Raw genomic sequence first — 72089 nt, 5'->3', positions numbered from 1 at the left:
TTTATATTAGTATAATATATATTGTTACACCCAAATTTCGATAATAGAAATTTTTTATCTCGAAATTCTGTCTCGTAAAATGTAAGCTCAAAATAAGCAAACTCTCCATGAGGTCAGCATTAATGAGAATTGAGTTTGACAAATTGCTCCATATTAAAACGACGACGTCAGAATTGGTGAGCTCGGAACCACGTGGTCTCGAAGGTGTTTCGAGGTTACAAGTCAAGCTCGAAGCTACGATAACAAGGGTTCAACACTTGTCTCAATTTCTAGATCTATTTTTATTAGCATCAGTCAAGAAGTTTCGAGCTTGGGCATTGCAAGCTCAGAGAGGACGATCTCGATAAAGTTACTTGTTAAGACCAAGGGAAGCCGAGGTAGCGATCATGATGGTTTGTCGATCTCGAAGATATATAAGTCAAATGTGTGAGATCAATAGTCTTGTGTGAATACGATTATTGTTTAAAAATCCCTATATCTAGAGGATTTGTTGTAATCTGTTAATAAATCATGAATATCAAGGGATTTATATGCGTATTATATATTTATACTCATTTAATTGTATTTATTTTGAAATTTGAATCATAACTTCCCGAAATGTGAGGGGAGATATTCTGTAAACCAGTCTATAAATAGACTGGAGAAATTCATTTGAAGACACACTAAAATTTGTACTGGGAATACTCTGCTGAATTGCTTTGTAAAAGCTTCGAGAGAATTCATAGTTGAATAATATCAACTCGTGGACTAGGCAGATTTTAACTGCTGAACCACGTAAAAAATTGTGTTTCTTCTTTATTTTTCTGATTTTTTGTTTAGTGCTCTTCATTTCTAAGTTGACGAAAAATGGCGTCAATAGTTTGGTGCTTTCATTGAGAGCTATTAAACAAGATGTTAGCCTGTTTGATCAGAAAACCTCCTGAATCATCAATGGTCACCGCAAACAATCCTAGCACTGGTGGGCGACCATTGCCCCAAATACCAGAGGAGGAAACTCCTCGTACTGAAGACTATCCACGATGACCTGGAAAACAACCCATGGCCGACCCAAGCCCTGAAGAGAGGAGTGATTCATCCGATTCTCAGGGGCCACCTGCTCCCAGGCCTGATGAGGATCTGTACTACAATCCTGAAATGTATGTCCCTATCGTGGAACTTAAAAATCGCCAACTGCACAAATAGTTGGCAAAGGCGACAAAGCGCAATGAGGAATTAACCAGGCAGGTTGCTGGAGCCCAGGCACCTCCCCGGAGACCTAGAGGACGTCTTTGTGGGAGCGCATCAGCCAGGAGGGCGAAACAAGCAATGTAGCAGGATTAGGCAAGGCCCCGGATAAACACCCGGGCTGAGGCCACTGACAACCCAACTGCAGAGTTGTCAACGGGGACGGGTCATAACCGAGCTCCTCCAGTAGATCGAAACCCGAATCCCGAAGCTGTAATAAACAACCCGGAACCTGTCCGGGCAAACTCTAGGCCATCTAGGCCCAACAATGGGAGACAGCCGCCATCGCCCATAAGGCATCCACCGTCACCAATAAGACACCCCTCACCAGTCCGAGAGGTCCCCCGACCTGCACCACGAAGACCGTCTCACAGTGGCAGTCGGGATGGGAACCGACAAGCCAGACCTGGATGAGGAAATGATAAGGAGGCTACCCGAGAGCACAGAGCTCCTCAACCTTCAGGAAGCCAAATTTCAAGATCACAATCTGCTGGGGTAAGGGGACCCACCCCGTAATCACCGAGCCTCGCAGCCAGAAAGGGCTGCAAGCTATGCAAGCAGGAGCTCAGACTACACTCGGTCCGTAAGCATTTATAATACATACAGGGAATCTGGGGAATCATCCTGATCGACAGGATCACTTGAACCATAACCGGGGACGAGATAATCCCTCGAACCCTGATCTGCGATACCATTTGAATGGTCGTAAGTAGTCAGCATATAACCCTACGCCAAGACAAGGAGTTGGAGTTTTATTAACGATAACCAGCCCCCTCAAGTTCAGGCTCGACCCCCAGTGGATCTGGTCCAGGAAAGGATTGATCAGTTGGAAAGGGCATTCAGGTTCCTGCAAGATGAGTGGAGCAGGGATAAGGCTGAAGAGTCCGATGAGGAGCTCGGGCCTTTTTCCCCTCATATTTCTAACACCCCATTTCCACAAGGATTCAGAATACCTCACGTAGCACTATTCGATGGAAACTCGGACCCGTATAGTCATCTGAGCACCTTTAATACCATCATGCGAACCAACAATGTTGGCTACGAGTTCAGATGTATGTTGTTTCTCGCTACTCTTATGGGACCAGCAAAAAACTGGTTTGAAAAGTTTCGAAGACATTCGATCTCGTCCTGGGATCAACTAGCAAGAGAATTTAAAAAGCAATCCAAGGCTATGGTTGGCGTCACGCCCGAAGCTTCAGCCTTGACCAATGTCCGACAACAACAAAGGGAGTCACTAAAGAGTTACCTTATGAGGTTTATCATCGAAGTGGCTCGAGCTCGAAATGTCGATGATAGTGGCCACTTGATGGCTGTTAGAGCTGGTATTTTACCAGGGAGTCCTCTTTGGGAAGATTTACAGAGAAAACCCATTAGGTCACTAACTGAGTTCAATCGGAGGGCCCAGAGGTTTGTCAATGTAGAAGAGGCGAGGTTAGCATTAAACCTGACCTCTCAGCCCATAACTAGAATGACAAACGTTAACTCTACCTCGACCTCGGTGGCCCCATCAACCTCGAAACCCTCCAGGGATAACCCTTCTAAAAGGAAGAAGACCGAATGGAATAACCCCGAGGCTGATGGAGGGAAAAAGAAGAAAGGAGATAAATATTTCTTCGTTTAAACAGTATATACCGAGCTCAATGAGACTCAAGAAAATGTATTCCTATCCAATGAAAATCAGGTCTCGTTCAGACGACCTGACCCCATGCGAAATCAGAAGGCGAAAAAGGACTCAAATAAATACTGTAGATTCCATATAGATGTCATACATACAACCGATGAGTGTTGAAAACTGAAGGACAAGATCGAAGGCTTGATCTCGAGAGGATATCTCGGACAGTATGTTAGAAACTGAAATTTTAACCAAGCCTCAACAAGTCAGAGGGCAGCAGCTGCACAACCTGCCCAACATAATAGCTCCCTAGTTCGAGAGGATGAGCGACCCCCTCTGATTGATGGAGAGGATGTAGTAACCATCTCGGGGGGACCTCATATTGCAGGTTCAGGCAAGAATGCCCAAAAGAGATATGTTAACGAGCTCAAGACTGGAGGCAGTTCCCCCTACGAACCCGAACCACGAGCTCCAAAGCAGCAGAGGGTTGAGACTCAGCCCATCACATTTACTGAAGCGGACATGTCACATGTCCAATTTCCTCACAACGACCCCTTGGTCATTACTCTCCAGCTCGCGAACAGGAGGGTATGTCGAGTCCTGATTGATAATGGGAGCTCAGTCAATATCCTTTACAAGGCCACTCTAGAAAATATGGGATTCACGCTTCGCGATTTGAAAGCATGCGCAACGACGTTGTATGGTTTTTCAGGAGAATGGATTGCCTGTACGGGGTCCATTAACTCCCCGTGACCTTGGGAGAATATCCAGCTTGGTAACCAAGATGATGGAGTTTGTGGTAGTGGACACCCCGTCGCCCTACAACATATTGCTTGGAAGACCCGCCCTGATTGGGCTAAGGGCAGTATCGTCTGTCAGGCACTTGGCCATCAAGTTCCCGAATCAAAGGATGCCATATCATAGGAAGGGAGTGCTACAACATTTCCATGAGAGGAAAGAATCAAACAAGTGAACATACACTTGTAATTGTTCAGGAGACGGATGGACCCGTCTTCGAGATAGATGAGGAGATCGACCCCAAGAAAAGTCCAATCTTGAACCTCTAGAAGAGCTCGAGGAAGTTACGCTCGAGGAAATGGATGCCACAAAGGTTGTAAAAGTGGGTAAGAATCTTTCTGAAAAGGCAAGATAACAATTAAATTTCTTCTTGAAAGAAAAACAGGACGTGTTCACATGGTCACACTCGGACATGGTAGCAATCAGTCCAATTTTCATAAGTCATGCACTAAACATTGATAAGAGCTTCCCCCCGAAGTAGCAAAAACGAAGGCACTTGGACGATGACAGAAAGAAGGCCCTCAAAGAAAAAGTCGATAAGTTAAAAGCAAATTGGTTCATACGAGATGCCTTTTATCCAAATTGGATCGCCAATCCAGTGTTGGTCCCAAAGCCCAACGGAAAATGGCGAACCTGTATCGACTACTCAGATCTTAACAAGGCGTGCCTTAAAGACTGTTTCCACTTACCTCGGATAGATCAGCTCGTAGACGCCACTGCAGGTCACAACATCATGTCATTCATGAACGCTTATTCTGGATATAACCAGATTGCCATGCATGCGTCGGACCATGAACATACGAGCTTCGTAACCGATAAAGGGTTGTAATGCTACAACGTCATGCCTTTCGGGCTCAAAAATGCTAGAGCCAGATACCAAAGACTGGTGAATATGATGTTTGTTGAACAGATAGGAAATAACATGGAAGTTTATGTGGACGATATGTTAGTCAAATCTAAACATAATGATAATCATGTGGATAATCTGGCAGAGTGTTTTATTATACTTCGCAAATACAACATGAAACTTAACCCACAAAAGTGCTCATTTGGAGTGTCTTTAGGAAAGTTCCTTGGATTTATAGTAAATGCACGGGGAATAGAGGTTATTCCAGACAAGATTAAGGCATTAATAGATATACCCTCACCTCGAAAACATAAGGATGTTCAGAGCTTAACTGGACGAATGGTGGCCTTAAGTAGGTTTATCTTGAAATGTACAGACCGATGCCTTCCATTCTTCAATCTTTTAAGAGGGGAAAAAAATTCGAGTGGTTGGAAGAGTGCGAGCACACATTTCAAAACCTGAAGAAACACCTCACCGAACCACCAATCTTGTCCAAACCTATCGCATGAGAGATTTTGTATATATACCTCGCTACAATTGGGCACGCAATTAGTGCAGTACTAGTGTGGGAGGAGAAGAAAATACAAAAACATGTGCATTACGTCAGCAAAAGATTACTAGGGGCATAATCGAGATACCCATTAATGGAAAAACTGGCTCTGAGCCTGATACACTCATCTCGAAAGCTCCAACCCTACTTCTAAGCACATCATATTCACGTGCTGACTGACCAACCACTGTGACAAGTTTTGTCCAGGCCAGAAGCATCCGGAAGATTGTTGAAGTGGGTTGTTGAACTCGGGCAATTCCAAATCACATATCACCTAATGTTGACCATAGATTTGGCCAACAACGTGTAGACGTCAAAAGTACAATAAACCTTCAAGAGAAAAATACGACACAGATAATTTTTATAGTGGTTCAGCCCCAATGTATTGGTAATAGCCTAGTCCACTTAGAGTTATGATTATAAATCTACACTCAAGATCAGATGAACCTGAGTCAACTGAGTTTCTTCAGTGTAGATGAAAAGAATACAATACTTCTCTCAAGATACCAAAAATCTCTTAGGAAAATCAGAATCTGAATCCCCTCAATGATACCATGAGCTTTGTATTTATAGGCCCAGGATCGTACAACTGAAACATCCCTCATAATCGGGATCTCTCTATTACCCTCCCAATATTTAGTTAATAATAATATTTAAAATACAACAATACACGACTTCTTCGGGATAATCTGAGAGATTCCCGCGCAGGCACGACTGATTCTAGTCTAAGTCGTTGCTGGAATTTCACTTGCATAACAATAATCTATTCAGTAAGTCGGCGTCACTTCTTGGAGAGAAACTGGTCGGCCAAACACCTCACCGGTTGGCCAAACACTTGACTGGTCGGCCAAACACTTAATTGGTCGGACAAACACCTGACTGGTCGGACAAACACCTGACTGGTCAGCCAAGCACTTGACTGGTCGGACAAACACCTGACTGGTCAGTCAAAAATCTCCACCGGTCTGACAGAAACTCTACCAGGTCGGGCAGATCACTCCTAAGTCAGATAAGCAATTTCCATGTCAGTAACATCGCCACACTAATCTAAACCCTCTAACTCAGCCATTCCTTGCCATTTGTCACTTATATTGCCACATCATCATTTTCAAATTTTGGAGATAACATTTGCCCCCCAAGTTTATTATATGGTATACTCATATGATAAACTTTCTTCTCCAACAGCGGATGATAAGAAAAACTGACTGTACACATTTTCCCGCCTTTGTAACCAAACCACCACGACGTCTTACCAGACCACAATCACAATAATTAACTACTCCCAAACGTGGGGGAGACAATATACCCAAGAAAATTCCAAGAGTCTAATAATAAGTGACCATTTCCACTTTTCCCTTTAAATAGACCCATAAGTGTGCTCACAACTCACAAGCAAAAAGGAAAACCAAAAGGCTCCCAAACCTCTTCATTCTCTCTTGGCCGTGACCTCTCAAAGCCCTTCCATCTCCTGGCCGAAAACCTCCAAAACTCCAAGGAAGGCTTCAATTTTCTCCAAGCAAATCCAAGGGTGTAATGCCCCAAATTTCCTAATAAGGTTTAGGACCTTGGTTAGGAGGCCGGGAGGGCCATAATTGATTTATTATGCTATTTGATGATAATATGCATGTTTAGGTGTATTAAATATGCATGTGAACCCATTTGTGATTAATTGGGTGATTTTCATATTTTGCCATTTTGGGCATTTTTGGCATATGTGTGAAATGGGCGTGGTGCTTTGTTATTATTTGGTTATGCCAGGGTTACCCAGCACAAGACGATCCTAGGAGGTAAGCTAGTGGGAAAGTCACAACGGGATTTAAGCTTGACTTGGAGTAAGTCAAGGGGTATTTAGAGCATTACCGGGTTATTGGGTAATGAGAATTAATATTTGGTGATAAATTGGGAGTTAGTAAGATCAGGGGGAAATTCTGGAAGTTTTGACTATAATATTCCCAGGGGTTTTTTCAGGACCCCGAGCACTAGGTTTTATTAGAAGCTACTTAAGCTTGAAGTAACCTTTTAAGAAATAAAAAGAACGTTCTGTATGTTCTCTCTCCCTAAAAGTTCCTTTTTCGTCTCCCGATCGCATTTTTGAAGATAACTTGAGTTCTAGGACTCGGAATCAGGAGAGGATCGAGGCATAGCGATCCTAGGAAAGATTAGAAGCTTATTAGCCGGAAGATTTAGTTGGAAAAAACTCAATTGGAGGTAATTCAAGTTTTAAGTTTTAAGTTTTAAGTTTTTAAGCTTGAATTGGATTTTGTGTTTTGATGAGTTGTTAATTGATTTGAGGCTTGGGTTTTATGGGTTTTGGATCATGGGGATGTTTGAGAACTTTGATTTTGGGATTTGGAGATGTTTGGATAGGTTTTTGGAAGGTTTTAAAAGTGGAAAAATGAGGAAAAGTGGCTGGTGCGAGGTTGGGCCGCGGCCCTGTTCTTGGGCGCCGCGGCCCTAGCTTGAAGATGATGGAGGAGGCTCTGCCAGGGGGGCAAGCCATGGCATGGCCATGTAGGGCCGCAGCCCTTAAGGGAAAAGTTGCCCAAAATTGTGTTTTTGTGATGGAAACTTAGCTCTAAGGGCCTGGGATCGATCCTACTACTTAGTTGAGTGGGATTCGATGTCTCGGAGGCTTGGGTTGGGTTTGAAAGTATTTATTTACCCATTTTGATGAGGTTTTATATTATAGTTGTAACTAGGTTATCACTAGAGGCTTGGAATCGGGATCATTCTTGTGGCTCGTTTGTTGGTAACCTGTGCTTGGACCCAAGGTAAGAAAACTGCACCCCATGTGTGACATGCATGGCTATTATTGATGCATGTTGGATGTTTAAATGTAAACATTGATAGCATATTGAATGCTTAGCAATCTTGCTCATTTGCATATGATTATTATTGAGGCATGCTGGATGATTAAGTGTGATGCATGTGATGCACAAGAAACATGTGATTAGGGCATGCCATGAATGATGAATATGAGATTGGTCAGAGCTTGAGTCTCTGTGTTTGTGCATGATCATTATTATGCTCGCAATTGTTAAGTAAGCATGTTGAATGCCTCATCTTTGGATGTGTGACATATGATATATGTTTGGTAGCAATGCTTACTTGTGCATGGTACTGACTCATTAGTCAGAATTGGCAAAGGTGTTAGTATCAACTGTGAAGCTGTGACTCATTAGTCAGGTTCGGCAATGGTACTGGACACTGGTCACATAGCGCCGACTCATCAGTCAGGACGGCCTTAGCGTGTTTCACGCAAGCCAACAGAGATTAGATCTAATCGACTTTCTGCATTGGATGACTCAAAGAGCATTAATGCCGGACCGACCTCAAGTTCGATGAATATTATAAGCGCTTATGTGGCTTACCCATCAGTCACTCATTTGTTAAAATAGAGACTTACCCATCAGTATCTCATTTATTGAAGGCTAGTGGCTTACCCTGCAGCCACTCTTCCATTTGAGTTAGTGACCTGCTTGTCAGTCACTCAGTATGGTTTACCAGAACCTTAAGTGATATTCACTCATCTGATCAGAGCTATGAGCTCTGTATGATCATTTTGATCATCATATGCATGGATTTGGGTGCCGAGCCCCGTAGTGACTTGCTTGTTGGTCACTCAGCATGGTTTACCAGAACCTCAAGTGTTGAGACACTCATCTGATTAGGATTGACTGGATAGTCCTCCAATCAGAAGGGCAGGATTTCTTGTCCTGGATACCCCAGCATTGTTTGAATTCAATTGCATGCTTGAATAAAGCTATGTTTGCTAGGCATGCCAGATATGATATGATATCATGATATGACTGTTCATGAGCATATGAGTTTTCTTGCTGGGCTTCGGCTCATGGGTGCTTTGTGGTGCAGGTAAAGGCAAAAGGAAGCTGGACCATCCTTGAGTTGGAGAGCTTAGGTGATGACGTGTACACATACAGCTGCTCGACCAATACTTGGGCGAGGTTTGAAAGAGGAACTAGGGTTAAACCCTGTTTTGCCACTTAGAACGGCCTGTTGTAAATATTCTCTTGTAGTAGACTCTAAAACTATATTTTTGGGATCCCAATGTATACAGTAAACGTTCTAGTGAAACGTTATATCTTAACCAAAAATTTTAATCCCTAAACTGCTAATCATACTTAGTTACACGTTTATGGCCAAGCGACTCGATTAGCGAGTTTAGCACTGTTTGCAATGTGCACTGTAGCGGTCCCTGGAGTTGAGGCGTTACAAAGGGTTCCTCAAGAAGTCAATACATTTGGGTAGGCTCTTCTTTCTCATTTCCATTTATGTGTTTTTTTTCTCAAAGCTTAAGAAAAAACTTGTAGGCCGAAACCCCCATTTAATATTCCCCCTTGAATTTGTGTATGAATCTTTGATGAATGATGCATATTGTGGCTGTTTTGATGTAGTTTAGGCTATGGGTAAATCAACTTTGTCTTCAATTTCATGGAAATTTGAAGAAAAATTAATTTTTCATCCCAAATTGCATATTTGGGTTTATGGGTATTTGATGAACAAATAGGATCCTTAGAACTTCATAAACCTTTCAAATCCCATATTTTGATCTTGTTGTAGTGTACTTTGAGTGAGGAAAAGGTGTTTGTATCAATGCCCTTTGGGATTTAGATAATGTCCCATAACTAGCCTCTCAGAATTAGCATGCTAGGGATTCACATATATGGCCGCTCGGCCATATTTTTTGAAAATCATTGACGGCATCACCTAGGCGATCGGAGACGATGCCAGCCGCTCGGACCAACTTATGTCGATTGGACACAATGGATGCGCACCCCCACCTACTTGGACACCACCTACCCGATCGGATGCAACGCCTAGCCGCTCAGACCAGCTTTCAACTACTCCTCGGAATCAAAGCGTAGCCCCTCAGATGCATGCTTGATGCAGCTCCTCGAGTGTACCACCAACCGCTCGGAAAAAGGGCCCAGCTCCTCAGATGCGTGCCAGCAACACCTTGGCAATCACTACTCGGACACGCACGTACACCGCTACCCAATCGGCCATCACCATCCGCCCAGACACTATGCACGCTTGCTCGGACACCATGCGCGTCTGCTCGGACACCATGTGCGCCTGCTGCAGCTCTTCGGACGCACACCTCGGCTGGGACGCCATTCAACTGCCCAGATGTGCACACAGCCGATCGAATGGCACGCCCAGCCGCTCGGGCATCACACGCCACCCGATCGGACATCAGGCCTAATACCTCGACACCCTGCAGCAACTCCTTGGCATCTTCGGATGCATGCATGCCAAGCCGCTCGGATGACACGGCCCCAGCCGATATGTGCATGCATATTTTGGGCATCAAACTTTATGTTTCCCTCATACATGCTATATTTTTACTACCCAGATAAATATTTTCTGAGCAGTAAAAATAAATATTTTCTTTTGAACTAATTGATTTATATTTGTCTGGTTACTCACCTCCCCATACATTATTTTTTGTAGATGAATTGCTTCGACTACAGGGGAGGTGACAACCATACAAACTCTGACACTTCAATTCCGCAATTAAGCAATACTCCTCAAAGTAGCGACTCTTCATCCAAGTCTCCTAGCAGTCGCACCCCCGAAGATCACCTTCGCCACCTCAAAAAGATCCTTCCCCGGTCAGCCTTATATTTCCTTCACAAAGAACAGTTTCTCAATCAACAGGCTAATCATTCAGAAATGGGGGGGAAGAAATCCAATCGACTTCCTCAGGACCAAGACCCTCAGGTGGCTCGCAGAGCTACATAGAAGGTAGTGGAACGTAGCAAAGTTCGAATTGCCGCTTCTTCAAGACCGCCTCGCCAGACACAAAAACCCAGTAAACCTATGAGAAAAATCATTAAGAAATTTACCACCGAGATCCAACAATGAGCCGTTCAAAAACCAAGAAAAGACGGAGAAGAAACACCCTCTTGGTTTACAGCCAAACCCTCCAAACTTAACCCCTGCATGTTTGACAAACACATTCAAGCTTCGGGCCTGAAAGGGGTTAACGTGATATGCCCGCGTCCTCATCAGAGAGCCAACAAGCCTGGTGGACCTTACTGTGCCTGGTCCAGATACCACGTATTCATAAGAGCTACCATTCCGCTGCATCCTTTCTTTCGGTCAGTAGCGGATTATTTCAACGTCTCTCCTTTCCAGATTGCTCCCAATGGGATTCAGGCATTATCTGCCTTATACATTCTATACTTCCTGCAAGGTTGGGATCCACCCAATCCTCATGAAGTGCACTACCTCTTCGACTTCAAGACCAACCCAAGCCACAAGAATACATGTTTTTTCCACCTATTCCACAGGCATAAAGGGATCAAATACCTCCATGGTATTGCTCATAAATCAAATCCCGAAAAATACTATACAGAGTATTTTCTGACTTCAGATATCAAAGCCAACAACTTAGCCTTTACACATGCAGGTCCATTTCACTAGCCCCTGCCTACCAAGGAAATGTGTTCCCGAGCAGAAGAACTGGCTAACATGTTCACCAAGGAGAAGAATGTAAAAGAGTTGGGTAACGTGGACAATCTTTAGATGGTGGGGTTGTTACCAAGCAACCAGAACATCATAGGAGAAAGTACTACTGAGGAAGCAAATGCAACTGACCAGTCCAACGTTGACACCGAAGTAGTGACCGATCAGTTTTCTCCCGGACCGTCTCCCTACTCTTGTAGACCAGGTGACCTTATCATTAGGGTACCCCTGCCAGAGGATCAACGTAGACGTGTTGCTCCCGCACAGCCTGCGAAAGGAAAGACCAGAGCTTCATCGGGACTTCAGCTCATCATCTGATGAAGAGGACGACTTTCTTGAACAAATCTTAAACTCAGGTTCAATAGTCATAATTTTATGTTTGGTTGTAAATAATTTGGTTATATAGAATCTATAGAGTTGACTGGTAGTAATAAAAATATTTATCTACTATTGCTCCAATTTTTACTAACAAATCTTGTGTTCACTCTTTTGCAGATTCAGAGATGTTCAAGCAATTCAACACTACCCTTGCCCAAAAGAGGAAACCTGGGGAGGGAAATGGCTCAACTCTTACAAACAAAGTCTTAAGGACAACCCCGACCAGCCAGGGAAGACAACCCGAGCAGCCCATCATGATCCCTCAGCTGACCCCCTCATCAATTTCTCCCTCTACGAGTTTAACCCCCACTCGCTCGACTGGCTTAAGTGAGCCCCTTCGCATCGCTGGCAACATCGGGAAAGAATTGTTTGAGCAAACTCTTCAAGATGCTTCAACAATTCAAAGCTTTGAATCCCTGCCTCGGCTCAGTGTTGAAGTTGTCCTGCAAAGGGGGCTGGCCCAACTGATGAATGTAAGTATTTTATCATAAGACATCCAAGTTTGTTATTATTTGCTTTTACTTGTAGTAACTTTCAGTTTTCCACTGCAGTCGCTCATTATAATCAGCCATGCTCAGCACCGAGCAGTGGACTACAAGGAGTTAATCAAGGTCTTGAATGATCAGTTGGTGGAAGCCCAAACCAAAGTAGACAATTTAACTTCTTCTGAAAAGGATCTTAGATCCAAGGTTGAGCAGGTGGAGAAAACCATTGCCGAGTGGGATGGATCTCTTAGGGAGCTGGCTGACAAAAACCAGAAGCAACTTCAAATTAACAGGACGTTGACTGATCAGGTAGAAAAACTGACTCACGAGAACGAGGAGCTGAAGTGAGAGAAGGAAGCTGATCTCGCTCGCTACGAGGAGATTTGTTTCAACTTCTTCTACCAGGTATGGAAGTTGAACAAACCTCTCAACCTTGACTTCCTCACAGAGGAGGCCAAGGCAGAAGAACTTGCCAAATGCGAGGCAAAGGCCGATGAGGAGGCAACTAATCCTGCTGTTGTTACACCTTTTTCTCCCACGTTATCGTTCTAACCGGAAGAAGTCACTGATGCTGAGGATGGTGTTGACCAACCTGAGTGACAATCCGACCAGGGAGCCCCATAGCCGACTAGTGAGCCTCTATTCGACCAGAGAACTCCTTACCCGACTAGTAGACATTTATTTTATATTTTGCTATTGTACTTTGCTCGTATGGTCGAGCTATTGGCATGAACACTTCACTTTTTTAGACTTGAGTCATTTAAAAGTTTTATTACATAGATGCCTTACATTTTCATATGAGTACTTAGTTTTCTAACTTAGAAATTCTAAACATTTCATAAGTTACTACTAAGCATGCTTTCTCACATTCTTATTGCTCTAACATTTTATGAGCATAGCGTTTTGTTTACACACGAATAGTTGTTCTTAACTTAAAATTTTGAAAAAATTCCAAGTTACTTAAGCTTTGTAAAACAAGTTAGCTTAACGGCCCTTTTGACTTCAAAAATTTACAAGTCAGCCTGAAAACAAATATCTTTGCTCGTGTTCTTATTGCTTGTGTTGAATTGTATATCAGTATACCCTATGTGCCCCCCAAGTGATTGAGGGTTGAAAAATCCTTGATCACTTGCTACTTGACTGAATTTTTCCGAGAAGTTATTACTCGTGAAACACATTGAATATAAAGAGGATATTTCAGCAGTGAAACACTGCAAAAACATGCGACTATTTAAACGTTGGTCATTCATTTGATTGATACCGACCAGTTGAACACTGCCCGGTCTTTCCTCCAGAAAACCTTTTTTGTTTTAAGATGCACTGACAGTTGAACACTGCCAAAGTAAGAATAATCAACACATATGCAAAATTTGTAGCAAGATTCGACCGCGCTGCGCGTGATCTCTTTTAGTACTCGTAAAAAAAAGGACAAAGCGTGTCTAATTACGAGTCTCAAACAAAATAAAATTGTTCAAAAATAAAATGACTGGTTAGCAAATAGCCAGTTCACAAACAAACTTAAATAACAAGTTAAGCACTTGAAACTAAGCTACTACTCTGTAAGCAGTATTTATTGATAATATTTCCTCAAGTGCTCGCCATTCAAATAGTTCCTGATCAGCTCTCCATTTAATCGAGAAAGTTTGTAAGTGCCGGGTGGTAAGACTTGCTCAATCTGATACGGTCCCTCCCAATTTGGTCCTAGCACTCCAGCTGTCGGGTCTCTGATGAACACTTTTCTGAGGACCAAATCTCCGACCTAGAACTTTCGATCTTTAACTTTGGAATTAAAATAGCAGGCCACTTTTTGCTGATGGGCAGCAACTCTCAAGTTTGCTTTTTCTCGTCTTTCTTCAAGAAAATCTAAAGATTCAGCTAACAACTGGTGATTCTCCTCCTGGTCATACGTGGTTCTCCTATGAGATGGTGGGTCTACTTCGACAGGAAACATGGCTTCATATCCATATGCCAAGGAAAAAGGGGTATGCCCAGTTGCTGTCCGAGCAGTAGTCCTATATGACCAAAGGACTTCTGGCAATTCTTCCGCCCAAGCACCCTTAGATCGTTTTAGACGTTTTTTTAGAGTATCCTTCAAAGTCTTATTTACAGCTTCAACCTACCCATTAGCTTGCGGATGAGCTACCGAGGAGAAACTTTTTTGTAATGCCATGCCTAGTGCAGAAATCGGTAAACAAGTCGCTATCGAACTGTGTACCATTGTCAGAGACTATCTTCTTGGGTACACCATTGTGACATATTATATTCTTAACTACAAAATCTAACACTTTCTTTGAGGTGATCATTGCTAGTGGTTCGGCTTCGGTCCACTTGGTGAAATAATCCACAACAACTACTGCAAACTGTACTCCTCCTTTTCCTTTGGGTAATTTCCCGACCAAATCAATGCCCCATACTACAAAAGGCCATGGACTCTGCATCTGCTTCAATACATTCGGAGGTTCCCTAGGTACTTTAGAAAATCTCTGGAATTTGTCACACTTCTTCACATATTCCATGGAATCTTCATTCATTGTAGGCCAGAAAAATCCTTGTCGCAAAACCTTCTTAGATAGACTCTGCCCCCCAACATGATCTCCGCAGAACCCCTCGTGCACTTCGGTCAGTAAGTTTTTTTACTGGTCGGGTGCTATGCATCTTAGCAGTGGCATAGAGTACCCTCTTCTATACAACACCTCATCCATCATAAGATACCTAGCAGCTTGCCTCATAATCTTTTTGGCTTCATTACGATTATCTGGTAGGACTCCTTGCTCAAGGTAAGTAATGATGGGTGTCATCCAAGTGTCAGCTATTGTGATGGGCATGGCTTCTTGTTCATTAATACTCGGCTCTACCAAGTATTCCACTGGTACTATATTCAAAGTTTCAGCATCTTTTGCACTAGCTAATTTTGCTAGAGCGTCCGCGTTAGAGTTCTGCTCCCGCGGTACCAGCATAATAGTATACTCTTCGAATTGTGCTAGCAGATCCTTGGTCTTATTCAAGTACACCATCATGCATAGGCCCTTGCTTGATATTCCCCTAAGACTTGGTAGACCACCAATTAGGAATCACTCTTTACTTCAACCGACCGGGCACGAACATCTCTAGCCAAGCGCAAGCCTGCTAGGAGGGCTTCATACTCCGCCTCATTATTAGAAGCGTTAAATCCGAACCTTAGTGCGCAATGAATTCGGTGCTTCTCCAGCGTGACTAATATAATTCCTGCTCCCGAATGATGTTCCTTTGACGACCCATCAACAAAAAGTTTCCAAGTAGGAAGATCCTCTCTCTGCCCAATCACATGCTCTTGCTGGTCGGGAATATCAGTAATCCCAGTACATTCAGCAATAAAATTCGCCAAAGCTTGTCCCTTAATAGCAGACCTCGGTTGATATTTGATTTCGAATTGGCCCAATTCAACCGCCCATTTAAGTAGACGACCAGATGATTCTGGCTTCTGTAAGACTTGGCGTAGGGGCCGGTCGGTAAGGACTTTAATGGGATGTTCCTGGAAGTACGGTCGCAGTTTGCGGGATGCAATTACCAAGCAATAGGCCAACTTCTCGATCACGGGATACCTGGACTCTGCTCCTATCAGTCGCTTGCTAACATAGTACACCGGATGCTGCACTTTATCTTCTTCTCGCACTAGAGCAGCACTGACAGCATGCCCTGTGACTGCTAAGTAAACAAAGAGGTCTTCCCCATCAACTAGCTTTGAAAGAACAGGAGGTTGAGCCAAGTTCTCCTTTATGGCTTGAAAAGCTTGCTCACATTCTTCCATCCATTCAAATTTCTTGCTTCCTCTAAGCAAGTTAAAAAACGGGACACATTTTTCCGTTGATTTAGAAATGAACCTGCTTAGAGCAGCAATCCGCCCAGTCAAGCTTTGCACATCCTTAATCCTGGTTGGAGACTTCATTTCTGCGAGCGACTTTATCTTCTCTGGATTTGCTTCTATTCCTCGCGAGTTAACAATAAACCCAAGAAATTTTCCGAAACTTACTCCAAACGAGCACTTGAGTGGGGGTTCAACTTCATGCTGTATTTTCTCAATACTGCAAAGCATTCCTCCAAATCTCGTACATGTCCTTCAGCTTCCTTTGACTTTACCAACATATCATCTACGTACACCTCCATGTTCTTGCCGATTAAGTCATGGAACATGCCATTCACCAAACGCTGGTAGGTGGCTCCCGTGTTCTTCAAGCCGAATGGCATGACCTTATAACAGTACAGCCCTATGTCTGTTCAGAAATTGGTATGCTCCTCATCGGGAGGATGCATACTAATCTGGTTATACCCTGAGTAAGCGTCCATAAAGGACAAAGTTTCATGACCAGAGGTCGCGTCAACCAACTGGTCTATTCTTGGCAAAGGAAAATAGTCCTTTGGACATGCTTTATTAAGGTCGGTAAAGTCCACACAAGTCCTCCACTTTCCATTGGACTTGGGCACTAATATTGGGTTTGAAACCCAGGCGGGGTAATATGCCTCCCTTATAAACCCGTTTTCCTTTAGCCGCTCCACCTCCTCCTTGAGGGCCTTTGCTCGACCCTTGTCAAGCAACCTTCTCTTCTGTTGCACTGCTGGATAGCTTTCATCCATGTTGAGCACATGGCTGATCACAGTTGGTGAGATACCCATCATATCCTTGTGAAACCAGGCGAAGACATCTTGATTCCTTTGCAAAAATTCTACCAGCTGTGCTTTTACTTCTAACTTCAACTTTTTTCCAACCTTGGCCCCTTTGGTCGGGTCATTCTCATCTATTGGAACCTCCTCTAATTCTTCCGTAGGTCCTACCTCACTATCATAATCCCCAAGGCGAGGATCAAAGTCCATTCTCTCGCTTTGGGCAACACCCTATTTGATGACTTAATCACCGGATGGGGCTTGTTGTTCACTTAAACCAAGAGTGCTTTCTTGGCCAAACTCTTCAAACATTCTTTCCTGATTGGCTACGACTGTAATCCTTTGTTCAACATCCATCTCCTCTACCTCCTCTCTATCTGCGCATACAATCATATTGTTTTCTTTAGCCCTTCTCGTGCTTTAGCCGCCGAGGCATTATAACATTCTCTAGCTTCTCTCTGGTCTCCTCGAACACAACCTACGCCTGCACTGGTCGGGAACTTCATAGAAAGGTGCCATATAGAGACTTCCGCATGCAAGGCTGTGAGTAGTGGTCGACCAATGACCACATTATAAGCTGATGAACAGTCAACTATCAGAAACTCTGTCATAACTGTCTCATGCTTGGGAGCATCTCGTGTTATGACTGGTAACTTGATTGTTCCAACTCGCGACAGCCCTTCTCCAGTAAATCCGTAAATGACTTGAGAGCATGGCTTCAAGTCATTAATGGATAGTTTCATCCTTTCAAAGGATGATTTGTAAATGATGTTCACAGAGCTCCCCGTGTTGACCAGACATCTCTTCACCTTCATGTTTGCTATTTGGACTGTAATGATGAGGGGGTCATTATGAGGATATCTCACATGTTGTGCATCATCTTCAGTGAAAGTGAGGGACTCACTTTCGTACCGTGGGTTCTTCGGAGGCCGCTCCTCTACAGTCATGACTTCGGACGTTGATGCTGCGTCCAACTCATGTTGGAGTGTTCGAGCATATCTCTCCCTTGCTTTGTTGCTTTCCCCAGCTAGATGTGGACCTCCACATATGGTGTCTAGAGTGAAGTCCATAGGCTTGGGCTGTAAAGGTGGAGACCGCTATCGCTTAAACCCATGATTATTGTTACTTCCCTCGATATTTTTTCAATTTCCCCGACCGGAGGAGAAACTCTTTCTCGTCCTTGAGATGGTTGCATTCATTCGTGTCGTGACCATAGTCTCCATGGAAACGAAAAAACTTATTCAAATCTCTCTTACTCATCTCCTTCTTAATTGGTGGGGGTTTCCGGTAGGGGACCTCCTGATGACTCACGAGATATATCTCTGCTCGGCTGGCCGAAAGAGTGGTGTAATTGGTGAACCGAGGTTCATACTTAGTTGGCTTGTCGTTTGGTCCCGACTTAGCCTTCCTTTCCTCATGGCGGCCAGACCCATTATGTCCACTTTCTTACCACCACTTTGTCCATTTCCACCATTCTTAGGAGGATCTGTTGATCCGCCCAGATTGTTTTGGCCCTTCTCTCCCTTCTCAATCACGTCATCCAATTTCATATATTTGTCTGCCCGGTCAAGAAATTGTTGTAATGTCGAAATTGGGTTGTGATGAATACTGTCCCATAAAGGACTCCAATAGATTATTCCAGAAGAAATGGCCACCATCTTCCCCTCATCTCCAACTGCAGTTGCTCGGTTGGCTTCTCTCATGAATCTCTGTATGTAGTTCTTGAGAGATTCATCTTTCCCTTGTTTAATATCTGCCAAGTGATTGGCGTAAACCGGAGGGGTCCGAGCAGCACTGAACTGCCTACAAAACTCTTTCCTGAAACTTTCCCAAGAAGTAATGGAGTTTGGCTTGAATTTCCAATACCAATCCTGGGCAGTGTCGGATAATGTAGTGGGGAAAACTCTGCACCGATAGTCATCGCTCACTCCGAGCAGCTCCATTTGGTCTTCAAATTTCCCCACATGCCTTATCGGATCTGCCTTTTCTGTATAAACTGGCAGTACCGGTGCTTTATACTTTGCTGGCGGCTGGGCTGCTCTAATTCGAGCACAGAATGGGCTGCCACTCATGTGGTCTACTGGATCAATTGCAGAAGGTCAGTTTGACAGACCTTGAACTACTGCTGTTAGCACATTAAGCTGGGCTTGGATGCCTGGGGCCACTGCTAGGGACTCAATTTCTGGACCGCCTGGTCGGGTGCTCCTATCCGGCGCACCATCATCAAGTATTTCTACTTGATTGGTAAGTCGGTCCAGATTTTGCCCTTCGACCGGGACGGTCCTTCTCCTGTCGGCAATGACATCTCTTAAATCCTTCTGAGAGGTATGCCTCCCTAACCGATCGAACACTGTGCTTCAAGTTTTTTCGAAAGGCTTGCATAGCGGGACATGCTCCTTACAACTGCGCTGCTAGTTAGGATGAAGTGGTGGCCAACCTGTCTGTGTTGGGCGGTCCTTTCCTCCTCGCTGGTTGTCGTCATCATTTTCCTTCGACTGGTCAGTGTGATGACTATCAGCTTCATCACGACCATGCCTGTCTTTGAAGTGTGAGGTTTCTTTACTCGAGGAGCTCTATTTTACTCCTGCCCAGGTGGAGTCTTCTTACTACCTGATTTGTGACTTCCGGATCTGGAAGTTTTTGATTGGTGGCTCCTAGAGGGGGTTCTGGAGTTCCCCCTTTGGGTTGAGGTAGTGCCCGATCGAATCCCATCTTCTTCCCGAACAGGAGGGCTACTACCTCTTCTATTTGGTCCTCGAGAATTGGGTCTGTCAGTGGTTTTTCGACCAGCTTCTGTGGTCCTTGCTCCTTGGGTGGCTGCTCCTCGTGTTGCAGCTTGGGCATTGGCTTGGGCCAGCTGCGTATCCGCCTCTAGAGTGAGTGCAGCCTCACGGTGTCGCCTATCGGCCTCCTCCTACCGCCGCCTGATCTCTTCGCTCCTGGCATTCATCTCCCATCTTTGCTGCTCAAATGCAGCCTTCTGTCTAGCCATCTCTTCACCGAATGACTCCTGTCGAGCGTTGAATTATGCCATTTCCTCCTGGAAATCCCCCATGGCTTCCTGGAGTTGTTCAATCTCTGGAGTCACGTCCTCGAGAAAGACTCTAGGCTCAGTCTCATGGTCTTGAGGACTAGGACCTTTTGATCTAGCATGCTCTTTAGAGGAACCTGGCTTCTTGGAGGCCGCATTGGTGTTCTTAGGCGCCATAATGCTACGGTAATTTTCTGTTTTTCTCTTCAGGCTCTCAATGAAAGCACCAAAATGTTGACCATAGATTTGGCCAACGACGTGTAGACGTCAAAAGTACAATAAACCTTCAAGAGAAAAATACGACACAGATAATTTTTATAGTGGTTCAGCCCCAATGTGTTGGTAATAGCCTAGTCCACTTAGAGTTATGATTATAAATCTACACTCAAGATCAGATGAACCTGAGTCAACTGAGTTTCTTCAGTGTAGATGAAAAGAATACAATACTTCTCTCAAAATACCAAAAATCTCTTAGGAAAATCAGAATCTGAATCCCCTCAATGATGCCATGAGCTTTGTATTTATAGGCCCAGTATCGTACAACTGAAACATCCCTCATAATCGGGATCTCTCTATTACCCTCCCAATATTTAGTTAATAATAATATTTAAAATACAACAATACACGACTTCTTCGGGATAATCTGAGAGATTCCAGCGCAGGCACGACTGATTCTAGTCTAAGTCGTTGCTGGAATTTCGCTTGCATAACAAAATCTGTTCAGTAAGTCGGCGTCACTTCTTGGAGAGAAACTGGTCGGTCAAATACCTCACTGGTCGGCCAAACACTTGACTGGACGGCCAAACAATTAACTAGTCGGACAAGCACTTGATTGGTCGGACAAACACCTGGCTGGTCGGAAAAACACCTGACTGGTCAGACAAACACCTGACTGGTCGGCCAAGCACTTGACTGGTCGGACAAATACCTGACTGGTCGGACAAACACCTGACTGGTCAGACAAACACCTGACTGGTCAGTCAAAAATCTCCACCGGTCTAACAGAAACTCTACCAGGTCGGGCAGATCACTCCCAAGTCAGATAAGCAATTTCCATGTCAGTAACATCGCCAGACTAATCTAAACCTTCTGACTCATCCATTCCTTGCCATTTGTCACTTCTATTGCCACGTCATTGTGTTTCAAATTTTGGGGATAACACCTAAGAACAACTATCAAAGGACAGGCCCTGACATATTTCATTGTCGAGTGTATCAGGATCTCAAACGATGAAGTTGTAACCCCAGTCCGAGAGTTGTTGAAAATTTATGTCGATGGATCTTCTAACGAAAACGGATTAGGGGCAGGTATCATATTAATTACCCCAGCAAGAAATCGACTCCATTCAGCTTTAAGGTTCGGCTTTGAAGCATCAAACAACGAGGCTGAATATGAGGCATTACTAGCAGGACTTCGAATAGTCAGGGAGCTCAAAGCAAAGGCTATACATTTCTATAGTGACTCACAGCTAGTGGTTAATCGAGTCTTGGGTGAATATCAGGCTCATGGCATAAAAATGGCCGTGTACCTATAGAAAGCAAAAACTGCACTTGGACAGTTTGAATTCTATGCTGTAGAGCAGGTCCCTTGATACACTGAATGTGGTCCCAATGGAGTTTCTTCTGACCCCGAGTATTAGCTAGCTTGACGAAGAAGACATATGCATGATTGACTTGCAACCAACCTGGATGACCCCAATAGTTGACTACCTCGAAATCGGAAGTCTCCCAGCAGACCGAAAGGAGGCTAGAAAGCTGATGTATCATATCCCAAGATACACTATTGTGGAAGGAAGATTGTATAGAAGAAGGCACTCTATGCCATTACTCTGATGTATCACTCCACCCGAGGCAAAGAAAATTTTGGAAGAAATCCATGAAGGATTTTGTGGAGACCACACTGGGGGGCATAGTCTATCCAAAAAGGTGATACGATAGGGGTATTTCTGGCCCACAGTCAAGGTAGACTCGTTTGAATATGTCAAACGATGTGATAAATGTCAACGATTTGCCTCAGTTCCACGAGCTTCACCTACCGAACTCACCATGATGAGCTACCCATGGCCATTCGCAGTATGGGGAATTGACATCATAGGTTCATTGCCAACTAGAAAGGGTGGAGTAAGATACGTTGTGGTCACAGTCGACTATTTCACAAAATGGACTGAAGCTAAACCATTGGCCACTATTACCTCGAAAAAAGTCTTAGACTTTGTTGTAAAAAATATCGTTTGTCGATATGGGATGCCCAGAAAAATAGTATTAGACAATGGAACCCAGTTCGACGGTGATCCTTTTACCCATTTCTGTGAGAAAAATGGGAGAATAATTTTTTTTTCCTACGTGGCCCGTCCCCAGTCAAATGGCCAAGTCGAAGCGGTCAATAAAACCTTAAAAAGCTCCATCAAGAAAAGGTTAGAGGAGGCAAAGGGGAAGTGGCCCGAAGAATTGCCTCAAGTCTTGTGGGCTTGTAGAACCACAACACAAACTTCAACGGGACATACTCCCTTCTCCCTAGCTTATGGATGCAAGGCCATGTTGCTTATTGAGGTCAAAATCCCTACAATATGAAGCCATGCATACAATTAGGCCTCAAACCAATCCCAGCTCAAAGAAATTCTAGACCTTATTGATGAAAGACGAGATGAAGCGTAATTGAAAAATGCTGCATACCAGCAATGAGCTACTAGATATTTCAACAAGAGGGTTCGAGACAGAAAATTTGGATTGGGAGACCTGGTGCTAAGGTGTGTATTTTTAGCTACACGAGATCCGTCCGCCGGGGTACTTGGACCTAATTGGGAAGGACCTTACCAGATCGAGTCTATCATTCGACCTGTAGTGTACAAACTGGCAAGGCTAATCGGAGAGTTAGTTCCACGAGCTTGGAATGACGAACATCTACAAACTTATTATCAATAATGTAGGAATGATGTTTTCATTGTAACCAAGCATGTTCATTTTTTCTGCTTTTTATCAATCACAATTCTCAGTTTTGTTCAAAAGTTATATTCTCTTTTTATGTTATATTTTTTGCAAACCCTCTTAATTTAATAACCTATGATCACACTCATAGGATATTAAGGGGGGCATAAGTGGTATATGAGTCATACCATAGGGTTGAAAAAATAAATAAAATGTCTGGATCATTAACCCGACATGAAAATGTGTAAGTGTACACACGAGCTAAAATTTTTTGGATCATTAACCCGACATGAAAGTTTATAAGTGTGATTTCCTATAAACCAAACATGAGCAAAATTAGTTGGAACAAACCAACTTAATCGACAGTAAAAAAAAAAAGAGTTGGAGTTTAAGATAAACCAACTGCGAACTAAGTCGATTCCAAAGTTGGAAAGTTTTGCAAAAAAGTCTCGACCTCGTAACCTCGAGGATATACTCGAGGATGAGAAAAAGGGACTAGGAAAGCAAGATATAACTAAACTACTAAAATTACATGCCAATTAAGTACATTCAAGTACATGGTGAAAAGTAAGGTTCGACCTTGACAGTAACAAAGTCGAACATGGATACTTTGAATAAATTGTGCATGAATGCATTGGAATTTAAGCTTAAATCCAATAGATGTATTTGTAAAAATAAATGAATATAAAAGCAAGTCTTAAATATAACATGCTCGAAATATTTCAGTCCAGAAATGTAGCATAATATTAAGACAAAAAGCTGAAAATAAAATCAAATGCATAAAAGATTTTTGAGCCAGAAAATTGTATGCATAAAGATTAAAGTTACTATTTAATAAAAATAGCTCTAAATCGAGCTATATATTGTGTTCGCCCCAAGGGCACATATATATAAATATATATATAGAAAGATAGTTACAAAAGTTTAATGGGACGCAGCCCATGATCTCGCCTTCATGAAGTAGACGCCTCCCCACGAGCAGTGCTAGGTGCCTTCGCCGCCTCCTCTTCCATAAGACAAGCTTGCCATTTTTCAACAAATCCAGCCTCTAAGTTGACCAAGAAGCTGGTATCGAGGCCAAGATTGTTCACCCAGATCCGATACATCACCATGTCTTTGGCGTGATCTTTCTTGGTCTTGAACTCCTCAAGAAGGCGGGCTTTCTCACCTTTGATTATCTCGAAGGCCGCCATATTTTCCTCCTCCAACTTGGCATTTAATTCTTGAAGTTCCTTAATCTCAGAGTCTTTCTCCTTGATCTCAGAATTTTTGGCCTCGACTTCTTTCAAGGTCACTGCCATCGTTGACTCAAGGTCAGACACTTTCTAGGCAGTATCCAGGGCAGCCTCCAGCTTTAGTTCAAGTTCGGACACCTTGAGAATGGCTGTCTCCCCTACCGCCACCTCCAACTTTGCTGCTCTAAGCTCGGACACCTGGAGATCCTTAGCTTCTTGAGCATGTGCCCTGCTCGTATCCACCTCATTGTTTAACTTAAAGTTGTGTTGAACAAATGTAGCGAATGTCTGTACACAAAAATGAATACAAGTTATTAAGCATGCGATGTAAGTCAATATGACAAAGTCATAGTACAAATGACTTCCAAAGAAAGAAGCTCGCCACCCTTGTCGAAGATGGTGTTGGCATCGCGGCAGGAGGTGAGGAACTCCTATTGAGGGGCACCGAGGTTGCTGAGACTTTGGCCAACACGGGACAGGACATTCGAGCCTAGATTGACTCCGTGCAACCCAGTTGCATTATCAAGCACGTACTCTGGGATATGAGTTGAGATCGACCAAAGTCGTTCCCGTGTGGAGACTTGTCTCTTTGGGGCAGCAGGAGTTTTTTGGGTGACTCAGACCGAAGGAGGAGGCAGGGGGTTTATGGGTGCCATTGGCTCAATTTCATCAGTTACCCTGATCTCAGGATTAGGGTTAGCAGCCTGGCTCGGGCCCAGAATAGGTGAAACTGGAGGGACCGCCTCAGATCTCTTGGGTATTTTGGAGGGACGCCCCCCTCTTTGAGATGACCTAGGGCGTTTGCTTCCCTTGGCCACCGAGGGACAATTGAGTACATTGTCGAGATCAGAGTCCATATCACCTGCAAAAAACACGCCACTTTAGTGATCGAGCTAAGGTAACTAAAAGAAGCAAGACTAAGGATAAAAGAAACCTAACTGGCACTCTCAGCCGAGCTTGTGCTCGGCGACCAAGAGATTCCCCTATCTTCTGAGGACGCTGGGGTAGTCCCGTCTCTATATGTAGGAGATAGCCTTAAAAGTTCTCTATATATGTTGGTTCTGTATTGAACGACAACCCCATCCCAGACCTCGTTCAGACTATACATAATTTGATACTGACCTAACCAGCTATCAAACCTACACACTCTATAATCTACCCAAGACCACACATAAAAATTATCCCTAGGATTTAGAAAGAGGATCAATACATCGGGTTTGTGCATAGGCATAGAGGGAGACCACATGGAGGAGTTGAGCACTAATTTACCTTCATCGCCCAAGATTGGTGAGGCTTCGTCTTGGGCATCATTGCCCGAGGCAAGCCAATCGTGATGGCGGACCACAAGGGCACGAGCCCTCGAGCTCGAAGACCTCCACCTAGGGGGAAGTTTGTCACTGGGAAGCAGCACATGTTCCCACCTCAAATATTTCTGGTATGCCGAGTCATCCGTAGACTGGCCTTCTTCTAAAGGCCACAGGCTTGAAGCCGGTCTTCATTGAGGAGATAAGACAAAGATCTTTGACCATAAGACTATTGAAGCAAGGCTGCCTTATGTCCCACCATCAACTCTAATGGGGTGGGGCGGTGGTAGTTGGCTACAAGAATAACTACGTATCAATATTCCGAGCCTACCTATTTAATAAAAAAAAGGGATAAGGGTGATGAGGTACTTATGGATACGTTGAAAAGAATAAAATTTGGAAGGAGCGAGACTGCCCATCCAGAAAAAAGCGAGCTTGAAATTCAGAGGATGATTTGGCTTATCCTCGAAGAGTTTTTTTTCCTTCGGGTAGCTCGATAGATAATAAAAGTCATCCCCGCCACGAGCTCAAGATGGGTTGCTTTTGAGACAAAAGAGATATAATATCTCTTGGGGTGAAGGCCCCTTCCCACGTCAGCTTGTGGTATAGCGACCTAAGGGCGGATAACATTCTGAAGGAATTGGTCTGGAGCTGGAAGGGGGTGAGCCTAACGAAGTCCAAAAAATCCTTGAAATATGATTTCAGAGGCAGCAAAGCCCCTGCCCTCATATGCTCGTGACTCTAGGCGGTGAGTTTGATTTCACAGTCGGGATTTCCATCTCCCGGAGCAAAGCAGTTCCATTCATTCGAAGCCGTAGGTCAGCACATCAGGGTGCCAGGCAGTCTAAGTTCATGGTAAGCCAGTAGCTCAGATATCTTGCTGGAAGAAGTAACTAAGCTCCAATAGTGCTTAGCCTCAAAGAATTATTCTTTCGAGGTGGGGATTGAAGCGGCTTGAGAGGTGGAAGGACGTTTTGAAAGATCTTCCACCAGTGAGAATGAAAGTAAACCAAGCTCAAAGGTGACGGTGACTTTGAGCTTGGGATCTAGTGGAACTGGTCTGATTTCTGGGTCTGGATCTAGATAAACCGCAACTCAGAGTATCTTTCTCTTTTTCTCCTCGACCTCGTCAAATTGGCGTCGAAACTGATCGTTGATATCTTCTTGCTCACACCTTTCTCTATGCTCGCATATCAGACGCTAGTTTCGTGTGAAGGGTGATTCAGGACTGGGAGTTGACGGGGAGTAAGGAATAGCGAGCTCGGGCCCCCACCGAGTCTCAGAAAACTACGACATCTAACAAGAAAGAAAAGGGTGAGGGCCCAGTAAAAGGGAAATCACAAAGAGTATAATTTTGGTGATTCGAGCTTGAAATTACCTCAATCGAGACTGAAGTCTCGAAAGGGTAAGATGAATTCAAAGGTGAGTCGCGAGCTATTGTAAAGTTCGGGCTGTGAGTGTGTACCCACACGAGAGAGTGGGGAAGTGGATATCAGTTTCAATGAACCCTGGATTATTAGGGATAAAGCTGACGGTTACCGAAAAAGGTGATAGTTTTTAGATTTGTGCAGTTAAAACCCTAAATCAAAACCCCTATTTCTTGGCTTACACAAGACGCTACTCCTAATCAGAATAACCTCATTTTTACATGTTTATACTAGAAATTTTGGGTCTGAAACAGTGATTATAACTACATCAAAATTATTTGGATAAGAAGTTTGCATATGTATCGACGTAAAAGCTTAGTAAAACCAGTAAATGTGTTCTCACAGACGAAAACAATATATAAAACATGCCAAAGAAAAGGATCAAGAACATGAACTTACACAAAGTTGTTCGTGGGAATGATCAAATGGTCGACTGGAGGACTGGTTGCAGGAAGGATTTCACGAAGTTGAATATGCTAGAGTTACTTTGCTTCGTCAGTTTATAGAACATGCAAATGAAACTCTAGTTTTTCTTTTTTCTTTCTCTGGTTCGAGTTTTCTAAGAAGTAAAAATGGTGAAGATGGAGGAAGGTGAGAATATATATACCCCTGTGGGGATATCAAGGGTCGGACAAATCTAGGCTGTTGATTTGATTTGGAGTCTGATTCGACAGTTGGGGTTTAAATATGGTAATGGTGACAAAAAGGAGAAACGAAAAGACGTGGGTAGATATAAAAGGTACTCAAGTACTCTGAGTGTACAACCCTTGACTGACGTGTGTCCACACTCGAGTGTGGTCGGTGGCACGATTTTTGAAAGTAGCAGTTCAAAAGTTTCCTTCTCATAGGATTCCAACCAACACTTTTGAGGGGGCCAAATGTTACACCCAAATTTTGAATTTTTGATCTTGAAAGCCAGTCTCGTAAAGTGTAAGCTCGAAATAAGCAAACTCGCCATGAGGTCATCATTATTAATGAGAATTGAGTTTGACAGTATTGCTCCATATTAAAATGACGACGTCAGAATTGGTGAGCTCGGAACCACGTGGTTTCGAAGGTGTTTCGAGGTTACAAATCAAGCTCGAAGCTACGATGACAAGGGTTCAACACTTGTCTCAATTTCCAAATCTATTTGTATTAGCATCAGTCAAGAAGGTTCGAGCCTGGGCATTGCAATCTCGAAGAGGATGAACTCGATTAAGTTACTTGTTAAGACTGGGGGAAGCCGAGGTAGCGATCGTGATGGTTTGCCGATCTCGAAGATATGTAAGTCAAATGTTCGAGATCGATAGTCTAGTGTGAATACGGTTATTTTTTGAAAATCCCTATATCTAGGGGATTTGTTGTAATCTGTTAATAAATCCTAAATATCAGGGGATTTATATGCGTAATATATATTTATACTCATTTAATTATATTTATTTTGAAATTTTAACCATAACTTCCCGAAATGTGAGGGGAGATATTCTGTAAACCAGTCTATAAATAGACTGGAGAAATTCATTTGAAGACACACTAAAATTGGTATTGGGAATACTCTGCTGAATTGCTTTCTAAAAGATTCGAGAGAATTCTATAGTTGAATAATACTGACTCGTGGACTAGGTAGATTTTAACTGCTGAACCACGTAAAAAATTGTGTTTCTTCTTTATTTTTTTGATTTTGTGTTTAGTGCTCTTCATTTCTAAGTTGACAAAAAACAGCGTCAACATATATGAACAAGAAAAAACTGTTACTGTTATATTATTTATATAATATGATATTTACATTAAATAATGTGACAATTTGTGTCACATATTTTAACACACAAAATGAAAGTTACATTTTTGGATAATGTGAATATTCAAATATGTAACATATTTGGAGTTACAAATTTGTAACCCCTAAATATTAGTCAATAATGTGTAGATTTGATGTTACATATTTTGATTTGAATTTATCAAAGCCATAAGTGATATGGATGTTGGAGACATGATTTTAACACATATAATGTGTTTGGAGGTTACAAAGTCATGTGGGAAGAGGATAGAGCCGTTTGGAGATGAAAAAATTGAGTTTTGCTTAAATTGGACTCGTGGCTGCGACCACAAGTGTTCCAGGTCGCGGCTTGGAGAACCGAAACTCATGGTCGCAGCCATGAACATCTTTGGCCGCGTCCAGGGACGCTGGCAGCCAATTCCAATTTCTCTTTTCCATCTCGAATGTTTCTAACAACTCATGTAACTCCCCAAACTCCTTTTTAATTCCATAAACATTCAATTAAGCATTGGTAACAACCATGGGGGTTGGTGGAATTTGAAATTCAAAGGATGTCTCAAAATTCTATAAATAGGAGCCTATTGCTCACTTGAAAGATACTTCATTTTCTATAAACTAGAGCACTTGGCTAGAAATATATCAAAATGCTTGATTATTCCAAAGAGCTATTTACATTTTGTGATAATCCCTTAGTGCTTGAGATAGGGGAAATAATCTTTTGGACAAAGGTTATAAACATTGTTCAAGTTGGTGATCCACAATGCTCTTCACTTTGGTTGTGTGAGTGATAGAGTGATTTCCTTTTTGTTCTTGTTCTTACATTGTTTCTTCTACTTATTTTATTTCTTCTCTTTATTTTCTTTTTACATATTTGCTTGTATCTTTTGTTTTTAGAATTGTAATCTTTTCTACATCTTTCTTCTTCTACTTTTAGTTTATTTGTATCTATTGTCTAGAGTTGTATTTACTATTATTCTCTTCATCTACATGTTTTCACATTTACTTATAATTTTTGTTATTGAGTTGTATTCTTATTTAATCAATCACCTTGTCATTTGTTTTATTTTTATTTTTCTTAGAGTTGTAATAGTCTTACTATTTTCCATTGAGGCAATATTATTATCTCTAACATTCAAAAGCTTAACCCTTTGTTCGTTTCAATGGAAGGAGAGATCATCAAGATCAAGAATCAAGACCTAGTGAAGTTTGATAGTTTTGTTGGATCAAACTTTAAAAGGTGGTAAGACAAGATAAGTGTAAAATGTATACACTATTTTATATATAATTGTGATGAGATTTTATTTCATGTATTAGCATGTTTTCATATGTTGATATATGAATAATTGTGTAGATGTTAACATGTTAATACAATATGAGATACATTGTGACATAGTTGACACATCTTTTTGTGAAAGTTTATGTGTAATCCTTAGAAGTGAACTTTTGGCAAAATCTACATAATTTAGAGATAATCTTATATGTATGCTATATGTAAGATAGTAGTACATATATTGACATGAAAATTATGTTTTGAGAATTTATAAGCATGATAAATTGTTAGTTTAAAATTTACATGCCTATATATTGATTTTGTGAATCAAGAGAATATATCAATATGTGAATTATTGCATGATATTTGTGATATACTTACAATAATTTATGTGATTCAAAAGGCATGTTAATATGATAGATATATGTTGACAAATTATGTGAAATTACATTGAGATATAATTATGTTAATATATACATGTGTGTGTTGTACCCCAAAAATACGAGCTGAATTACTCAGCACGGGGTACAGTGGGCAAACAAGTGTATGAAGAAAGCGTACATATAAAGCATCTTGCTAACTCTGGAGTGAGCAGCTCTAGTCAACTTGACAACTTACAACAACCAGATAGTCTTCAGATTGCTTCTTGCGCCAACAACTCAGTTCGAGATATGCACCGCCCAGATAACTTTCGTGAAACTCTGAACATGACCCAATTCAAAGTAGTCCTACGGCACCCAGCTTGAAGGAAGTGTTCAACTCACGGAAGCTTGGTCACGACCCACAGTGAAGGATCCGAAAATACTCAGAGATTCTTTATACGCCTCATAAAGGCCCAGATTTTATTATGCATTTATTACTCGATATAAGAGATATAAATTTAATAGGCAATCATATATTTATGTAAATGAGAAGTTACCCAAATCTATTTGTTACCATATTAATGTACGGTTATCCAAAATTTTCCATGAGAATCTCCTATAAATACAAGGGGAATAGACAGAAAAATGGATCGACTTTCTGTATGCAAAAACTCTGCTAAAATTGTCGTCGACTATTTCTTCAAGATACTTGAACAGATCAATAAGAGTGACTCGTGGACTAGGTGGATTTTAACCACTGAACCACGTAAAATCGTGTAAGCATTTGGCATTCTTGTTTTTTGCCATTTCTTATACATTCGGTTTACGAAAAGCCTAATCTCTCTATTGTCGGATTTTTAAATCCCCTATTGCCGACTGCGTCAACAGATTGGTGCTTTCATTGAGAGCAGATTAGGCTTGAATTCCCACACAAATTTCAACCCAACAATCACTATAGTCGTCACTCATTCCATGCGTGACAACGAAACAGAGCAACCAAATGATCAAGAGGGTCACCAACGGCCATCCCCACTGGAGAAGGTACATCTGCGCAACGTCGCCCTGGAAATCAGCATGTGGACCAAGACGATGCTGGGAGCTCAGCCACACGCCCACCAAATCCCCATCCTGGGTACCTGACAACCATCAAGATGGAAAATGCCCAGTTAAGGGACCATCTTGCCTAGGCCAACAAGCAGATTGAGGAGACTTTAGCTCGATTACCCCCTCCTGTAACCGATGCTAATGTCAAAAGGAGACGAAGTGGGTCCCATAAACCCCACATGAATAATCGACCTAATATCAATCACTCTGTCAGAACTTCAACTCCGAGTTATGCACCTTCTGAACGGACTTCACAAAATACTCAACCTGCCAATCCCCACAGTAATCATCAACCAAAGTTAGCCATTCTGTCTGAACTGTGACCCCGAGTTCTCTACGTTCTGAACGGATTTCACGAAATGCCCAACCTGCCAACCCTTGCAAGAATAATAATTCAACTCACACTGCCAGGAATCAGCCTAGCTAGGCACTGCGAGCTAAAACCAATTCAAGGAGAAGAGACATCCCATTAAATCCATCCGTGCCTCGACCAGCAGCTCCAGCACATAGAAAAAAAATGCACTACCTCTAACCCGAGAAGTTGGAATAGACCAAGGGCGAGCTAATCTAGTGCGTTCTGATGGAACAAGGATAGCTTCACCAATAAGGAATCCTCCACCGCTGATTCGACATCTAACGCCACTTCGCCCACAGAGGAATGCTTCAGATCGAGGGGATAGCAGAAGAAATCCTCCCCCTCAGAAGACACTTATATACCGCGATCTCGCGCCAATAATCCAGGTCCCTGATCCCATCCACGAGTTGTAAGCTTCGCAAATGGGAGCCATTGGACAGAGAGTCAGCGCTGAGTTAGGCACGAGAGTGACCTAAGGAATCATTTAAGCTTCGCACAAAGTCTTCGCTCCGACCTGCATTCTGAACTGCATGATCATCTAAACTCACAAAGAGGACATACAGCTCGCCACGATGATTTGAGTTATACTCAGGCCAGGAGAGATCTGTCTATTGTACGTGACAATGGGAATGTCTTGCCTAACTGAGCTCAAGCTTGGAGGGATAATAACCCGTCTAATGCGTACAACAGGGAGGGAGCTGATAAGCTAGAGACCAAGGATCCAACCTTCAATCGGCTGGCCTTAATGGAGGAGCAAATGAAAAAACTCATGTCTGGAAAAAACATTGATGGTTGTGATTCTGATGAGGAGCTCGAGCCTTTCACTTCCCATATTGTCGTAGCTCTGTATCCTGGTGGCTTTAGGATGTCAACCATGCCCACATATAATGAAACCACTGATCCATCTAATCACCTTGGGGCTTCTGTCCCTGTACTTTCCCTCGGCCGTGGTGGACGAGCAGCTGACAATGTACACCTTGCCCCCAGAGCTTTCCAACTCATGGTTGGTCCAGCTTACCCTTGCCTTTACCTGCACCACGTAGCACCCGTGAGCCAAGGCCCAGCAAGAAAACCATAGCAATAATACATAATCAATGATGATAATCAATTAATTCACTAGATACTTAATTAATATCCATAATTCCCAAAATATCCACTAAATTTCCTTCCAAATTCCCCCAGGCTCCCTCGAGTCGGGTATTAACCCCCGCTGTGACTATTTCACCAATTTGCCCACTAGGACTGTCTCGAGCCATATGCTGCAAATGTATCCACATAATAATGTGGTCTCAACAATTTATCACATATAATCACATTTATGCCCCTAACGAGCCAAAATTACAAATATGCCCTTATAAGCTATAAAGGGCCCACATGCATATCTAATACTCACAAACATGCATGTCACATAGTCATATAATCATATTAATCATGCATGCCACATAATCATGCATTAAACAATTAAATCACATATATACCAATTATGCCCTCCTGGCACGCTAATCAAGGCCCTTAAGTCCTATTAGTGATTTTGGGTCGTTACACAAAATGAAAGTAATTAGAATTAGAGATTTTGATTGTTGGGAATGTATGGCTTTACCCTTTGCAAATCAACAATGAATTATGATAATAATGCAATATTCCAAACCCTAGATGTTGATCAAGATTCAAATTCAAAGTATGAAGGCAATTCTTGATAATCAAATAAACATGTTCAGGATATGAATGTTAATCTTGAATATAATGAACTAAATGATTAAATGATGATAAGATGAATTTAGATACATTTAATCATCAATACTAACTATTGACGCTGTTCTTCGCCAACAGGTAATTAAGAGAGGAAGAGAAAGGGATTAGTGCTGAATATAGAACCGTCGCAGATATAAAATCTTAGAGAATCAACTAGGTGACTCAAGGCACGTTTTTTTAAGTGGTTCGAAGGTTAAAATCCTTCTACTCCACTAGTCAATATTATTGATATATTTTGGGTATCTAGTTACAAAGCATATATCTATTCAGAGACTATTTTTCCCAACCCTTATCAACTCCCAGGTTCTCCATATTTATAGGAGAAGGCACCTGGAAGTTGGTAAGGAGGTCATCCCGTGACCTTATTATTTTTCATATCAACTCTGTGACATTCATGATTAATTCCTAAACCTGACACATAAGTATGGTCAAATCGATAGGTAAGAAGATAATGGGCCGCACGGCCCAATCCGGGCGTGGGTTTCAGAACATGCACGTTCCTGCTGCGTGTCCGAGAAGTCAGGGAGATATCGGACACGTGATGTCAGATATATGCACGTTTATCTTGCGTGTGTTGACTTTACAGAGGGTCAGAGCTCCGTATGTAGCTCGTACCATGAGCTTCTCCCCTGACCCGACCTTCGGCCTTCAGGTTCTTTCCCCCAGGTCTGGGCAACCTTGGCGTGTCCTTAGGGATTGCTCGAGCTACGAAGGTATGACCTCGAAGCGGGAGCTTCGGTCTTGGGGATGTTCGTGGACTAATTGTGATTAGTCAGTAACTCGGCCTGTTAATCAGCCCGTGGGAAAATCAGGGCGTACATCTGCCCCCCCAGCTCCTGCTCGTGGTACATGACGTCGCATATAAGACCACAGTAGGGGCTTTTAGACTTCCCTATAGATTCCTCGTATTCCACTCCTTACGCAGGCGTCTGACACGTGGAACGTCGTGAATGGCGATGGTACGTCTTACGAGAACCACATTTAATGGCCTAGCCTATGCCCAGCCGTCGCTTCGTATTTCGAGTGGAAGGCCTCGGACCCCTCACCAGGGTCATCCAAGAGTTTTCTACACGTGATCCTTCACGTATATAAAAAGGGGGTGGCCACCCTACGCACGGGCCACCCTTTCATTCAAAATTTTCCAAATCTCCTTCCTTTTTCCCTCTCCATATTTCAGAAGAACGAAACCCTCAACCCTGTTGCTACCATTTTCATCGTTCACGAAGCTGAGGCGCACGGATTTCTCCGAAGCTTTGGAAGCTACTACATCGACGAAGCTCCTACCAACGCAACGCCCCCGTCTACCTCCCAGCCATACACTGTAAGTTTCCTGACCCTGTTCACTTTGACAACATGCTACTGTAGCTTAGGTAAAAAATTTCACTGTAGCCGCATGCAAGGGTTTTCTGGGCCGTGTGAATATGGGGGGTGACAGCCCTTTTCAGGTTAGGGCACATTTGTTGTAGGAAATCTCTTTAGAGTATGGGTTTCAGGATGCTTTTCTAGAAAAATTTATGGGTAGGAGTTTTGGGAATTTTTGGGTGTAAAACCAGGTAGCTTAGGGAATTTCACTGTAGCCGCATGCAAGTGTTTTCTGGGCCGTGTGAATATGGGGGGTGACAGCCCTTTTCAGGTTAGGGCACATTTGTTGTAGGAAATCTCTTTAGAGTATGGGTTTCAGGATGCTTTTTCTGGAAAAATTTCTAGGTAGGAGTTTTGGGAATTTTTGGGTGTAAAACCAGGTAGCTTAGGGAACACGCCTTTAAGCGGTTTTGCAATTTTTCGCCTGTTGAAACTTTCCCCCCCAAGGAAAATTCTATTCTGAACCCCCTGACACGCGAATTCCGAGTAATTTGGGATCTGTTGGGAGTATACGCGAGTGTTCACTGAACCGCGTGGTTCCACTCTCCACGGGCTGGGCTTACCTCAGCTCGTGTAAATAATAATTGCTTCTTTCTCCTGCTTGGGTCGCCTTTTCTAAAGTGTTTTCTTTTGTTCACTAGGCGACCAGATGGCTCCAAAAAAGAACCTTCCCCAGAAGAACGTTGGAAGCTCGGCCTCCCGGCAGGAAAAGGGAAAGGCGGTGATGTCCAGCTCCCCGATCCCCCGCTTCGGCCCGGCTGTGGAGAAGGAGGTCGAGGTGGCCCCCGACGCATTCTTTGAGGCGGAGAGAATCGTCTCAAAGATAACCGAACAGACGAAGATCAACAAACTCTTCCTCAGTCACAACATTCCACTGGGGAAAGCCTCCGTTATCGCCCGACCTGCCTCGGATGGCGAGAGGAGCTGCACGCCGATCGATGAGTCGTTCGCGGCCTGGAGTGGTGAACACTTCAAGGCAGGGGCCTTCCTCCCCTTAGATCAGTACTTCGCTGATTTCCTGAACTACGTGGGGTTGGCCCCTTTTCAGCTCCCCCCCAACTCCTACCGTCTGCTGGCGGGGTTGAGGTATTTATTCAAGAAGCAGGAGTGGGAGGTCCCTACCCCTGCTGATATTTTATATTTCTTTTGCCTCAAAGCCAGCCCGGATCAGCGAGGGCGAGGTGACGGGTTTTACTATTTAACCTGTTTTCCCAATACGGCGGCGGTCATCGAGCTTCCCAGCCACCCAAATGACTTCAAGGATCAGTTCTTCATGTCAACTGGGTTCCGGAACTGCGACCACCACTACTTCAATCATCCTCGTAAGTACCCTCCGATCTTAGCTCGCCTTTTGAGTGTTATTTTATCTTAGCTTCTCCTAGACCCCACTCTGATTCCAGCCAATCTTGCAGCCATCTACGCGAGGACCGAAAAGTCTGTGACCCTCGGGGGCCAATATGAAACACTGGTGGGCTTGCTCCCCAGTGAGAAGGAATATCACGTGCTCGTGACGGACGAGACGATGGTGTTCTGCAAACTTATTTTCCCAAATCAGACCCTGAACCTGAAGAGGCCCCGGGGGCCGCCCCCAGCCCGCAACAACAGACCTATTATCGTGGAGGAGGTCGCGGTAGAGGAAGACGAGGCGGCCGAAGTTCCGCTCGTGAGGAATAGGAAGAGGGCCTTGGAGGAGTGGATCCAATCCGGAGCAGCCGCGGGTCCTTCCAGCCAAGGTAACCCTTACTCGTTTAAGCATGTAGATAGGGCCACTACAGACCCCCGGCTGGTTAGGTTCAATCCTAGGCAGCTCGTCCACCGTCACCGAAGGGATCCGGACCTGAACACACTCCTGCTCCATTGTGTTGACCGGCTCGTGCTGGATCACCAAGAGAGCCGGCCTAGGGGTACCATAGTAGTAGATAATACCATAGCTTTTAGGTCGATCTTATTCGAGGAGTATGGGACCAACCTACGCACATGGCCATCACTCCAGAGGGGTATCTATGCTCCGGGGCTTAGGCAATATGTAGAAGAGTCTAGCCCTGAGTCAGAACCGGAGCTAGAACCTGCGCCAGTTCGTGAAATAGTCGTCTTAGGTTCTTCCAGCTCGGGGGGTAGGGCTCCCTCAGTATTCACATGCTTTTTTGCTTTAAACTTTTGTCCTTATCTTTGTATGATTGCTAACTTGTAATAACCATGTTTTTTGTTTGACAGAAGAGATGTCCCAGCCCGAGGATAGCTTGCGGGGCATAGTCTTCGGGGGGAACCCCCCAGCCGGGCCAAGAGCTAAAAGGCTCCGGGGTTCCAAGAGCTCTGCCGGGGTCCCCACTAAATCTCCTGTGAAGGAGAAGGAGAAAACCCCGCCAGCCCAGGTCGTGGGCGCGATCCCTCCAGCTTCCGGAGCAGGACAAATGCTCCCACCGCACCAGCGATCTCCATCAGCCACCCAGGACGTGAATATGGAGATCGGGACTCCAGCCGTGGTGACCCCCGAGGTACGCATCCCGGTCGATCCCCAGGACCTGGAGAAGATCCCAGAGGCCTTCCGGGGAACGGTGTACGAAACGGCGAACTACGCCGTCAGCCATTTTTACAAGTTCAAGGAGAAGGAGCTTCGGGCTATTGAGACAATGAGCCTGGTTGACGTAATAGAGTCTTCAATGGGCATGACCCTAACGGTAAGCTGCCCCGTTCTTTTAAAGCTTTTACCCTTGCATATTGCTTTATTTTTCCACTTAGCCAATTTATCCTTTATTTCTCGTAGGGCGTCGTTGCAATCCACCGGAGCATCACCAGGGCCAGAGCTCAGCTCGAGGAAATGAGGACCGAGCACCAGGCCGCTCTCCAGGAAGCTCAGGCGGCAAAGGATGCGTTGGCGACCTCAAAGGCCGAGTTGGAGAGGACACGCTCGAAGGTTCAAGAGCTCGAGACCTCCCTTGCCACCTCACGGACAGACCTCGAGGCAGCTAAGACTGAGGCCCAAGCCGCCCTGGAAGCTGAACGGACCACCTCGGGGCAGTCCATGTACGATCTGTTCTACCATTGCTGGGCCCACAACCCGGAGGCAGACTTCTCTTTCATGCCACCGATTCTCTGGGCGCGCCTGCTGGTGAAGTTCCAAGCTCGCCTCGACAAAGAGGCGCCACCTTCGGAGACTGGGGAAGCCTCTGGTGCGGCGGAGCAAGGTGAAACGGCGACCTCCAAAGGGCCGAATGACGGAGCTTAGGGCGCTCTTCTCTTTTTCTCTTTACCTTCGGATATTTTTAAGTGTTTTGTGTAACGTTTGGATGAGGTGTATTCACCTCGAGACGCTTTGCCTTTAATCTATATTTTTTAACTTAGGCTTTTTTCATGCTTTTTGGCTACATTATATATATACTTTTTTTCCGAAAAAACTTAGTTCGTGTTAACTTTTATCCATATCTCGAGTTCTTTAAGAAGAACCACGATCAATAAATTTAAGTCAACTTCCAAGTTTTATGACCTAGTTAAAACCAGGAACTTATTTTGAAAACTTAGTTCGTGTTAACTTTTATCCATATCTCGAGTTCTTTAAGAAGAACCACGATCAATAAATTTAAGTCAACTTCCAAGTTTTATGACCCAGTTAAAACCAGGAACTTATTTTGAAAACTTAGTTCGTGTTAACTTTTATCCATATCTCGAGTTCTTTAAGAAGAACCACGATCAATAAATTTAAGTTAACTTCCAAGTTTTATGACTTAGTTGGCGTTAACCCTTATCCGTGTCTCGAGCTCTTTAGAAAGAGCAACGATCCATAGATAAAAATCAACATCTAAGTCGTTAAGGAGACCTGGTTATATCCAGGTACCACATGCCCCCCAAGTAACTGGGAAATGGTCTTTCGTGGTTACTTTAAGATTACACTTCCAAATATGCGCAAAAAGCTGATTTTATTAATACATAAAAAGTGGCCTTTCAGGCCTTACAAGTGGATCATTGATAATATTTCTTTAAGTGGATGGTGTTCCAAGTCCGTGGGACGGCCCCTCCATCAAGTCGAGCTAACTTATAAGTTCCCTCCCTGATGACTTCGATGACCTGATAGGGTCCTTCCCAATTTGGTCCCAAGACTCCATCTTGGGATCTTTCCTGGCCAGAAAAACTCTCCTTAGGACCAAGTCGCCAACGCTAAAGGCGCGTTTTCTGACTTTAGAGTTGAAATAGCGAGTGATCTTCTGCTGATAATGGGCGAGCTGGAGTTGCGAATCCTCTCGCCTTTCATCAACGAGGTCTAGGGAATGGCATAGGAGCTCGTGGTTCCGATCTTGGTTGTAGGACTCAACTCTATGCGACAGAACCTTAACCTCCACGGGGAGGACTGCTTCACTCCCGAAGGTTAGGGAGAAAGGAGTATGACCCGTAGGAGTCCGATGCGAGGTCCGGTATGCCCACAGGACCTGGGGGAGTTGTTCCGGCCAGACTCCCTTTGCTTCATCTAATCTTTTCTTGAGGCTCGTCTTTAGAGTCTTGTTGACAGCCTCGACCTGACCATTTGCCTGAGGATAGGCCACGGAGGAGAAGATCTTCACAATTCCGTGCCTTTCACAAAACTCGCTGAACAGGTCGCTATCGAACTGAGTGCCGTTATCGGAGACGATCTTCTTGGGCAGGCTGAAGCGACAGATGATGCTTTTAATCACGAAGTCAAGCACCTTTTTAGACGTGATGGTTGCCAACGGCTCGGCCTCGGCCCACTTGGTAAAGTAGTCGACGGCTACTACGGCATAACGGACTCCGCTCTTTCTAGTGGGCAGGGCGCCCACCAGGTCTATTCCCCAGACAGCAAACGGCCAAGGGGCCGAGATCATCCTCAGCTCGACTGGAGGAGCTCGGGAAACTGCAGCGAATCGCTAGCACTTGTCGCACTTCTTCACGTATGAGATCGCGTCTTTGGACAGAGTTGGCCAGTAATAACCTTGCCTGAGAACCTTTAAGGCCAAGCTTTGCCCCCCAGTGTGGTCTCTGCAGAATCCTTCGTGAATTTCCTACAGGATGGCCTTCGCCTCACCTGGAAGAACGCACTGGAGGAGAGGTAGGGAGTGTCCACGTCGGTACAACACTCCATCGATTGTCGTATATCTCGGAGCTTGATATAGGACTTGCCGCGCGTCGTTACGTTCTTCGGGCAGCTTGCCCTCGGCGAGATATTCAAGAATAGGGGTCATCCAGGTCGGCCTGGCGTCGACCATCTCGACCTCTGCCCGATATCCTTCTATACTTGGCTTTTCCAAGAATTCTATTGGTACCAACCCCAGGGTCTCCGTTTCTCCCGAGGTGGCGAGTTTGGCCAGAGCGTCTGCATGGGTATTCTGTTCCCGAGGTATCTGTTCGATCGATCCTCGCCCAAACACGGACAGCTCGGCTTTTACCTTCGACAGATAGGCGGCCATCTTGGGTCCTCGCGCCTGATATTCGCCCAAGACCTGGTTAACCACGAGCTGAGAGTCACTGAAGCACTGGACTGAGCTCGCCTTTAACTCATTGGCTATCCTCAACCCGGCTAACAAAGCTTCGTATTCTGCCTCGTTGTTGGAGGCCTTGAACCCGAACCTTAGCGCCGAGTGGAACCTATGTCCCACGGGGGATATCAGGATGATTCCGGTCCCGGAGCCGTTTTCGTTGGATGAACCATCTACAAAGATCTTCCATAACGATTGGGTTGAAGTGAGCTGAGATGAATCCTCCGCTGGATTCTCCTGGAATCCCGCGCATTCTACCACGAAGTCGGCCAAGGCCTGACTTTTTATGGCAGTTCGTGGAGTATAGAACATCTCGAACTGACTGAGTTCGACCGCCCACTTTAACAAACGTCCCGATGCTTCAGGCTTTTGCAAAACCTGCCTTAAAGGTTGATCGGTCATGACGTGTATCGAGTGGGATTGGAAATACGGCCTGAGCTTTCGTGAGGCCGTGATTAGGCAGAATGCCAGTTTTTCCATCAGTGGGTATCGTGATTCTGCCCCGAGGAGTCTCTTGCTGATGTAATAGACTGGCTTCTGAACTTGGTCCTCTTCTCATACTAGTACGGCGCTAGCCTCGTCCTTAGTGACGGCCAGGATAGCACGGGCGGTTCAGCCAGATGCGCCTTCAGGTCGAGGAATGCGCTTTCGCATTCTATTGTCCATTCAAACTTCTTGTTTCCGCGGAGCAGGTTGTAGAAGGGCAAACATTTATCGGTTGACTTGGAAATGAACCGGTTGAGTGCTGCCACTCTTCCTGTGAGGCCTTGGACATCTTTCCGCGACCTGGGGGAAGGAAGCTCGAGCAGTGACCTGATCTTATCGGGGTTTGCTTCGATTCCCCGGGTATTAACTATGAACCCTAGGAATTTCCCGAATGCGACACCAAAAGTGCATTTCTGGGGGTTGAGCTTCATGCCATATTCTCGTAGTATTTTAAAACATTCTTCCAGGTCGGAAACATGGTTGTCGGCAGTCTTTGACTTGACGAGCATGTCATCGACATACACTTCCATGTTTTTTCCGATCTGGTCCGAGAACATTCTGTTTACTAGCCTTTGGTAGGTTGCGCCGGCGTTCTTCAGACCGAACGACATGACCTTGTAGCAATAGACATTAGTCGGGGTCATGAAGCTGGTGTGTTCCTGATCCGCCGGATTCATCGCGATCTGATTGTAGCCTGAGTACGCGTCCATAAAGGACATGAGCTCGTGCCCCGCCGTGGCGTCCACCAGCTGGTCGATCCTTGGCAATGGAAAACAATCCTTGGGGCAGGCCTTATTCAAATCGGAGAAGTCAATGCAGCTCCGCCATTTCCTGTTGGGCTTCGGAACTAGCACGAGATTGGCGACCCAAATTGGAAATTTGGCTTCTCGGATAAAGCCACATTTTTTGAGTCGGGCTACCTCTTCTTCTAGGGCTTCAGCTCGGGTTGTCCCTAAACGCCTTTGCTTCTGAGACTTGGCGGGAACGCTTTTATCCAGATGGAGCGTGTGCATGATGACACTCGGGCTAATTCCTACCATGTCCTCGTGCGACCATGCGAATACATCTAAACTAGCCCGGAGGAACGTAATCAGCTCCGCCTTCCTCTTTCTGCAGAGGTTTTTCCCGAGCTTGACCGTCCGTGACGGATTTTGTGGATCAAGGTTCACCTCCTCGAGCTCCTCAACAGCCTGGAGCTCGGACCTATCTTTGCCTATTCGGGGGTCAATGTCCTCACTAAGGGCAACACTTTCCCCTTGGGCGTTTTGAGGTTTTTCAATCTCAGGAGCCACCAAGGGCTCCTGGGATTCCTCTTCACTCAGAATGGCCATAGCCAGCTGCCCGGGTTTAGATTTTCCCTTCATGGAAATGCTGTAGCATTCCCTGGCAGCGAGCTGATCGCCCTTGATGGTGCAGATTCCTGTTGAAGTAGGGAATTTCATGGCGAGGTGTCGAATGGAAGTGATAGCCTCGAAAGTTATGAGCGTAGGTCGGCCCAAAATGGCGTTGTAGGCAGCGGAGCAGTCAATGACCACGAACTCAAGTAGTTTAGAGACTGTCCGAGATTCTTCCCCTAGGGTGATCACCAGCTCGATCGTCCCTATTGCTGCCGATCCTTCTCCCGAAAAGCCATACAGCATCATGGAGGTCGACTTTAAGTCGGCGACAGCCAGACCCATCTTCTCTAAGGTGGAGCGGAATAAAAGGTTCACCGAACTCCCGTTGTCCACCAGCACCCTTCTTACGTTCCGATTGGCGAGCTGGACTGTTATAACCAAGGGATCATTGTGAGGGAGCTGGACATGGCCTGCATCTTCCTCCGTGAAAGTGATCAGTTGTTTCTCCAACCGTTGCTGTTTTGACTGACGCTACTCCGGGACGAACTCCACTCCGTTGTTAGCTTTTAATTCATTCACATATCTCTTCTGGGCACCTCTGCTCGTGCCAGCCATATGCGGTCCTCTAGAGATGGTGGATATCTCTCCTCCGATCATGGGAGGAGGGACGTCCTGATCTATCAGAGCCCCAGGCTGACTGGTTGGGACGTCTGGAGTAGGTCGACTTGCTGGAACCCTGTTCCGTGAGTATTGAGCCAAGGGGTCAGCTCGGATGAGAGTCTCTATCTCATTTTTTAGATGCCTGCAATCGTCGGTATTGTGGCCGACGTCGTTATGAAAACGGCAGAACTTGGAAGTGTCTCTCTTTCCCTTGTGGTGTTTCAATGGTTCCGGCCTCTTCCATGGGACCCGAGTAGAGTTGGTCAGGAAGATACTTTCCCTGGACTGGGTGAGTTCGGTATATGTCGCGAACACGGGCTTAAACTTGTCTACAGACTTATTCTTCTTTTGGCCTTGCTGATTGTTTTCGCCATTTCCCTTTCTTTTGCCTCCATCCGATTGGTTGTTCTGCCACGGCCTCCGTCCCCACTCCGGTGGGCTGCTCGGGAACCTGGCTGGTTCCCGCGGCTGAGGCTTCTGCTTCTTCCAAGTTTATCCACTCTTGGGCTCTGTTAAGGAATTCGTTAACCGAGCTGACTCCCTTCCTCTATATATCCTTCCATAGGTCTCCCCCGACAAGGATTCCGGTTCTCATGGCCATGAGCTTGGAGCAATCATCTGCGTCCCTAGCTCGGGCAGCAAAGTTCGCGAATCTGCTCAGGTAGGCCTTCAGCGTCTCGCCGGGCTGCTGTCTCACATTGGCTAGGGAGTCGGCCTGAACTCGGGCGGCCTGGGAGGCGCGGAAGGCCCTTTTGAAGTCGGCTGAGAAGGCCTTCCAGGAGCTGATGGACTGTTTTTTACTTTGCTTGAACCACTATCGGGCAGGTCCGGTCAGTGTGGAGGGGAAGATCAAGCATCTCAGCACCGGGCCAATATTATGAGCCATCATTAAGGTGTTAAACATCCCTAAATGGTCCGACGGATCTCCGTCCCCGTTGAACTTTGATAAATGAGGCATACGGAAACCAGGTGGGTATGTCGTCGCTGCTATGTTGGGGGCGAAGAGTTCCATCTCATCTCCCGAATCATATTCGTCTTTTTCCTTTTCTGATAAGAGCTTCTTCATCAGTTCCTCCATCTGAGTGAGGCGCTCGAGGGTTTGATCCTGAGATCCCTGGTTATTCCGGGGCTGTCCAGCAGCTCCGGATCCATTGTACATATTAGGTGGGTTATTGCCCCTCCTATCTTGAGATAGGTTATTTGGGACATTCCCTCCGTTACGTACTTCGGATCGGGCCCCCCCCCCCCCCCCGAGCGAGCCTGACTACCATCTCTAGCCCTGTCCTCTCTGTGAGAGTTGAGGTGATCTCGAAGGTCGCCTCCCTGGGTGGTCTGGTGGCTTTGTGCCGAACTTAGTCGTTGATGCAGATCTCCACCAGAGAGATCACTCCGGCGACTCCCGGTCCAACGACTCTTGCTGGACAGACTTGGAGTCCGTCTTTGGTGGTGAGGACCTGGGCTTTCTTCCGGCGCCCTGCTACGCCGGGAAGGTCCCGCTGATGGTGGGTTTCTCCTACTACTCCCGTAAGCTGGGACGTCTTGGACGGGCCAAGGAGGAGACGGATATCTGATCGGAGATGGAGGATGCCTGACTGGAGACGCGATCCTGGTTCCATCTGGACGGATCAAATTTGGTGGGGGCCTTTCGACCCTGCCAGCTTGCTGGTCCCGCGCCGGGCGATCTGGACGAGGCGCAGGACGATCTTCGGGGACGGGCTGACGTCTTTGGCCCTCCTCGGATCTCCTCCGGGAATTTCCTCGAGCTCTCCCAGGCGTCCTCGTGGATGGTTGAGAGCTAGGAGTCGACGTCCTAACCGAACGACTGTATTGTTGTTGTCTGGTCCCAGGCATTTCCCTGAAGTTTGCGTCTCGATGGTGCGATGAAGGGGTGGAGTTGGCTGCTGGAAGTCTATCCGAACGGCTATGCCTGGACCGACTACCCCGGCGAGACTTAGGAGCCTCACCTTGCCTCTCTCCAACGTTAACGTTGGTTGTGAGAGGGGGTAATCGGGCCAGGATATCCTGGATTTGCCGACTAGCAGTGGCCAACTGGCTCCTCAGCTGAGCGTTCTCCATCTCCACCGCAGTATAATAACACGGGTTCGGATTAGGTGGCCGGGGCGCCGAACTACCTGTATCGTCTTGGCCCGCTGGCTGCTTTCCTAGCCGCTGCTGGACTTCAGGAATTTGTTCATCAGGGATGGCGATATGATGAGCCTCCTTCCCATCATGTTGTTCTGTCTCGTTGCCATGCCTGGATCGAGTAGTCACCATAGTTGGATGTTTGTGGCAGCACTAATCAAACTTGCTCTCAATGAAAGCACCAAACTGTTGACGCGGTTCTTCACCAACAGGTAATTAAGAGAGGAAGAGAAAAGGATTAGTGCTGAATATAGAACCGTCGCAGATATAAAATCTTAGAGAATGAACTAGGTGACTCAAGGCACGTTTTTTTAAGTGGTTCAAAGGTTAAAATCCTTCTACTCCACTAGTCAATATTATTGATATATTTTGGGTATCTGGTTACAAAGCATATATCTATTCAGAGACTATTTTTCCCAACCCTTATCAACTCCCAGGTTCTCCATATTTATAGGAGAAGGCACCTGGAAGTTGGTAAGGAGGTCATCCCGTGACCTTATTATTTGTCATATCAACTCTGTGACATTCATGATTAATTCCTAAACCTGACACATAAGTATGGTCAAATCGATAGGTAAGAAGATAATGGGCCGCACGGCCCAATCCGGCCGTGGGTTTCAGAACATGCACGTTCCTGCTGCGTGTCCGAGAAGTCAGGGAGATATCGGACACGTGATGTCAGATATATGCACGTTTATCTTGCGTGTGTTGACTTTACAGAGGGTCAGAGCTCCGTATGTAGCTCGTACCACGAGCTTCTCCCCTGACCCGACCTTCGGCCTTCAGGTTCTTTCCCCCAGGCCTGGGCAACCTTGGCGTGTCCTTAGGGATTGCTCGAGCTACGAAGGTACGACCTCGAAGCGGGAGCTCCGGTCTTGGGGATGTTCGTGGACTAATTGTGATTAGTCAGTAACTCGGCCTGTTAATCAGCCCGTGGGAAAATCAGGGCGTACACTAACAATGAATAACATAATAGAATTACAAAATACAAGATTAGGGTTAGAGAGATACAACCTTTGTATTGAGCAACTTGAATCTTCAAACTTGGGGAATTTCTAAGGCTTATGCACAATATGAATATTGTTGTCCACAATCTCTATTCGAAGCCTTCCCAATTGCTTAAAGCTTCAACTAAGTAGAATGAGATTTGTGATTGAACAAGCCTTGAAACTTATGCAAGTCAAGCAAGCTTGATGAGTTTCTTGGAGAAAACTTTGGTCTTAGAAAACTAGAGAGAGAATGAGTTTTAGAGAGAGAGTTAGAAAGTGTGATCAAGGCTTTTCAACTCTAATAACCCATATATATATATAGTGTAGGCATCATCATTAGTCTAACCAATAGGATTAGAACATTTAAAACACATCATTTGGAGCATTTTACATAAATTGTATGGCCCTAAAGACCGCCCAGGCGATGCATCGCCTGCTAGGGCTTTTGAAGCCCTTCGCATTTAGGCAATGCTACGCCACTTTGGGGGCAAAGTATTGCCACCCTCTCTAACTTTGGACCACTCCAATGGTCCTAAAATTTCTCCAGTTGCTACCAAACTTTTTGGGAATGTTTGGATACCTCATTGTATCATTTTAGACCCATAAAAGTCACTTTTAGATGGCTTCTACACAATCTCATGTTTTCACTTCTCTTTAAGAGAAAAGTGTTAATTGTTTTGCACCTCAATGTGTAAACATCTTAACCATTATATTTAACCAATTTCAACAACCAGTTCCTGAAGAGAAGTCAAATGAGTTACAAGCTGCACTGTTGACCTTGACCAACTCCCAAGCTCAATTTATGACTGAAACTCGGTCATCCATCAGAAATCTTGAAATGCAAGTAGGTCATTTGGCAAATTTGTTACAAAGCAGACCTCAAGGAAATTTGCCAAGTAATATTGAGGTGAATCCTAAAGAGCAGTGCAATGCAATCTCCTTGAGGAGCGGTAAGAATTTGGAGGAATACGAGACAGTTGCGCTTACTGAGGAGTGCAGTGCAATATTGCAAAAGAAATTACGGCCAAAGCTTAAAGATCCTGGTAGTTTCACTATTCCATGCTCTATAGGGGGTTCAGTGGTGACAAAGACTTTATGTGATTTAGGGGCTAGTGTGAATGTAATGCCTCTATTGATTTTTCGCAAGTTGAAATTGGGAGAAGCCGCCCTACTATCGTGTCCCTACAAATGGTGGATTATTCACTTAAACATCATCATGGAGTGATTGAGGATGTATTGGTATACGTGGACAAATTCATCTTTCTTGCAGACTTTATTATTCTTGATATGGAGTAAGATGAAAATTCCAATTATTCTTAGGAGGCCATTTTTAGCTACTGGGAGAGCGCTAATTGATGTACAAAAAGGGGAGTTGATGCTGCACGTGCAACAAGATGAGATAACATTTAATGTTTTTGCAGCCACTGAAATTCCAACTTGTTGTAGAATGCATGTGGTAACAGAAGGTGGTAGTAAGGTGGAAGTTACCAAGAGAAAGGCCATTGCTCAAGTTGGCAGTTGAACAATGCGTTATCATTTGAAAAGGTTCGTTAGTGGGAAAGCTCAACTGTTACATGAGCGTTGGAAAGTCCCACCACTTTGCAATATCAAGAAACAATCGTCTTCTTATGACACTATGCTCTTAAGGACTTGAGAGGTGGCTTGGATCTGAATTGAATTTAATAAGAAGGTTAGCGTCCGACTAAATGACGTTAACGACAATGCATTCAGGAGGCATCCCAATGGTTACTTTAAATTTTGCTTTAGATTTTATTTTTATTTTTGAACAATTTGAATTTTTGGGAACTATTTGTTTGTTGTTTTTATTTGCTTAGTTTTTAGGTTCAATCTTATTTTGTAATTTTTCTTCTATTTTTAAAACCGTGAAAAACGTGAAAAAATAAATAAACATAAAAACATACAAAAAAAATAAAAGAATGTTGCTCCAGGGGAAAGTGCCTGGCGCTGCATAAGAAGCGCCCCTGCGCTGGCAAAGACAAAGAATATGAGCCACCTCCACCACCACCACCTTTTTGATGTGCATTTGCTTCCTGATAAGTCTTCTTTGTTTTGCTTCTATTTTGAACATTGGGGGTAATGTGTCAATTAATTTTGGGGCAGGATTCTTATTATTTTGTGTGTTTATTTATTGTGTTCTTATGTCTAGGATGTTTAGAGTAAGTTGATAATGATGGCTGATGAGATTGAGTGTATACAGTGTGATATAATTTGATGGAACTGAATGCTATGCTATGAAAAAAAAAATTGTGCTTAAGTTGGATATTTCTTGAGTTTACTTGTGGTTATTAATAAGATGAACACTTGATCATGATTTTTGAATTTTGTTTGTACTGAATTGTGTGGTTTATGCATTGCTGGATCTTTGGTTTGAGGAAAAATGTTGGAAAATTCTAGAACTTGCTTGTTTACTATTCGAGATGAAAATTTTAAGACTTTGCATGCTTAGGAAGATGATTAAGGCATTTTGTTGGAACGTTTGAGCCTTTCAGGCTGACCATTGCAGTTTGATATCCATAGGTAACCCGTTTGAGCTTTAAATTAACTTTTTCATTATTTGTACCATGTTTTGAGCATCATCAACCTCAGGAGAGAACTGATCCGCCACTACTTCGGTATCAGCATTTGATTGGTCGGTTGTGTTCGCTTCTTCAGTAGTACTACCTTCTATGATGTTTTGATTGCTTGGTAACAACCCCACCAGTTGAAGATTTTCCACATTGACCAACTCCTTGACATTTTTCTCTTCAGTAAGCATGCTAGCAAGTTCTTCTGCTCGGGAATGCATTTCCCTAGTTGGTAGAGGTTGATGGAAAGGGCTCGCATGCGTGAAAGCCAAGTTGTTGGCCTTAATGTCTGGAGTGAGAAAATATTATGTGTAGTATTTTCCAGTATTCGATTTATGTGTGATACCATGGAGGTATTTAATCCCTTTTTGCCTATGGAAGTGGTGGAAAAAACTTGTATTCTTATGGCTTGGGTTGTTCCTAAAGTCAAAAAGGTAATGCACTTCATGAGGAGTAGGTGGACTCTAGCCCTCAAAGTGATAGAGAATATATAGAGCAGACAGTGCTTGAATTCCATTGGGAGCTATCTGGAAGGGAGAGACATTGAATTAAGCTGCTACTGACCGAAAAAGGGATGCAGTGGGATAGTAGCTCCTGCAAAAACGTGGTTTTGGACCAAGCGCAATAGGTTCAACCAAGATTATTAGCTCTCTGGTGAGGTTGCGGACATATCGCATTTATTCCTTCAAGGCCCGAAGCCTGAATGTGTTTACCGAGAATTTTGGAGTTGAGTTTAGAAGCTTTGGCTATGAACCAAGAAGGTGTTCCATCTTCATCTTTTCTTGATTTTGGAGCAGTTGATTGCTGAATCTCAGTTGTGAAGTTCTGGGTAGTCTTTTTCCTGGGTTTACTAGCTTTTTGGACCTGGCGAGGATGCCTTGAAGAAGCAGCAGTTTGAGCCTCATCACGTTCCACTACCTTTTGTGTTGCTCTTCGAGCCACTTAAGGATCTTGGTCTTGAGGAAGTCGATTAGTTTTTTTCACCCTCATTGGCGGATGTTGACGATGTTGATTAAGAAACTGCTCTTTGTGAAGGAAGTATAAAGACGACCAGGGAAGGATTTTCTCAGGGCGATGAAGGCGATCCTCGGGAGTAAGACTGCTAGGAGATTTGGATGAAGAATCACTGCTTTGAGGAGTGTCGCTTGACTTGGGAACTGAAGAATCAGAGTTTGTATGGTTGTCACCTCCCCTGTAGTCGAAACGATTCATCTACAAAATAGTATGGGGAGGTGAGTGAACCAAACAAACACGAACAAATGAATGCAAAGAAACAATATTTACTACCTAGTAAAATATTTTCTCTGAGCAGTAAAAATATTTACTACCCAGTAAAATATTTTCTCTGAGCAGTAAAAATATTTTACTACCCAGATAAAAAGTATGAGAGCAACAATAATAATCAGAAATTTTTGGTGCCCAAATGTATGAACCTTAAAGTTTTTGCACAAGCCTGAGAGCTTAAAAGCATGCAAAACCGAGCAGCTAAGGGGCGTATCCGAGCGGCCAGGGGGTGTATCCGAGTGGCTTGGGGGCGTGTCCGAGCGGTTAGACTGTGGTGTCCAAGCGGTTAGGCTGTGGTGTTCGAGAAGCCAGGCGCATGGCCGAGCGGCTGTGGTGTCCGAGTAGCCAGGCGCGCGGCCGAGCGGCTGTGGTGTCCGAGTGGCTTGGCGTGCATCCGAGCAGCTAGGCCTGTGACTGAGCGGATATAGTGTGTCCGAGTGGTTCGAAGAGATGGATGTGTGTCCCGATCGGCCAAGAAATTTCTGAGCAGTTGAGAAAGAAATTTCTGAGGAGCTAGGCCTATCCTATTAGACACACACGTATTGAAGGGACCAAGGAAATGACCGATCGGCTAGAGGATCCGAGGAGACAACAAATCTCAAGAGCATGGGGCACAAACATGTTTTCCTACTCATGGGGTACTACAACAAGATCAAAAAGTGGAATTTGAAGAGTTCAAAAGGTTCTAAGGAAAGACAAATGTTCATCAAATACCCATAAACCCAAATATGCAATGTGGAATGGAAAATTATTTTTTCTTCAAATTTTTATGAAATTGGAGTCCAAATTGATTTACCCATGGCCTAAATTACATCAAAACAACCACAGATTGCATCATTCATCAAAGATTCATACAAAATTTCAAGAGGAGCATATCAAATGGGGTTTTCGGCACTAGCAAGTTTTAGCTAAGTTTTGAGCAAAATGTTCATGCTTCAAAAAGCTTACAAATGAAGATGAAGAAGGAGAAACTTACCCAAATATCTTGAAGATTTTTTGATTCCTTGAAGGATCCTTAGATTTGCTTGAACAAATTGGAGCACTTTTGGAGCTCTATGGGGATTTCGGCCAAGAGAAAATAAGAGATTGTTTTTAAATGAACCTTTTGTCTTATGAGTGATAAGCACCCATGGGCCTATTTAAAAGGAAGGGAGGAAATTCCCACTTACCCTCAAACTCTTGAAATTCTCTTGGTATTCTCTCTCCACGATTGGGGACGGGTAACTGCCATGTTTGTGATCAAGAGAGTTCAGTTGTGGTTTGTTTGAAAAGGTGGGAGAATGCGGAAAGTCATTTTTTTTTACGACCTCAACAACTAAGAAAAAGTTTATTATGTGAGTAAGTCATATAATAAACTTGGGGGGCAAATGTTATCCCCAAAATTTTGAATACGATGACGTGGCAATCAAAAGTAACAAGTGACAATGCATGGTCAGTAAATGACACATTAATAGTCAATAAATGTGTTGACTAAAGAAGTGAAAAGGTTCGAAATTAATCTTCGGAGTTGTGATATTACTGGTCACGAAATTGATTTATCTAGTCAGGAAGTAATTTGACTGACCAGGTAAGGTTTCTGTCCGACCAGTAATGTTCTTGACCAACCAGTAAAAAATTATGTCTGACCAGTCACTTAAGAGAATAGTGTTATTCGACCAGTCACTTTAGGAATCAAGTTTATCCGTCTAGTCAGCTTATGAAGATGTTTTGCCTAACCAGAAGGGTGATATAGCTGACCAGTCTCACTTCAGGGAGTGGAGTTGGCCGACCGGACAGATCAGAAACTCAGCCCAATGACTCTTCAACAAAGTTTCGGTAACGACTTCAGTTAGAGTCATCCATAACTACCGCAAGAATCTCTCAGATATCTCAAAGTAATCGCTTATCGTTGTATTTTAAATTTGATTATTAGTTAGAGTTGGTTAGAACAACCAATTATCCCGGTTATTGGGGGACTTTGATTGTACGATCCATGAGCCTATAAATAAAGAGCTCATGGCATTATTGAAAGGATTCAAATTTGGATTTTTCTGGCGAACCTTTTGGGAACTCGAGCATTCTTTGGGTATTTTTCAGAGATAAAATTTGTATTCTTGAGAGAGAAATTCTATACTTTTTCACTTACACTTAAGAAACTCAGTTGATATAGGTTCATCTAATCTTTAGTGTAGGTTATGTATATCACAACTCCAAGTGGATTAGGCTATTACCAATAAATTGAGGCTGAAGCACTATAAAATTATTGGTGTCATATTTTCTATTCAAGGCTTAATGTAGTTTTGACGTCTATTCGTCGTTGGCCAAAATCGTGGTCAACGGTGTTTATTGTGTATGTGATTGATTGCACACCTATTACAAACAATTTATGAATTTGAATCAAAATCTGAAAAGTGAGATTTGAATATGCTAAAATTGAGTAGACATAGATTTCAATTTAGAACGAGAGTATCAAATTGGTCTATGTGATTTAGGGTTGTATTTATTGCTTCCTATTGTTTGAATTGACCATAGAAATATAGGGAATTCACATTAGGTCGAGTTTTCTATTTCTTAATATGAATAGTTAATACTTTTGTATGCCTATCATTTTAATGAGAAGAATTTCAGGGTTAATTGCATTGAAGAATAATAGAGTTGATAGTAAAGAAGATTAGAATTCCTAATTGTTCTCATTTGTGAATTTCATTCTTGTGTTTTTGTGGTTAATTTATTTGTGCACTTTACATTTATTTATGCTTTCTTGATTTTAAATTTTAGAAATCCAATTTTCGTTACCCAAATAGAAATCAAGAATTAATTAATTGGTAATTGGTAAATCAATCTTCGTGGGACGATACTTGGTCTTACCAAGATTTATTACAAATTGTGATTACGTATACTTGTGTAGCATAAAATTTGCAATAGTGGCTCAATTGGAGTACACAAGTGCTATAGGGAGTCTTATGTATGTCGCCCAATGTACTAGACCTAATATAGCATTTGCGGTTAGTAAACTTAGTAGGTTTACAAGTAATCCAAGTGTGGATCACTGGAAGGCTATTGGGAGAGTCCTAGGTTATCTTAAGAAAACCAAAGGACTAAGCCTTCACTACTCCAAATTTCCTTCAATCTTAGAAGGGTATATAGATGCAAGTTAGATATCCAATCTTGGAGACAATTTTTCTACCACTTGTTGGGTATGTACACATGGTGGAGGTGCAATTCTTGGGGCTCCAAGAAATAAACTTGTATATCTCACTCTACTATGGAAGTAGAGTTCATAGCGTTAGCTGCCACCGACAAAGATGTTGAATGGTTAAGGGATCTCTTCATGGAGATACCACTAATCAAAGAGAATGTATCCACTATATTGATACATTGTGATATCCAAGCAACATTGGCTCGAGCATACATCCGAGTGTATAATGGGAAGTCTAGACACAGATATGTAAGAGAATTGATTCAAAGATGAGTCATCTCAATATTCTATGTGAGAAAAAGTGAAAACTTGGCAGATCCTTTTACTAAGCCACTAACAAAAGATTTAGTGGCTACCTCATCTCGAGGGATGAGACTTAAACTCCCTAAAGAGATTCATGATTGACGGTAACCTATCTTAATACTAGTTACTAAACTAGTGTTAGGTTCAATAAGTAATAACAAGTCAATCAAGTGAATATTAGTAGTACTCAAAATAGTTCCATCTGAGATATGAGTACTTATGAGTTACCAAATTGAGGGTTAAAACTGAGAGGTTTTTTTATAATAGAACTTAGTCTTGAGAAGACAAGTATTTTATGGTAAATAAATATTGTAAGAGTTCTACCTATATGGACCTAGGTGTGGTGTCGCCTCTCATGAGAATTAGGAGTATTCTCAAGAACGTCCATGAATAGAAAGTGCACATGGCCATTAACGGTGCAAAGCGAGACATAGAGTTCTCAAGTGAACATAGCAAATGTGTGTTATCACCAGTTTGTTAATATGGAAAGTTGGTTCTATGCCTAGTGCAACCAAATTTTCAACAAACTTTGTGATAATTACACTATAGTAAAGTTCAAGTTGAAGAACACTTTACTTTATGCACCAATGCAATGGCTTCTATAAGAGAGAGTTATTATTTAATCAAGTGGGGGAAATGTTATATTTTAAATATAATATTGATTGATTAAATAATTGTTACACTAGTGAACTATTTAATCTAGTGGGAGAATGTCATATTATATATATAATATGATATTTAGATTAAATAACGTAACAATGTGTGTCACATATTGTAACATATAAAATGAGAGTTACATTTTTGGATAATGTGAATATTCAAATATGTAACATATTTGGAGTTACAAATTCAGTTACCAATTTGTAACCCCCAAATATTATCCAATAATGTACAGATTTGATGTTACACATTTTGATTTGAATTTATCAAAATCATAAGTCATATGGCTGTTGGAGACATGATTTTAACACCTATAATGTGTTTGGAGGTTACAAAGCCATGTGGGAAGAGGATGGAGCCATTTGGAAATGGCAAAATTGAGTTTTGCTAAAATTGGACCTGTGGTCGCGACCACGAGTATTCCAGGTCACGGCCTGGAGAACCGAACTCACGGTCGCGGCCAGGGACGCTGGCAGCCATTTCCAATTTCTTTTTTCCATCTTGAGTGGTTCTAACAGCTCATGTAACTCTCCAACTACTTTTTAATTCCATAAACATCCAATTAAGCATTGGTAACTGTAATGCCCCGGATTCCCTAATATGGTTTAATGGCTGGATTAGTAGGCCGGGAGGGCCATAACTGTTTAATTATGCCATTAAATGTGTTTATGCATGTTTATGAGGATTATATTATAATATGATGTTAAATGCACGCATGTGGGTCCACATTTTTTTTACAGGGGTGTGTTGGTAATTTGGCCCGTTGAGGGCATAATTGTATATTTGTTTGCATGTCAATGATATATTGTGAGGCCACATTATAATGTGGATTGGTTCGAGTATCTCGGCATGAGACGATCTTTAAGTATGATTTATCGGTTTGGTCATAACTGGCTTAAGCTCGGGGCTCGGGGTGAGTCTCGGGGTGTTTTAATGATTAGAGCGTTACCGGGGATAATAGGGTAATGGGATATGAATTATTGACGTTTGAGAATATTGAGATTAGCGGGAATTGGGAAGCGTTAATTATGATTAACGGGATAAGTAGAAAGTACCAATTTTACCCTTGAAACGGTTTTAGAAGCCTTAAGTGACTTAAGGGCATTTTAGCCATTTGGATGGATTTACATAACCCTTTAGTTGGCTGTAGAAGGATATAGAAAAAACAGAGCCAAAACAGGATCTTTCTTCTCCAACCCGTACACCATCCTTCACCATTTCTCCTTTGGAGTTTTTGAGCTCAAAGTGGGGTTTCAAGCTAGGAAATCAAGGGGCTGGGTTTGTGGACTTGGTTCAGCCATTGAGGGAGGTTCAATCACGAATTTGAGGTGAGTTCAGCCATGAGTTTCTGGTTTGTACTCTGTTTTCCTTTAGTTTTTCAGTTTATGAATTCTTGTTGATAGTTTGGATTTATGGAGGTATTGATTGAAGTTTAGCTTAGGTTTTGATGAGGGTGAGTTATAGGCGATGTTTAGAGGTTGAATTTAGTGTTTGGAGGAGGTTTTGAGATGGTTTGAAGGCTTGGGTTCCAAGGGAAAACGCAGGGGAGGTTTGCTGGTGCGTGCTGTCATTTTGGCTGGTTTGGGTATTGAGCCGCGGCATGGCTGTGGTGTGCCGCGGCTCATGGCGTCTGGCAGAGAGGGTTGTCTCTGTTTGAGGGGCGCACCGCGGCGCAGCTAGGGCGGGCCGCGGCCCTTAGTGTCTTTTTGGCCAAAAATGTGTTTTTAGCTTGGGGATTCACGCCTTAGGCCTCGGGGTTGAACCTAGTACCCGGTTGAGTAGTGTTTGATGTCTCGGAGGCTAGGTTTTGGTTTGGGAACCCTCTGTTATCATTTTTATTGATGAATCCTATATTTTGGTTATGACCAGGTGACCGTCAAGGAATTTAAAGGTTGATCGTTCTCAGGGGTCGTTCTTATAATAACTTTCACTCGAACCAGAGGTAAGAAAACAGTGTATGAATACAGTTGCACCCTGTATAGGTATATGACATGCATGGTTTGTTATTGAAGCATGTTGGTTGATATATGTGGACATGGATTGCATATTAAATGCTAGTGAATGTTGAATACTTGTTTATGGCACTGACTAGTCAGGGACCGACCCTAAAGTCGATGAGCATGCATTGAATGGCTCTATAGCATTAATGCTGGACCGACCCTAAAGTCGAAGAACTTATAAGCGCTTGCCTAGTCTAAGACCAGATGATCAAAGCCAGGGCATATGGCCCCAGTGACTGTTTGTCATGGCTAGGGGACGCTGTCCTTAGTTACGACTCTAGAGTCGGGAGGAAGGTTATGTTGGTGACCAATCACCATGCACCTATCCTGTTCAAACTTATGAAAGAACCACTTATCAGTTAAGCCCTGGTGACCCTATCGTCACATGGCTAAAGGGAGTTGTACCCACTTTCGTGACTTTTGCTACTGTCACTTGTCTGTTTTGGACTAATAGTCCTGAATGATTATTATGATCATTGTTGATATTATATCATGGCCTTATTGTGTTTTCTTGATGGGCCTTGGCTCATGGGTGCTATGTGGTGCAGGTAAAGGGAAAGAGAAGCTCACCCAACCTTGAGTGGAGAGCTTAGGTGATGTGGTGTACATATTTGGCCGCTTGACCACCACGGTCAGGGAGTTCTCAGAGGGACTAAGGGTTTACCTTATTTTTGCCGCTTAGGTTGGCGGGGTTTGTAAATTTGAAACAATAGCGACCCTTTTGTATTGTAAACAACTTATAAATGTTTTGAATAGCTCATGAGCAGTTTATTTACTTAATTAAATGTATCCTTTCCTTTTCACTGGTTTTTCACCTTAACCTGATAATAACATTTAGATCACGTTTTTAACCAAAGGACTCGGGTAGCGAGTCAAATTTCCGGTTCATTGTTCACCGTAACTGTTCTAGGGTAGCCAGGGCGTAACAGTAACAACCATGGGGGTTGGTGGATTTGAAATTCAAAGAATGTCTCAAAACTCTATAAATATGAGCATATTGCTCACTTGTAAGATACTTGATTTTCTATCCACTAGAGCACTTGGCTAGAAATACACCGAAAGACTTGATTATCCCAAAGGGCTATTTCCATTTACCGAGAATCCCTTAGTGCTTCAGATAGGGGAAATAAGCTTTTGGACAAAGGTTGTAAACCTTGTTCAAGTTGGTGATCCCCAATGTTCTTCACTTTGGTTGTATGAGAGATAGAGTGATTTCCTTTTTGCTCTTGTTCTTACATTGTTTCTTCTACTTCTTTTGTTTCTTCTTTTTATTTTTTGTTTACATATTTGCTTGTATCTTTTATTTTTAGAGTTGTGATCTCTTCTACATCTTTCTTCTACTACTTCTAGTTTATTTGTATCTATTGTCTAGAGTTGTATTTACTATCATTCTCTTCATCTACATATTTCTACATTTACTTGTAATTTTTGTTATTGAGTTGTAGTCTTATTTAATCAATCACTTTGTCATTTGTATTATTTTTCTTATAGTTATTATAGTCTTACTGTTTTCCATTGATGCAATATTATTATCTCTAACAGTCACATCGCCCAATTAGAGTTCAAATTGTTATTTTGTAACTTATAACTCGTAAAAAAAAAAGGAAAATGCGGCATACATATTTGTAGTTTTCGATTTGCCACTTATATACTGACCTCGCCCAATAATTCACCTTGCGGTCGCAGTAGCAAACGCGTTTTGTCGTATACATAGCGAGGCAAAATACAAACAAAAGGAAAGTTTAGTAAATTAGGAAATTGGAAATAAGAAACTTAGAAATAATGTAATTTTGAGAAAGATGATTTTTATAAAAATTAAATACTAAATGAAAAATAATTTTAATCAAAAAGTGAACATGGAAGGCACAAGTTTCATTCATGCAAACACATTTTTTTAATAACATTGATTCCTTCTAGATAGCTATAATTCTACACCATTAATTCCAGTTGAAAAAATATATAATAAAACTCACCTTAAAATATGTCCTTAATTAAATTTACACTAACTTCTAATTTTAAAATCTATCATATTATATATCTTAGAACGATAAAATACCAATGATAGAATGGAGTAAAAAGTATATAATATAAAAAATATCCTAAATTAAATCAATAGCCTAAGTTACATAAGAAAATCATGAATAAACTTATGTAAAAGATACCAATAAATTTAGATTAAAAATTAGAAGAAAAGAAATTTAATTGAAACTAATATAGAAATGAAGAACAAAGAGAATCAATATATTAGAAAAATAATGTTGAACATGAACTCCACTCTAGCCTTTCCATAAGAAAATTTAGCCTAAAATAGGCATTATGCTCACTCAAAAATATGAAGTAAATAAAGAAAGACTAAATCTGAGTGAAATTTTTCTAAGCTAAAAATATGATCTCCAATCTTATGATTTCTCACTTGATTTAGGCCTCTATTTATAGTGAAAATAGACCCCAAAATGTGATAAAATCGTGTACAACGTAGTGAGAAAATGGCTCAAAAAGTTGAGACAACATGGGCCACGTGGCGATTTTTTAGAAGCTCGTCAGAAGTGGTGGCAGTGAGTGGTAAGGAGAGTAGGGGACATCGTGGCCATGTGGCGCTCTCGCTAGCATCTCGGCTGAGGTGCATCAGGTGAGTGGCAGGGAAAGTGGCGGCTTAGGACACGTGGCGAATCTGGAGGGATTCGACTTGCGTTAGCTCGACAGGTGGGTGACAGTTCGCGGACACGTGTGACGTTCGCAGAGGAGCTTGGTCAGGCGACTCGACTCAGCTCGACGAATTCGAAGCTGCCATGTGGCAACTAGTGGTTGAACTCCAAAAATATAGCTTGGGCTTTCCATTTGGGCTTTTGAGTTGGGTTTTCATTTATGCAATTTTGCTCAAATCTGAAAAATAACACAAATATCAAAGTAAATTAAATATTTCCAACTAAAAAATAATCTTACAATTAAAACCATAAACGCAATTAATTTAAATTGAATTTATGTACACAATTGAAGCTTAAAAATGTATAAATTTGAGCATTAATCATATACCCAAACTTTTTTTTACGACAAATATATCCAACATTACTTTTTGGGTGCAACCGTCATTACCTATGTCGTTAAGTGCCACTTAGAGTTGATTGATAGCTACATGTCAACATATAATTAGTCCATGTCATATTTATTTATTTTTTAAAAAAACTAGTTAATTAATTTTAAAATAAAAAAACGAATTAAAAATTATTTGAAAAAATAAAAAAAGAATAATAAAATAAAAAATTCTAACTAATCTAATTAAAAAATATTTTTTCTTTCTTCTCCCCTTCACCGACTTTCAATCTTCTCCCTTTTTCCCATCTTTCTTCTTCTTCTTCTTGGCCATGGTGACAAAATCTGCACTAGAAGAAGCCTGAGATTTTGAACGACATCTGGCCATTTCCACAGACAACGACATCTGCTCATCTCCATCAATGGTTTGGGTTTGGGTTGGACGAGGACAAGGTCCTTGACAGGAGCTTTAGGTTGAAAAACTCAGATCTCCAAATGAACTTTAGGTTTGTACGATGGGCTTAGTTGAAAAGCTCATATCTCCACTGATCTAGTTTCTTTTTTCTTTTACTTTAGTTCTGTTTTGATGATGATGATGATCGGGTTCGCTTGAATGGGTTTCAACAAGAAATTAATGGCGTTGATTTTTTTTTTTTATGGTTGGTTGAGTTTATTTGGTTTGATATCTATGTTTTGTGATTTGGGATTAAGGGTTTTAGAATTGTCAAATATTTTATTTCAGTTTAAATGTTTGATATTTTTCATGATGATAATGAGAGATAATGATGGTTTTGGTTTTGATGATGGTGATTTTGAATTTAGGTTGGATGATTAAGGGTGATGTTCTTAGTGGTTATGGAAGGTGATGTTCTTAATGGCTCTGAATGAAGAAAAATCGTGCAATTAGAGAGAAAAAAAGGTTTATTTTTATTGTTAGTTTTTATTATTCTTTTTTATTTATTAATATAAATTTTAATTAGTTTTTCTAAAATAAATATGACTTAGACTAATTATATGTTGACACGTGGCTATCAATCAGTTTTAAGTGGCACTTAACGGCTTAGGCAGTGACGATTGCACCCAAAACGTAACGTTGGATATTTTCTCTTTAAAAAAATTGGATATATAAGTGTAACAAATAAAAAACTACAAGTATTTATGCCGCATTTTTCTCCACAAAATAAACCATAACCTAATAGGTTGGGTTAGGCAAGATAGATGAGTTAACCAATTGAAACTTTTGGAAGAAGAAAAAATCTTTAATTTTTTTTTATTTAAAATAACATAATAAGAAATCACTTTCTAAAGAGAAGAGAACTAGATAACTTGTGTTTTTTTATTTAATAATATAGGTAATAATTATACTCATATGTGTATTCTACTGATAATTAATAATATATTTTAGAATATAAACTAATTGTATAATGACACATATTATGCATTAATGAATGAGAGTATAAAAAAAGTGCAATAAAGAGTTTTTTTAGTCGTTCTTTATATATTTTAGTTTTAAATAATTGGTGATGAAAATACTTAAGTAAGTTCATCAAATAGTTACATTGAAATACCTAAATTATTTTTTGACAGCAAAAATACATAGTCTCAACTTTTAGTTGCTTCATACATTCCTACCCTGAAATTTGTCATTAGATATTGACACGACAACATATCATTGGTCCAAACTAATTTTTTTTATTAAATTACTATTAAATGAAATTAAACCTATTTTTTTTAAATATTTAAAATATTAATTCAAACATTAAAATAATAAAAAAGCAATTAAAAACGTTAAAATAAAATAAAATTATTTAAAACATTACATATTTTTTTACTTAAATTAAAAAATTAAAATTAAAAGAAAATTAAAAATTAAAAAACTAAAATAAAAATAATATGTAAAATTTATAAAGAAAAAAAGTTAGAAAAGTACTTAAATAGTCAAATTGGGTAGGTCGAAATCGTTATCCAACCTTCTCATTAATTCAATAGTCAGGTTAAAAATACAATTCAAGTTATTCTAGTTATATTTTTCTAGGTTGTTCGCGTTAGTCAGATTGGGTGGTTCGAGAAAAAGTTTGATCAACCTAGATATTTGTAGCGAAACTATCCAATTTTTTTTTTTTACACTTAAGTAGTTAAATCTTTTTTTAAGGTAAAACTACCCAAGCACCCCAAAAGAGTGCATATGTAGGTACCTCACCATTGGACTACAAAAGTAAATCCAACTAATGACTTCAATATTGTTTACTCCAAAACACATATGATCTACAAAAAGAAAGAAAGAAAGAAAGAAAGAAAAACAAATATTTGCATCAATAACTCAGAATTTGTTTGTCAACCCATGCCCACTATATGTCCTTATTGACTACTGCCCTCCATTGAATTACGAGCCCGTCAACTCATTTCCATACCCACAGGCTCGTCGACAACCTTATCCCAAACAAAAACCTAAAACTCAACGCCCAGGTTAACAAAGTTATGAGGTGAGAACTGCAGATGCAATGTTGTAGAATGCTTAAGTAATTTCGTAGTAAAAAAAGTATAGATTGTTTCACAAATTAAAATAAACTAATGTATAATAGCAATTAAAGTTAAATTTGATAATTACACAAGAAAAAGAAATAAAAGAAAAGACGACTGAGTGCTCATTAACAAACCAATCCATTTTGGCTAAATCAATCCAATTACAAAAAAATAGATTAGATCAGTTTGACATATTGGACTTTCAAAATCCAACCTTAATCGATCCAAATTTGGGTATTTATCTATAGTGTGGATTCATATATCCAAAAAGTACCATCCTATATCAACATTGTAAAATAATGCTACTATTTGTTTGGTTTCCAAAAATATCCCTTTCGTTTTTTTAGCCTTCATGTCTCTTCTCTCTCTCTCTTTTTCCCTCTCTCTCTTGGTTCATCCTTCGATTTTTTGTTGAGCCATGACAACCACAACCAAACCATCATCACCACCAAATTTCTTTGAAAAAACATCCACAACTTTGGCATCCTCCTCCGTTTTTTTCTTCTCTATTTCTTCTCTCTTAAAGTATTCATGGAGACTAAAATAAAATACCACATGATATTTTTTGATGATATAAAACTTGAACCCGCTACAAGTTCAATTAAGACACTAATTTATGCATTTCGAATAGATCTGAGCATGATTTTTTGGTTTTTTTTTTTTTTTTTGCAATTTTTTCACAATTTTTTAGATCTGAAACATAAAAATTTGTAGAAAACTTGATATACCTTGATGTACTTTGATGCTCAGCTCGATGGGCCTTTAAAAATCATGATTTTCATGAAGAAAAAAAACCATCTGCATCGACACACCTTGATGCACCTCGATGGAACTCGATGCAATTAATAGAAAGTACATAATTTTTCACTCGGGTGTCTGTTTGAGTTGGTTTTTTTTCTTTCTGAATTTGGGTATTTTTTTGTGATCTACACATTTGAGATGTGAACACACACATTTGGGAAGTTCAAATAAACATACCTGTCTACCCAAAAAAGATTCACCTGATGACGTGGCAAGACTAGTATGCACGTGGGATGCGCTTGACTATTTAAGTAGTTATGTTCTGGTCGACCATTGACCAGAAGAGAATTCACTCGGTAGAAGACATATTTCATAGTCGACCAGGGTTGGTCGAAGTATATCAGATATTTTCTAAAGATATTGGATCTTGCATTTATGTAATAATTGTACTTTCCATTATGATTGAGATACGCTTGTATTAAATGTAATCAAGGCCCATCGACCCATAAGGAGATCCTTGAGCCTATAAATAACACTCAAAGGGTTCATGAGAAGGATCTTTTGGATCTTTGGAGAGAGAATTATTATTTTTATGCAATATTTTTTATCTTTTGTTGAGCTTGTGAAACTCAGTAAACCCTTGTTTACTGATCGCAAGTTTTCATTACATTAATAAGAACACTAAGTGGACGTAGGTTATTACTATCACTTGGGGCCGAACCACTATAAATCCTTGTGTCATTTATCTTCTTGACTTGAATTCATCTCATTTTTGTCATTTTACTTGACTCCGTGTCGTTGACCAAATCAAGGGTCAACATTTTGGTACTTTTATTAAGAGTTTGAACTCAAGACCTCCAAGAAGATTAAATGGCGAGAACAACTAGGAAAATTGGGCAAACCTCTAGTAATGTGCCAACTCAACCTCCTCCACAAGGTGTAGTTGAGGATGAGCCACAGGTGGAATTGGAAGAGGAGGAGATGGGTGCTGAAACCTTAAGGACGACTTTAATTGTGCTACAAGAAGAATTAGCTAATTGAGGGCTAATCAAGAGAATGTGGCTGAAACAATGGTGTTGCTGCAAAGAGAGATTGATAGGCAGCGCCAAGAGCTGAATGAGTAGCAGGCTAACATGGACCGCCGACAGAGGGACGCCACTGCCGCCTCGGAGGCAGCCATTCAGTTGGCCCGAGGACAACCTACACCTGCCTCCTAACTGTATCAGCCACCTAGTACTTACCCATAACAAAATCCACAATCAGATCATCCCCAACATTACCACAATCCGCCACAACCAGCAAACCCTCAGAGGCCAGAGCAATCCTTTGTTGCTCAATAGGAGTGGCCATTCCAGGATTTAGAAGCCCTAGACGCCAGACGGCTGAGGAGCAAAACCCTCCGAGCAGAGGACAACGTCCTTCTACAAGCAGAAGACAGATGGAGTCAGGCTCTGCAGTCAGGGGTCCCCCACGACATAATAATGCCAGGGGACCGACCAACCAACGCAGGCCTCCACCTATCAATAGGGACATTTCATCAAGGAGAGAAGAAAATAGTGCGAACAGCAGGTCGCACCATCATCGGTCATAATTTAGAGATGGCCATGATTATAATGAGGCAGAATCTGGCAAAAGGAATGCTGATGAAGAGCAGAACCTATTATATTATTTTATAATATAATGTAATATTATATTATATTATATTATATTATAATGTTTTAGATTAAATAAATGTGACAAAGAGTGTCACATATTGTAACATATAATAGAGAGTTACAATATTTAGATATATGAAAAATATCCAAATATGTAACATATTTGGTGTTACAAATTCAGCTACAAATTTGTAACTTCCAAATGCTACCCTTTATTGTGTAAATTTGGTGTTACACAATATTGGGATGAATTTCATAAAAGCCATATGTGAAATGGCTGTTAGAGATATGATTTTAACCCCAATAATGTGTTTTGGGGGTTACAAAATCAATTGGAAGGGTTTGGAACCGTTTGGAAAAACAGCACAAAAATGTGTGCTGAAATGGTCAGTAGTTGCGGCCTGTGGGACAAAAAGCAGTGGCCGCAGCCACTGATGTCCCTGGCCGTGGCCACAGGCCAAAAACTGACCATTTTTTCAGTTTTTTCAATCTTTGTTAAACAGCTCAAAAAACCCAAATAACTCCCAAATCTCATTTTTAATTCCATAATAATCCAATTAATCATTGGTAACAGCCATGGGGGTGGTGGAATTTGAAATTCAAAGGGTGTCTCTAAACTCTATAAATAGGAGCCTATTGCTCACTCGAAAGACACAACATTTATATCCATTAGAGCACTTGGCTAGAAACACCTTGAGGCTTGATAATTCCAGAAAGCATTTCCAATATCTGAGAGACATCCCTTAGTGCTTGAGTTAGGGAGAAATAAGCTTTTGGACAAAGGTTTTAAACCTTGTATAAGTTGGTGATCCCCAACACTCTTCACTTAGGTTGTGTAAGTGAGAGTTTACTTTTGTTTTTGTTTTACTTTTTACACTATTTCTTTTCTTCTTATTCTCTTCTTTTATTTACTTGTAACCTTTGTTTAGAGTTGTAATATTCTTTTCTTTTATTTCAAACACCTTTACTTTACTTGTAATCTTTTGCTTAGAGTTGTATTATTCACTATTCTCTTCTTCTTCTTCTTCTTCTTCTTCTTCTTCTTCTTCTTTTCCTTGTTTATGTGTATTTTCAGTTATAGATTTGTAACTCTTTTTAATCAATCATTATTTATTTGTAATATATTGCATAGAGTTGTACTTTCTTACCATTTCCATTGAGGCAAAAACTATTTTTCCTAACAGAACTCTCCACCAAAGGAGAACCGAACAATAAGCCAAAATGCTGGGGGGCAACCTAAACAGCCCAACGTCTTTGATCGACTGGGCACGAGCAAGCAAAGGCGTAGGGATGAAGATCTGAAGGACGTTCTCAATGATTGAAGGGAAAGACACGACAAGTACTTCCCCCCAGCATCGATTTCTCCAATAGTACCAGATACTGTATAGGCCCAGCTCGATGCTTTAAATCAGGTCGTCCAACAACTGGTTGGGAACCGGACATCCCATATAGAATTTGATCGGAAAAAGGGGCACTCCATTTGTGCAAAAAATCGTTGTGGCAGAGACTCCAAGAAAATTTAAAATGCCAGTCTTGCCCAAATTCACTGGATTAGAAGATCCTGTATCTCATGTTAACAAATTCGAGATACAAATGGACATCCAAAAGGTGTCAGACAATGCTCGGTGTAGAATTTTTCTGGCAACTTTATCCGAAACTGCCCAGGAGTGGTTTTTCAAATTCCCTCCGGCAAGTATAGTTTCATGGGAAATGTTCGTAAAGGAGTTTTATGGAAATTTCTATGCTGGTCGGGTACATCCAACCGAGGCCAATTAGCTGGTCGAAATACACCAGAAAGAAGGAGAAACCCTGAAGGGGTATGTTCAACGATTCATGTGAGCAGCTGCTGGGGCCAAGACAGTTGGGGATAAAGGAAAGATGATGGATCTTACTGCTAGCGTACAACGCCACTCATCCCTTTGGAACAGTTTGTAGAAGAATGGAGTCAAGAGTACTCAGGAATTTCTGTATCAAGCAGAAAGGTATATCAAGCTTGAGGAGGCCATTGCCAATGAAGGAAAGTCTCCCACAGACGACCAGGGCCCGAAAGAATTATTATATTTCAATATAATGTTTGATTGATTAAATAAGTGTTACAAAAAGTGATTATTTAATCTAGTGGGGGAAATATAATATTAGATTAAATAATGTGACAAAATGTGATTTGTCACACAAATGTGAGTTGTCACACCTTGTAACATATTATTGAGAGTCACAAAAATTGGACACATGTGTGTGGCAAATGTGACATATTTTGGAGTTACAAAATCAGTTACAAAATCAGTTACAATTTGTAACTCCCAAATATTACCCAATAATGTGTATATTATATGTTACACATTTGAGATTGGATTTCATAAAGCCATTATGAAATATGGCTGTTGGAGATAGGATTTTAACCCCAATAATGTGTTTTGGGAGTTACAAAATCATTTGGAAGGGTTTGGAACCGTTTAGAAAAACAGCACATTTTCAAGTGCTGAAAATGGGTTGTGGCCGCGGCCTGGGGGACAGAAAGCAGTGGCCGCGGCCACTGATGTCCCTGGCCGCGGCCACTGATGTCCCTGGCCGCGGCCACAGGTGCATTTCAGGCCAAATTTTCAGTTTTTTCCAAATGTGTTGAACGGTTCTAAAAACCCAAATAACTCCCAAATCTCAATTTTATTTCCATATTAATCCAATTAAACATTAGTAACAGCCATGGAGGTTGGTGGAATTTGAAATCCAAAGGGTATCTCAAACTCTATAAATAGTAGCCTAATGCTCACTTGTATGACACACCATTTTTTCATCCACAAAGCACTTGGCTGAAAAATTCACCTTGAGGCTTGATTATTCCAGAGAGTTATTTCCTTGAGAGATCCCTTAGTGCTTAGAGAATAGGGGGAAATAAGCTTTTGGGCAAAGGTTTTGAACCTTGTTCAAGTTGGTGATCCCCACTACTCTACACTTTGGTTAAGCGTGAGTTTGTGTTTTCCATTGATTTTTCATTCAATTATTCTTCTTGTATTATTATTGTATTGAGTTTGTAATCCTCTTCTTCTATTTCTATTTACATATTTATTGGTATCTCTTGTTTTAGAGTTTTAGTTCTAATAATTCTCTTCTTTCTCTCTTCTCTACATTTACTTGTATTGTTGGTCATTGAGTTGTAAACCTATTTATCTATCATCTAGTCCATTGTATTCTTTGCATAGAGTTGTATTTTTGGTTTTCCACTTTTCCATTGAGCAATAAAATATATTCTCTAACAAGAATCTTCCACCAAAGCCGCCAATGGATCTGAGAAAACCAATGGCAATGGCAAAGGCAAAAATAATGGGAAGAATGGGGGAAAAGGGTGAACCACGAGCCGACGACATCTGATAACAAGCGCCCGAAACAAAATAGATACGAACTGAGGTTCACCAATTATATAGCCCTAGTCGATACCCGAGTGAAGGTGTACTAGGCCACTCACACTATTGTTCCCTTCAGGTGACTAGCCCCAATCAGGAAAGATATATCCAAGAGAGATACTACCAAGTTTTGTCATTTTCATAACGACTATGGCCATGACACCAACAAGTGCAACCAACTTAAGGATGAGATTGAGTTCCTTATCAAACAAGGACACTTAAGGAGGTATGTGCAAGAAACTGGAGGTTCTCAGCGAAAGGCTCAAGGAGGCAACGAGCAGGCACCTGTACACCAATGCTCGCCCCTTTTATAGCCAGCTCTAGTTGCTGGTACATTACTGACCATCTGTGGAGGACCACACGTAGCAGGTGACAGTGGGAAGGCGAGAGAAAGATATGCCTGAACCTTACGTCATGACCAGGATATTGAAATGCTAAATGTAGAGGAGCGAACTCCCAAAAAAGCTCGAAAGAGGAAGAATCGATAACTTTCTCTGCGCTTGACGCTCAACATGTTCGATTCCCCCATTCAAATCATTTAGTCATGGATGTCTAGATCGCAAATAAGATGGTCAAGCGAGTGTTAGTGGACACAAGAAGCTCAGTCAAAATTCTGTATAAATCTTCACTGGAGAGAATGAAATTGTCAGTGCAAGATTTGGAACCATGCAATCAAACCATTTATGGTTTTTCCAGCGAAGGGCTCACACCAACTAGGTCGATCAGGCTTCCAGTCACAACAGGGGCTACACCTGCGAATAGGACACTACTCGCTTCTTTCATAGTAATTGATTGTCCTTCTACATATAATACTGTGATTGGAAGGCCTATTCTAGTCGACCTGCGAGCAGTGACCTCAGTTTGGCACTTGGCCATGAAGTTTCCAACCGACATAGGAGTGGGATGCATGTTGGGAAACCAGTAAGAAGCACGAGAATGTTATAATTCCTCGATCACCAAGGCAAAAAGAGGTGGATTGGGAGAAAAAACCGAGAAAAGGTTGCTGGTGGCAAATGAAATACAAGCCCAATCAGGTGAACAGGTCACCAAATAAAGTGTTGCCCAAAGTGAGGATAGAGACTTAGATCCCCACTTTGGGGATTTTGAAGAAAATGTTGGACCCATGGAGGACCTTGAGGAGGTCCAATTAGAAGAAGCAGATCCGACCAGGGTTGTGAAGATCGGTAAAAACTTAGAGACAACAACAAAAACAAATTGGTGGAATTTTTGAAGGAGAACCAAGAGGTGTTTGCCTGGTCACATAGAGATATGGTTGGGATAGACCCAGCGGTGATCAGCCATGTCTTAAATATAGACAAAAACTTTCTACCTGTACAACACAAAAGAAGGCTGCTTGACAAAGACAGATCGAATGCCCTAAAAAATGAAGTGGAGAAGCTGAAGGAAAACGGATTCATTAGGGTAGCGTTTTATCCATCTTGGGTCTCCAATCCTATGCTAGTTCCCAAGCCGAATGGCAAGTGGAGGACGTGCGTGGATTTCATAGACCTTAATAAAGCCTGCCCGAAGGATTGTTTTCCACTTCCAAGGATCGACCAGCTGGTCGATGTTACATCAGGGCATGAAATTTTATCATTCATGGATGCATACTCTGGGTACAATCAAATTATTATGCATCCACCTGATGAGGATCACACTAGCTTTTGAACAGATACAGGAATTTACTGTTACAAAGTAATGCCCTTCGGTTTGAAAAATGCTGGTGCGACTTACCAGTGACTGGTCAACCATATGTTCAAAGAGCTGATCGGCGTTAGCATGGAAGTATATGTCGATGACATGCTGGTTAAGTCAAAGAAAGCTGAAGAAAACATCAAGGACCTGCGAGAATGCTTCAACATCTTAAACAAATATCAGATGAAGCTGAACCCCCTCAAGTCTTCCTTTGGCGTTGGATTAGGAAAATTTTTGGGATTCATAGTAAACTCACGAGGAATCGAAGCAAATCCCGAAAAGATTCAAGCACTGATCAAGATGCAATCTCTTGCCAAGATTAAAGATGTTTAAAGCCTAACTGGGAGGATCGCCGCCCTGAGTAGATTCATATCTGAGTCAACGGACAAGTGTGTTCCATTTTTTAATCTACTCAGGGGCAACAAGAAGTTTGAATGGACAGAAGAGTGCGGCAAGCTTTTTAGGCGCTAAAGTCCCACATGTCCCAACCACTAATCTTGCCAAACTGGTTGAAAAAGAAACTTTGCTCATCTATTTGGTAGTCATAGAGTATGCTTCTAGTGTTGTTTTAATCAGAGAAGAAGACCACACACAAAAAGCAGTGTATTATGTAAGAAAGAGGTTAGTGGGAGCAGAATTGCGGTATCCACCCATTGAAAAGTTAGCCTATTGCTTGATTCTAGCCTCTAGAAAGTTGCGACCCTACTTTCAAGCTCACCCCATCGTGGTACTCACCGACCAGCCATTACGGCAAATCTTGCAGAAACCAGAAGCCGCTAGTTGGTTATTAAAATGGGCAGTTCGAAATTTCTTTTTCTCCACGAGCAGCTGTGAAAGGACAAGCTCTAGCAGACTTTGTCGTAGAATTCACCGGAATTCCAATTAGCGAAAGGATAGAAGAAATGGAAAGTCAAAATCAAACTCCTTCCTTTGTTCATAGATGGCTCTTCCAATGAGCACAATGCAGGAGCAGGTTTGATCTTAATCACACCCGAAGGACATTGGTTCAATTGTGCAATCAAATTAGACTTTATAGCGTCCAACAATGAAGTCAAGTACGAAGCTCTGCTCCCAGGATTAAGACTAGCTAGAGACATGGATATAAAGTCACTAGAAATTTATAGCGATTCCCAGCTAATGGTTAATCAAATTATGGGAGAGTATCAGGCTAGGGATCTCAAGATGGTTGCTTAATTAAACAAAGCAAAGGAATTATTGGCACAGTTTGAAAAGTATACTCTCCAACAAGTGCCTCGCGATCAGAATTCAAATATTGATGCCTTGTCCAAGTTAGCAAGCGCGAAAGATGTCGACACCTTGAACATAGTACCAGTTGAACATTTTTCGGCACCGAGCATTCAAATGGAAGAGTCTTCACTAGTGATTCAAGCGACAGACACGTGGATGACACCCATCGTTGAATATCTTGAACAGGGGTTGCTACCAGCAGAAAGAAACAAAGCGAGGACGCTTCAGAGACAATCAGCTCGATTTATTCTGGTCGACAAAATTTTGTATAGAAGAGTATACCCGATGCCTTTGTTACGATGTGTTTCTAAGGAGAAAGCTAACGAACTGATGCAAGAGGTCCACAAAGGCTTCTGTGGAGATCACACTGGGGGGCAGAGTTTGTCGAAAAAGATCTTAAGGCAAGGGTATTTCTGGCCTACCATGAATGAGGACTCTATGGATTTCATTCGAAAATGTGACAAGTGTCAAAGATTCTCCAAGATACCACGAGCAGCCCCAAATGAGCTCAAACAGATGCAAAGTCTTGGCCATTCGTAGTATGGGGGGTTGATTTGATCGGGTTTTTACCTGCAGGAAAAGGGAATGTCAAATATGCAGTAGTTGATGTTGACTACTTTACAAAGTGGGCCGAAGCTGAGCCGTTAGCAACAATAACGACTGAGAAAGTATTGGACTTTGTTATCAAAAACATCGTGTGTCGATATGGGTTGCCAAGGAAAATTGTCTCGGATAATGGCACACAATTTGACAGTGATCTTTTCACTGATTTCTATGAGAGGCATGGGATTATAAAAAGTTTTTCATCGGTAGCTCATCCACAAGCAAATGGACAAGTTGAGGCTATCAACAAGACTCTAAAGGACACACTGAAGAAAAGGCTCAAAGAAGCAAAAGAGGCATGGCCAGAACAGTTACCAGAAGTACTTTGGTTGTATAGAACAACCCATCGAGCAGCAACAGGCCATACTCCATTTTCATTAGTCTATGGGTATGAAGCCATGTTTCCTGTTGAGCTCAACCCACCATCACATAGAAGGCTGACATACGATCAAAGCACTAATGATTAATTATTGATGGAGTCCTTGGACTTGGTCGATGAAAGGCACGAGCAAGCTCAACTTCGAGTAGCAGCTTACCAGCAAAAGGTTGCTCGATATTTTAACTCTAAAGTACGTGAAAGAAAGTTTAAAGTAGGAGATTTGGTACTTAGAAGAGTTTTTCTCAACACTCGCGATCAGGCTGCCGGAGTGCTCGGACCAAACTGGGAAGGTCCGTATCAAATTGAAGAAATTCTTCAACCAGGCACATATAAACTTGCTCGCTTAAATGGAGATCTCATTCCTCGCTATTGGAATGGAGAACACCTGCGCAAGTATTATCAATAAACATATCTTTTTAAAGAACTGGCTTGTATTAATTTCACTTTTTACAAGTTTATGAATAAGGGCTAGTCAATTATATGACTGGTCGCTTACAAGTGTAAGATCAATTTTTGATCACTTGTATAGACACGATTTTGTCCATTTATTACGATAAATAAAAAGAATTGCGTGCAACCAGTTATTCTTGCCAATTATTGTATTTATTACAAGTATTTGCTCATTATGTGTGTTGTTTTTCTATATTATCGATAATTGTTTATAAGTACGCGAGCAGTAATGTTCGAACAGGACTTGGTCATGGCAAGTGACCGAGAACCTTAAGCTTCTCAATCACTTGGGGGGCATATAAGATACTAAGCAAGCAAAGCATATGAACAAATATATGTAAACACATGAGCAAA

Source organism: Humulus lupulus, chromosome X, assembly GCF_963169125.1.
Source record: "Humulus lupulus chromosome X, drHumLupu1.1, whole genome shotgun sequence".
NCBI classification, from domain to species: domain Eukaryota; kingdom Viridiplantae; phylum Streptophyta; class Magnoliopsida; order Rosales; family Cannabaceae; genus Humulus; species Humulus lupulus.
This window is presented reverse-complemented; position numbering follows the sequence as displayed.